At 39.1% G+C, this 65,568-nt stretch overlaps 1 protein-coding gene across 1 annotated transcript; it reads right to left on the minus strand.

The window, feature by feature from the left end:
* Window positions 1–3,239: 3,239 nt before the first annotated feature.
* On the minus strand, window positions 3,240–57,300 carry AGPAT5 (1-acylglycerol-3-phosphate O-acyltransferase 5). Its single transcript, XM_009094752.4, has 8 exons — window positions 56,858–57,300; window positions 42,268–42,337; window positions 41,935–42,050; window positions 37,080–37,169; window positions 29,743–29,833; window positions 21,051–21,212; window positions 7,438–7,561; window positions 3,240–5,771 (listed from the first exon to the last, which is right to left on the minus strand). The coding sequence occupies exons 1-8, from the start codon at window positions 57,074–57,076 to the stop codon at window positions 5,546–5,548; spliced, it is 1,098 nt and encodes a 365-aa protein (XP_009093000.1). The 5' UTR covers window positions 57,077–57,300; the 3' UTR covers window positions 3,240–5,545.
* Window positions 57,301–65,568: the final 8,268 nt, after the last annotated feature.

Raw genomic sequence — 65,568 nt, forward strand, 5'->3', positions numbered from 1 at the left:
TTGTACAGCATTTGATACTTTTTGGGATCATTACAGTGTCAACTCTCCCATCTTGGCCAACTGGAAATTAAATTCTGTTTCCCTTGTGGTCCCAACTGGATGAAATAGTTGCAGAACTGAATAAAGCCAGGGTCTGGTTATATCCAGAAATTTGAAACTGCTTTGGCAATTTCAGCCTTTGTGAGTGTCCCTGAAGGTGACAGGGAAGGAGGGTCTTGGTGTGGAGCCTGGGACACAGCAACTGTAGTGGTGGCAAGATCTGCTGCTGCCTATGATGTGTCAGACTCCTAGCAGGGAAAGGCACTTCAAAAATATGGGATTTTAGGGTGGAACCTTCCCCCTATTCCTCTCTCTGTAACCTCCCTGCAGACTGGTGTGATCTGTGGTCCATCTCTGGTTCCACCTTGCTCCTAGGGCAGTTCAGAAATGCCCTAGGACCAAAGCTGAATGCAGACATCCACGTACCCAGCCAATGCCTTTGGCATCAGGCAGTCATACTGGCCCTATAAATCTTCAATCTTTTCCAATCTAGCCAGGTGAAGAGCAACACTGGGGACTCCCCGAGGGAATGGAATGGTGGGAAAAGTAAAATATCTCTGGTCTTTCTCAGGCCCGGAGTTGTTGAGACTGTATCTCCTATTTCTCATCCCAGTGACTGGGCTTTGATGCCCTAAAGTAGGCATAACTCTGCAACTCATTGCTCATCCATGCTTCAAAGCACCAGTGAAGCCCAGTCCACCTTATGGAGAGAACACCACATCCTGGATACTTTGCCAACAAGCCAAGTGGGTTTTAGGACCTACCACCATTCTGAAACTGTTTGTATTGGCAGCCCATGGTTATGCCTCTCACAGGCTGTGATGGTGGGACTGGGATTTGAGGGGCCTGTTTTCTGCAGAGGTTTTGTGGGGAGCCCAACAGTTCTGACCAGCAGCTCTGTCACTGCACAGCCAGAAAACTGGCAGCAACTTCTGCCTCTGAACATCTGCATCCTCTCTAGGTTCTCTGGGCCTGTCAGGCAAACAGGTTGAAATGGCTCTGGTTCGAATTAGTCACATAGGGAATACAAACAAAGGCATCAAAATGTCCTTCGAAAACAGAGTTCCCACAGAAGATAAAGGCTGTGGAATAGTTTGTACAAGCCTAACTAATGGAGCTTTCACATCACAAACATGACCCGGGAACAAGTCACTGTTTTTCAGGGGATCGTCTGGCCTTTGCCTTTACTCAAAGCCATGCCAAGTGCCAGTCAGTGAAGCAGCAGGCTCTGGCCCAGGGAGGAGGGAGGGAGATTCATCTCAGATGTCCAGTATAGACTTCATAGAGTAGCTTGGTTGGAAGGAGCCCTAAAGACCATCTAGTCCCAAGTCACCTGCCACAGGCAGGGACACGTTCCACCAGCCCAAGTGTCTCAGAGCTCAACACTCCCTCTTTCAACAGCAACACCTCCTTCCAGCCCATCAACAACAGATCCCTGCCTTTCCACTGCCATCTGTCCAAATGCCAGTCCTCTAAAGGAGAACATGTTAGAAGGACGTGGGTGGCAGTGGTCAGTCAGCAGTTTATCAGGCTGAAAACAAATAGGGAAATTCTTCGGTTCCAGAAGAATGAAGGAAACCCAAGATTTGCATCAGTCTGAAAAGTGTTGAAGGACTCATGAGAAACAAGAGACCGCAGTCAGTGCAGGGTAAGGCTGCAGGTCTGGGACTGAAACTGGACAAGTGGGAGAAATATTCACCATGCTGACAGGGAAACCGGTCCTCACACAGGAAACAAATTTTCCCTAGAATCAGATGTGGTCATGCCTGACTGGAGCCGATGTTTCTAATATTTGTTTCAGATTATTGTTTTTTTTCCTTCTCTGAACATGCTGTATTTTACTTGTGTGACTTTTGCCATTATACAAACGAAAGTAACAATTTCTTTTGTCTTATGCTCAGCAAATTGGCAGCACACTTCACTTGGACCACAGGCTCCAAACTGATGAGACAGGCAAGAACATGAAAATGACAAGAGAAACCCCACTGTGTTTGCTCCAAGCCCTGCCACCAGAGACACTCTGCTAAAAAGTGACCTAGAATTGCAGGTTAGGACCAAACCCCGGTTCCCATATTTAGAATGGAAAAGCATTTGTAAAGCAGGTGCCAAGATCTTGAACCTGTTAGCTGGTTTTCTATTGCATAGTTGAAACTTCTGTCATTAAGTGTTTTATTTGGAGGTGGGTACAGGAAAAGTATATTTTTTCACTTTTAATGCTAAGCCAAAAATCCAAAACCTGCTCATGGTCCTCTTCATTATTCAAACACAAAATAGTTACCTCTCTCTGCCTTGAAGTAAGTATAAACATTCTCTGCAAGCTAAAATGCCAAAACAATTAGGGGCTAACTTTTAAGTACTAAAAGAAGTTTTACAGGTACGCTACATTTGACTAAAAGGAGAAAAAACAAGTATTACAGCAAAACGCTTCAGAGGAGTGAGCAAAGGACTGCATCTGCATGGAGCCCCTCGTGTCCTCCTCAGCCATTTCTTCACTCCAGTATCATGCAATGTTTTGTCACTTCACTTTTTGTGTTCTCCATCAAGTAAGTTAATGCTTGCTCAGCTGAATTCCTTCCCTCAAATAAACACAAGGATGTCATTGTAGAACTAGCATTTAGTGGTGTTGCAAGTTTTACACACAGCTTGGGCATATGAACAGAGCGGTACTTGTGGGAGGAAAACAGCTCTGATAAGAGGCACTGATACAGCTGACAAAGGCAGTTTTTGAACATAAAGGTCCTTCTGAGATTTACCACATCACTACAACTTTGGTGGCATTGCTACCAAGATATGCTTCAGGTATTTGCCTGCAGTACTCCCCTGCCTCTGGGTCTGTCCACACCCTGCCAGTGCTGTCAGGCCAAGGTCTGTTGCCACTGAGGCCAATTCCTGGGCAGAAGTGTGGTCCTACACACTAATAACCATCATTAATCAGCAGCCAATGGTGCAGATGCTCAAGGGCAAAAAGCTATTGCCACTCGACTAACCTGGTGGTGTGTTGCATTGGAACAAGCACAGATCAATTCCAACACATTTCTGGCTGCATGGGAAAAAAGAGTAAGTTGTTTTCTTTCAGTTGACTGCTTTTCACACAAGTCCTTCCATCGGGGACTTACAACCACACTTGTAGCCTTTGTTTAAGCAGCTCCAAATTATAAAGATGAAGGTGCAGAAAAAACTGAACAAGCAGACAGAACAGAAAAGTTGAATGAGCATTAGCTCTTCTTATTTTAATGAAGAAATATTTCAAGTTAATATCAGTGCATATTTAGAAATAGCATGTGATACTCCCAATGCCAAATACATCAGCAAATTACAGTTTCAAAACTTTATAAATTAATGGTAAGGAAAAAAATAAGATTAACATAGAGAATAAGGTTCAAAATAAACATCCTGTTTGTTTGCTGCACTGTGTCAATTATATTCCTGGTACTTAAACAGCAAGAGAGATCCAATATTTCATGTAATTAGGCTCTCCAAAATAGCAGTTATTTTCCTACAAATGAATTAAGCATTCTGCATTTATTTTTGATGTATAATTAAATGTTATTCTTAGCTGTTACAAAGAAATTAAGCCATGTCAGAATAAAATTTCATTCCATGACTGAAAAAACTCACATTAACATAGAATCGTTGCCTTCCTGTTATACCCACTGGTAACAGTCAGCTGAGAATAGGAAGAACTACATGTAAGCACATTTGGCTGTTACATAAAATGGCTTTTTTTTTTTTTTTCTTTTTTTTGTTTCACAGCCTCATAACAATACTGTTTTTCAACATTGTTCCCAGTCATTGTTTTTAAAATGGTTCATCAACATATCCTGAATCAATCACCGATATAAATAACTCCAGTGACAAAATCCATTATGGAAGGACACAGAACGGCAAACTGAAAGTTGTACTGAATGATTTTAAGGTGGAACCGTAATTCCTCTGTAACATTCTGTTGGAAAAAAAAACCCAAAACAACCCCACATGGTAAAATCTTTAATTAACTGGCAATGGTGGAATCTGAAAAACTGAGATATAATTTTAAGAGATGTTTAACTCACAATAGACTCTAAAGCAAGACAAATCATACTGAAGCTAGAAAAAGATGCACATTTAAAGCTTGCAAGTGTGATATAAAAATATTCTCTAGTTTTTTAATTTTGATACAGGGAGTCCAATTCCCTAATGGAAGAAGATAAAATACATCTTCTTTTCTACCCCGTTGCTGTACATATAGACTATTACCTAGAATCAGGAAATGGCTTTCCCCAGCAAAGATACCAGCCTTGGGAATCTCAGACTTTCATACGGTTTGTTGATTTTGCTTTTTAAAGTATATTTTCAAGCAGGTAAAATACCAATAGGATATGCATTTCATTGACTATTATCTACTGTGCAAACCACATACATCAACCCCATAATTTCAACCTAAGTGCAGTCTGCATGGCCTAGAATGACTCAGATCTAGTGGGATACTACAGCACAGAGATGACTGCCAGCCTATGGAACACCAGGCTAAATCAGGTTAGTGGGAAAGGCACAGGCTCCAGATTTACCAGGAACACCTGAAGGTTCCTCGTTACAGTGATTCCGTGCACTTCTCAAACAACAAGGTTTGCTTCCAGAAAATTGTGAGGTAACAGGAAACTTCTGCTTATGGCACATAGACGTGGAGGAGTGTGAGCTCAGCTGAACGCTCTTGGTGACAGGGGTAATGCAGACACAAGGGAGGCTACAAGGGTTCTGGCCAGAAACAAAAACTTCACATTTCCTTACACTGCACACATTCCTTTTATGCAAAAATGCGAGGTGCGCAAAATAAGCTGTTTGCTCGGTACAATTTAATGTTTTGCATATGTAAATCAATCACCTGATACTGCAATATAATCGAAAATCATGCACTAGATAAACAGAGCTTCTTCCCCATGAACAATAGTTCTCAGGAACATTTTATTCTGCTTCTGGTAACATCTCATGATTTGCCAGCTTACACAGTCCCTTTTAAAGAACACAGTATTTAGTGAAAACTGAAGAGCAAAATTAAGAAAAAGGAAAATTTTGATTTTTAGTTGTGATACAGCTGGGATAGATGCAACTGAGCTGCTGTAATGCACCAAAGAGTAACAAAAATTCAAGATGAATATCAGAAGAATAAATATATACCCTAAATTAATCTCTGTAAATACATTCACAGGTCCACATAAGACACCCTTATGCATAACTCATACTTCTTCAGATCTGCAGAGAGGGATAGATGTTAGTTCATGGGGAAAGCAATTTATCATATGACTCGGTTTATCTGTCATTATTCCAGCAAAAATCAGTAGCAAATTTGAAACTCTACATTTATTTTCCCCAGACCAACCACACAGAGGCTTAAGTCACAAAATCTATTATTTCCAATATTCAGTCAATAAGGCTTTATTTACACTTTTTTTCTATAAAGTCAGGAAAAAATTTGGTGTAATGTGCAAGAAAAGACTGCACATTTCACTGATTGGAGACTAACATCTGCTTATGGTTTAATGCTAACCCACAGGCAGCCAATTAAAGTTCCATATATCCATGTTTTTACATATAGTTTCCTTCCTGATTCTGTCAGAAGCATACTAGCAGTCAGGCCACCTAAAAACAGCAAAGATGGCAAAGTTTTCTTGAGGCTTAGTTTGGAATGAACACTTTTCCCAGGGAACTTATTTCTTCTTTTAGAATCCTTTGCATCATAAAATTCTATTAGTAACCTATAAGCAGAGAAAAAGGAGATGGTCAAAGTCAGACAGTAAGACATTTTAAGCAAACTTACTTTCATCTAGTAACTGCTTCCAACCAAACATTTTTGGTAAATGATCTCATAATATGTAGCAGCTCGTCTGTAACAAGTTCAAACCATGAGTACACCTTACAAATATGATGCACTTCAAAATACTCAACCTGAACCCTTGTAAGCATTCAGGCCATATTTTCCTTGTGGACCAACTGCAACAGTGAATATAAAAGTTGACAAGAATTGATTTCATTCAGCATTTAGCAGAAAAGCCCAGAGCACTTTACAATATTGTATGACAATAAAACAATACACTGAGCACCAAAGGAGGAGGAGGAAGAAGTATGTTCATAAAATAAATTAATAAATAACAAGGACACCCAATCCACTGAATATATTGGAAGCTAAACATGCAAGAGTAAGATGCGGCATCACTGGTGTAGTGGTTACCTTTTTCCTCCTAGTTTTAAAAAACAGTAATAAATAAGTCTGGAAATCCTGAGGTTTTGTTTTAACTATCTCTAAATTTGCCTGACAGACTATTTGGTCCCAGGAAAGATGTTCCAGTGAACAGGAACTTACAATGACATATGGATGATTCAGTTTTGTTCACTTTCAGTAGATAACTAAAGGGACAGACACTGGACAATCTTTCATTTTATGTATCAGCTCCTTATCTATTTAAATTAAATTCAGACTTTCTATTTTTCAAAAGTAGTGATCCTCAATGTCTAACACACTTTAGTAACAGTGCCATGTTTACAGATATTCATGTTAACTTCTATACAAATTCAAAGTTCTCAGGAGAAATGAATACATTTTTTACTTCCATGGAGTGTGAGACTGGCAGAACAATAATAAAGAACCAGGGAATTTTCTGTCTCACTCAAAGTATTCAAGGATTTAGAAAGTAAACATATTCAGCTCCCTTAAGCAGGACTTCATATCTGGCAAATGAAACCATCATCTCTCAAACAACACTTACATCCTACATTTAGGCAAAAAGTCCTTCTGGAGAAGAAGGTCCCCCAGGATCTGCTGCATATACTCACTAGTGACCTTATCTGGAGATGCTGGAGGAAGCCAGACACTTAACTTCTGCCACAATTCAAAAATGGACAAATGAAACTTCTACTTCACCTTGTTTCCCCAGTGAAGGTAGGAATTTTGGGGTTAACTGTGTTTTTATCCAGTCGCTGTCTGGATGAAAGATTTGTAAACAATTTTGGCAGAAGAGATTAGATCAAGACCTTCCCCTCTATCACTCCAACTTAACACTGATTACAAGGGCAGAATCACCCTGCTTTTTCTTGCCTACCACAGGCATCTTACATTCCTGCACAGGACTTAACTACGAGAAGATGAATGGAGAGTGTTCAGATGAATGAGTCTTGCCTGGAAGATGGACTCACACTTCTTCAATCTAAAGAAGGTCAAAACCTGAGGAATCCCAACCTCCTGAGCAAAAGGTTAAACCACAAGGTTATATTATATTGTACATTAACAGGAGTACCAACATCACCCCTTTTCACAGAGCTCTACAGCAGACACTACTTGTAACACAGAAATCATGGGTATATTTATTAATATAAAAACAATAAGACAGACTATTGAAACAGAAAGTTCTACATATTTCTACTCACTTATCCTTTATTTCAAAACGCTCATGGAGCCACCTCCTCATATACATCTGCTCTTCTGGAATGTCCTTCAGATCAATTCGGTCAATGAAAATATGAACTCTTGGGCATTCCTTACAAAGGAACTCTAAGAAGAGAGCAAAACAACATAACTGAGTCACAAAAACACTGAGTTATGAATACACCAAAAAAATCTGACTGTAAGTATCTTGGAAGCCTAACTTCAGTGCTCAAAAACTTCCCTCCTTGTGTTCAGATCCTGAGTACTACACTGAACTTAGAAACCATCTGGCCTACACACTTAAAATGGTGGACCACTATAATGTACAACACACAGAAGAACTGTCCAAATATGCACCTTGCTAACTGTAAAAGGCTGTGCTTGAAAATATTGCTCTCTACTTTAGCAGCAATCTACTCACTCAATAGTGTCGGATGCAGTAACTTTGATGTCATAGAGTTATCCATCCTGCAATTTTGTTTAAAGTTAGTAATTCTCCTTGCTTGTCCTTTTTAAAATCTGAGTTTTGTTTGCTGCTGGATGACAAAATTGGAATTGGAGTGATTTCCCAAAGCATCTCCAGGAGAAAGTATGCTTTGGTTTAAGAAATAACCTGTAATTAAAAAGTGTAATAGGACAGAAGACTTAGAACAAAATGCTGCTTTCCAGTTTGTAGCCCTTCTTTTTTTTTTCTGTCTCACAGAGCTTGAGACAGCCCTATTACAAACTGCCTTCCCCCTGCCCCCAAATGCCATTTCCTCAATTTATCCCTAGACAAACTTACCAAGCAAGCATTAAGGACAAACAGAACTCCATTACTCAAATGGCCTTGTGGGACTTCTTACAAATAACGAGTGGTAAAAATACTGGGCATGATTACTGTAATATACTGCATGTTGTAAATGTGAAATCCTGCACAGTGTAAATGCAAATGGTAACCATTTGCATTTATCAGTAGCAAGGGGTACGGCAATAACCACAGTATCCCTGGACACAGATTTGCGTGATGTGAGGACAGAAGTCCTCAGAAATTTGGATAGCCATCCTATTTTGAAAAGGGACCAGAAGTGCCTTCCTACAATGCATACAGGCAACAAATGTTACACAGACTGGGTGGTCCCTTTAGGTTGTTGACATTTTTCGGACAGCAGTGCAGATGCACAGAAAACTTTGACCTGTAACTGTAAGTGGTATCTGGAGGAATGAATCTGCAAATAAATTGTTACAGCATGTACATCTTTATTGTTGTCTGCCAAAGCAGATATCCCCCATTTGTTTTTCATCTTTACAGGATTATTGATTTGTAAGGACTTTGCTGTAAAAACAGTCCTTATCACATACTAGAAATTGCCTTCAGGAATTTTAAAAGCCTGTTCATGCAAATGTGTGTGTGTGTGTGTGTGTGTGTGTGTGTGTACTTGCAGAGGGGGAGGGGAGGAGAGGAGATAAAGAGATCCTTAAGGTCTTGAGGTGCTCGGATGCAGAAATCTGTAAGGTGCTGTGTGTGGTTGTGTCCACGTCATGCACAGAGCCCTTCAGCGAACCCCAGCGTAAAGGGAGCAACATGGCCCTGCACCATCAGCTGGAGAGCTGGATGAGGGCTCCATCCAGGCAGTCTATTTCTTGGCCACGGAGCAGCAAAAACAGCAGTGGCCGAGACGCTTCTGGTAGAACCTTCTCCTAGCTACAGCTGTTAGATGGCAGTTAAGTATATAAGATGGCAAGTTAAGGACTCGGAGTCTGGAATGATGGTACATGTAGACATTTCCTTCAGATTTATGTGCAATGCTTTTACTAACCATGAAGAAATCAATGTTATCTAAAAGAATTTTTTTTCCTCTTACTTTAATGTGCAGAAAGGATTTTGCAGGGCTGTTTCTCTAAGGATACTATCCAGGCCACTGCATGAACGTCAGTGACTATATGAGCACCTAAAAGCGTTCTATTAATATCTTAAAATGACAGATGTATTATCCATGTCTTAAATGCTTATAATGTTCATGATGCACAAATCCTCTTTTGTGTGGCATTACCTATTAAGTGGAACATTCTTACAATATGCAAAACTACCTAGAAAGCAAATGCCTGGAAGCCAGATGATCTGGTCTTTTCAGAAAAAGTAATAGGCTCCTATAAAAAGCATCTATGGTATGCATATTCAGTTAGAGCTCAAGACTGAGCTTTAAATGATATTTAAAACATTCTGTGCATTGTATAGTGTATGTTTCTTTTGCTTCATAGCACGTGGGCTGTTCTACATAGGAACAAATAAGTCCTTACTGATGTTACTTATAACTCTGTTATAAATTATTAAGGAAAATGATAAACCAATCAAAACTCAAGACATAAGTATTTAAAAAGAAACACCTTCCCCCACCAAAGCTAAAGTGTAGCAATTCTATAATTCTACTTAGACAAAAAAATCCTGTCCTCAAATACTTGAGTGTTGCTGCTGGCTTTCCACCTCAACCCCAAAGTTCAAATGCAAACTGATTCTTACCACTTCCCACCCTGGTCTTCTTCAACCACTCTAAATTGAATCCCCATATGTGAAGGTCCTAAACTTTGTCATTATTTTCCACCTTTCATGAATCCCACTGCTTTTTCCAACAACCTCACCCTCCCTTTCGTGTTTGACTTAGTTCAGCCTCACTCAGGGCTGTGTGATTTGCTTCTTCAGGTGCTACCCCGGGGAAAGTCATGATTCCCACACATTGATTCAAAGTCCTTTTATCCAAAGCCTGGGTATTCAGGACATCTGCAGATGACACTGTAATGCATGCAGTCAGCCAAGTCAGGTAATCTGACTAGTATTTAATTATCCAATTCATGTCAGTGTTTAATGCAACTAACCATTCTACAGTGTTACAGCAATCACATAAGAACACCATTGGATAAGGACAACATATTGGAGGTTGATTGTGAGAAGAAACAGCTGGATTTTATCACCATAACCTCCAAAAGTTTATGGTGGTCCCATGACCCTTAATTTCACATTAGCTTAACTCCCAAAAGACTTATGTAATTAAGCTAAGAAACAAAATCTTATTGAAGCAATTTATTATGCACAAATTACATCCAACTTCACAGACACTAGCCCTTAAGGCCAACATCTGACAGGCTTTTCAGATTCCTAACTTGCCAGAATTTGTTGTAATTAACAGCAGGAACAAGCAAGCCTGAACTTTCTTTCAAGAGACAAAACAGAAATGCAAATCATACATTACAAACATTACATTATGTTGGGGATAGCATTAGTCAAGAACCCTGTACAATTTGGGTTAAATGAACACTAACAACTTTTGTGTGGGAGCCAAATGGACTGACTTTTGTGTGGGAGATAATTTCCTAATAAAACTTTCTATCTGGCTAAATAACAGATACAAGCACAGAATGTTTATAATGCTTCTAGTGACCAAGCACAGCAGAAGGAAGGAATTGAACATTATAATAAAGTGGATTAAGCATTTTTTGTTATTGAGCTGTGACACTGCACTGTATCCCTCCTTTGGTGAGACCGGATTCACACTAACACAAGGCTTCAGAGGGGAGACCATTGCAGCACTGGGATTAACAAATGAGGCGCAACAGACTCCAGGAAAGGAACTGAATGCAGGGAATTTTTAATTGCAAACCAATATTTGGGGCTCCTGCAAAATTCTACCAGTTCCAACTGCTCACCTTCAAAAGCCAATTAATTCTCTTTGGAATTACCAGCAATACCACGGAAACTGAGGGAGGAGAGAAGCTCCGAAACACCAATTTATCTGTAACTGAGAAGGGACAAACAACTGGCCTCAGACTACCTTCCCCTTCTGAACCACACAAATTCATTCCACCACTCCAAATTATTTGCCTTGTCCCTTAAGAAAGCAGTGACAGCAGTGTTACACTTAAACAGATATTCCAGTTTTCAATTACTAATGAAGTCTATTTTTATATGCACTTTAAATATGACAGCAATAAAGTAGCTCAGATTTCAACCTCCTACACTGGCTCTTCCACTGCAATGTAATTGTGGCCAAAGTCCTTCAAAATTAAGAAGGGACAAACTGAGGCCTGACTTAGTTCTGTCCACTCTGAGAGCCCCCAGATCTATCCTGTTTTAATAGTTTTCAGTAATGTTTGTGATAAACTGATAGTGATATCACAGGAAAATGAAATCTGAATAATATATATTTATTCTAAATAACTAGCATTTCAAATGTGTAAAAATACATCTCTTCAGTAAGAGAACACTGTGTGTTGTGGTTTGTATAGTTTTACAGGCAAAACCAGCAGAGAAATTCCTCTGAACTGTAGAATCTTTATCCACTTCTTAAACTTGCATTAGTCTGGACTTCAGCACTCAGCTACAAAAGCAGTTTGTAAACTATGTCCTCTTCAAAGTAAGAAATCCTGTCTCTCCGCTTCCATTTACTTTGTACACCAAATTAACAATCAAACAGCAAAACAAATATAAATTCCAGTACTGCGTTGTTTCTCAGCTTCATGATTTCCATCATCCCAAGCTGAGCTGACAGGAAACTATTTCACAACTTGCTCTAACAAAATAAAACAGCAGCAGAGCAAAGCAGCACTAGACAGGAAAGCAACCATCCCAGGCCAGCAGAGCTTGGTCGCAGGAGTTGCCCTGGGCAGCAGTGGAGCAGCAGCACCTGCAAGTACCTGCGAGTACTGAGGATGTAGGAAGCATGGAGGGGATGCTGTGTAGCCCAGACTGAAGCTCACGGCCTGCACAAGCCTGCATTTGAGGAATAGAGCTGTCAGGAATGCTGCCAATACCTTGTGCAAGGACTTACATGCACACAGAGATCAGTGCTCCCCTGCATGCACAAGAGGCACAGTGTAAGCAGGATACAGCTCAGGAGATGGGGGATGTTTTGAAGTGAGAAATGGGATGCACCTGCATCATTATTAGGCCAAGGTGCTGGCCACGAAAACTGAAAAATCAGAGACCGTTTCAACTGGCAGCTGGGCGAGACTGAAAGTCAGAAAAAGCAACTTGTTCAGATGGATGAAACATGAGGTAGATGTAGCTAAATCCACTGTGGGGGCAAGATCCAGAAGTGCCTCTACCAACATGAGGAGCCTAAATATGAGGTCATTACAAAAATTACTGGCACCTAGAGATCAGTCCTTCCTGTAACACAGGCATCCTGGTGGGATTGTCGGAGTGGGCAATGTTACCAGATTACCATGAATGACAGAAGAGGATGTACAATTGAGAGTAGGGTGCTGTGCATGAAAGATTATATAAAGTATAATAGCTTTATATAATAAGGGGACAAAGGCACAATAAAGTCCTTGTGGATAGAAAATCCAGATTCTACTAGAATATATATAAGATAAATAATAAAATGACTTCCAAGTGAACTTAATAATAGTGAACAGAAACTGTGAAACCAGACTGAGACCTGCAAGTTCACATATGACATCAGAAGTCTGAGATTCCAGCTACCTTTATTGAACTGCATTGATACTTCAGCAGGATAAGCAGGGGGAAAAATCCCAAATAAACTCAAACCAAGATGACCTAACCAACTGGACAAAAACATTAGAGAAGAAAAAAAAAAAAATTCCTGGAAGAACTAGTAAGTAAAAAAACCCACAAGAAAAGATGATGTTCCTGATGTGGTCTTGCTCTGCAACCACAATGCAATTAATTTCAGTGTTGTAGAGAAAGAATCCAGCACAGAAATGCAGAATTCTTTGGGGTTGGCCTCTTCGCTCAGGCAACTAGTGACAGGGCAAGGGAAATGGCCTCAAGCCACAACACAGGAAATTCAAGCTGGATGGATATTAGGAAAACCTTCTTCCCTGAAAGAGTGGTCATGCATTGGAACAGGCTTGCCCAGGGAAGTGGTCAAGTTGTAATCCCTGGAAGTGTTCAAAAAATAAGGAGATATGGCACTTTGTGATAAGGTTTAGAGGGTGTGGGTGGTGTTTGGCTGAAGGCTAAACTTCATGATCTTAGAAGTTTTTTCCAACTTTAATGATTCTATGAATTAAAGGAAGTACACAATGGGAGGGAAGGCCAAGTGTCAAAACACCCTAAAATATACAGTCCAAAAGAGGGCAACCTAGAAGCTATTAAAAAACTCACCAAATACCAAACCCCAGAAAAACTTGTAATAGAAGCTTGCATAAATCATGTGTAACACTGCAAAAGGAAAAGTCTGTGTGGGTCTGAAAAACAGTGGTATGACTTTAATGGGAAAATTAAGGAGGCTACCATGATACTCCTACTTTCTTCTACTCTAGACGAATGGAAAGCTCATCCAAATAAGGAAAAACCACAAAACTGCTCATGCCAAATGTAAACAAACTTAAGAGGACTAAAATGAACTTGAAAAATGGAAAGGGTGGTCTATTTTAACTTTTTTCAGTATATTAAAAGCAATACATTTGAGAAGCCCCTGGTAGGACTGCTGGATGACAAAAGTGTGAAGAGCAGTGCTCATGGTTAAGTATAAGCCCATGCAAGAGAAGTTCATGTATCTGCTTGCATAATTCTTTCTTATTGAAAATATTTGATTCCTACACCCACTGCATTCTTTGTACCAGATCATTCAAAGGAACTAGATCAATAAGTAAACAGACAGAAAATATTAGACTAAATATAAATAAACAAGTCAGATGACAGGAAGTCACCAAGACCAGACAGCGTTCATCCAGAAGCTCTCAAATGTGGAATTTAAAAGCAAAGATGTGTAATCTATCATCACAAACAGCCATTGTGCCAGAAGAATGGGAAGTTTCCCTTCTACAAACAAGGACTTTAGAGGTGATGCTGGGAAATACAGAAATGCAGACCAGGGTCTTATATCACTGGGTAAGATAATAGGTCTGTAATAAAATCACTGAGCACACAGATAATCACAGTCTGTTGAAAAAGATTTGGTGTGGATTCTGTAAGGGGAAATCCTGTCCCATCAACTTGCTGGATTTCTACAACAGTGTCAAGGACCAGGTGGATAAAGGGGATTCACTGGACATGATATTTTTGAATTTCCATAAAGCCTCTGACAGGGTTCCACATTGAAGGCTATTAAAAAAAATAAGCTGCCACAGGATTAGAGGAAATGATGCTTTAAAGACCGAAAGCTGCTTAAAGGAGAGGAAGCAAATGGAAAGCCTTAGGGATGGAAAGGACTTGGCCACTGGGGTCCTCCGAGGATTAATGCCAGGACTGGTTTTACTCTGCCTCATGACTGATGAGTGGAAGAAGGGAGCAAACTGTGAATGCTCAAGTTTTTCACATCTCTTTCAGAAGACCCTGAGCTCTTTTGGGTAGTCAAATGTTGGCTGAACTTCAAAAGCCCTCAAAGCTGAACAAACAGGGTAAAAATGTGGCAGCCAAGCTTCAGTGTAAACAAACATGGGGGAAAAAAAAAACCTAAAACCCTGATTACATGATGCTTAACTTGGAATTGGTGTTTACAATCTGAGAGTTGCTGACCCTTCCCTAAAACCATCCTCTCAGCAGCAACCCCAAATCCCCCAAATAGTGGGCAGTTTGAGGAAGGACATCAAGAACAAGGCAAAGAGAGTCACTCTACAGATAAAGATTATGAATCCACATTTTAAATACTCTGTGTACTTCTGGTCTCTGCATCTGAAGGAGGATGTAGTGGACTCAGAGAAGGCCACAGAAAAGACCAATTAAAACATTTAAGGAGGAAAAGTACCTCCATTACAAAAAAGAGACATAAAAAAGGCCAAATTTTCAGTTTGGAGAAGGGAAGCAGAACTAAGGCTATGACAACTTAAAAAAAAAAATTTATATATATATATATATATATATATATATATATATATATATATATATTTTTTTTAAAAACTGTGAAGATGGCAGGTTAGAACTTTAGCTCCACAAATCCCGCAAATTCAAGGGTAAATAATCACTTGCCTGTATCTTCCTGAAGATGCTGAGATCTAAAGAATCTTAGAAACTGGTATCTATAGTTCACTATACTGATATTAGCAATGGAGAGCAGCACAGGGTCATTGTAAGTTGTCTTGCTCTTCCAAGACGGTCGCTGATGAAGACGCACAGTACTTGCACATTATAGCTCACTGAACCAATCTTTGAGTGGCTTTAATCTGTTATTCTAACAGATGCAGTCTGGCCTTTGTAGCACTCTGTAACAATATGGGAACATTGTATGTGGGCTGAGTCAGCAGGAGGTTTCCTACAAAAGCGTATCAGTTTTGATCAATAGGCTGCCAGGAGCAGAACCTGGATCAGGCTGGGTCTGTGAATTACATCTAAAGGGTATCCCACCACTGGTAACTAAAAGTGAGCAAATTCAGGAGATATCTGTGTCTTCCCTGGAACAATTTTAAAAGTTTCCAAAATGAAAAAAAAAAAAAAATTTCAAACTATGCAATTAAGAAAAAAAGGCAACAAAAATTACAAGGAGTGGACCAGTTCAAAACTATGTTCTCTATAGCAAAAAAACAGGATCTGTTAGGAACTATGCCAGTACTGCTAGCATTTATGTTTTTGCCTTTCTTTCAGTCTGTTTTGATAAACAGTGAACAGCACCACAGAGTAGAAGAAAAGGACTATGATGCATAAAAACCCCAAAAATAAACACAGACTCTCAAAGCAGCAACATATTTTTGGCCAAACCTGAGGGTGTGAAAAATTAAGGTTGTTTTTGTTATCCTTAGGGTTTAGATACACTTTTGCATAAAGATCAGGAGTTCCTCAAGCTTTTGTAAATAAATGGCTGCTTGAGGAGTGGAATACTTCCTCTCACATGTGCATGAGGTCCAGGGTGCAGGGTAATTTTATGAATCTCCAGTGTAAATACTTTCAAGAGCCTCTTGTGTAGCAGAGGTTTCCTGATGACTGTTTGTTTTCAAATCACAAATTCCTAAAGGGAAGCTACAGATGCACTACAGATGCTTACCTTCAGTAAGAGCTGCTTGGGAATAACTGAGATACACAATAATCTGGTTTGCAATCACAGAAACACATGCCTAGGGCTCAGAAGGAGTTGCAGAGGGTCGTTACCCCCAACAAGGGGGTGTGAGCACACAGACACAGCACCCACAGGTGTCTGTGCTTTGGGAAAAGTTAGACACATTTAGGTTCACCTGAATCTTGCATTCTTCCTTAGGCATCCAAGACTGGCTGATGGTGGAGACAAGAAACTGAGCTACAGGAATTCCAAACACAATTGACATCTTTGTGTCCTTGTTTTCAGATGGTGAAAGAAGCAGAAGTGCTACTCATGCCCAGATTGACCTTCATTTTCTTTGATGAACTACATCAAGGCTTTCATACATGCCCATAAACTGATGCTGCTCTCTGGTGACATGTGGTTTTTGACCAGAAGTACAATGCTTAATTCTTACAGTATGAAAGGTCTAATCTATATCCTTTCTTTGGTTACTCTAAAACAAATGATATTAACTCTTCAATATTATTTCATGCAATAGAAGATGACAGCTAGCAGAGATCTGAAGAGATAGTTAGTCAGTTAGTAACTAAAAAACTTACTTTGGACTGTTTCCTACCTCTCTTTATGTTTATCAGCTTACTAATTTAGCTTTTTAATTCTTTCACTGATGGTTACATCTGTAACCATGTGCTTGTTATCCTTCTTTGGACCTTGAGAGACAATGGATGTGAACAAATTTGGGGCCCAGTCCAGATAAAGACTGTTTGCTATTGCTCCAGTATCTTTTCTATAGTCTTGTACTTCCCTGTCTAGCTGGGTCCTAACAAAAGTGCAAGCTTTTGGAAAAGTGTACTTTCCCCGAGGGAAGTTAGACCAGTCTGACCTCCTCAAATTATACTGATCAAAGTGATGTACAGATTTTCAGAAATGCTCACATACACAGGCTTTCAAAGTGTTTGTTCTGGAACTGATATACAGCAGAGTCAATAACTCTCAAGAATTCCTCTGACTTCTTTAAGACAGAGTCTATATATACTTGCTATTTTTATTCAGTGTTTATCATTGTCACATGCTGCTATTTCACACACTCTTTCATCTACAATAGCCAGATAAATACCATCTGGTTACACTAAAGCCTTCAGGCAGAATAATAAAGATGTAGATGTGTACATAATGCTCTTTCAGGTGCAAGTATGATAACAGTTCCCACGTCCCACGAGACCTGCCTTTTAACACCAGACAAAGCTGGATGTGAACGTTTAGAACATTTATTCTGAAGGGGGGAAAACTACATTTTCATCCTTTCTTCCCAGACTTATTTCTGCTTTTCACTTGATGACAGTGTAGTAAAATGGTATCAACAAATGCAGCACAAGTTTCTCCTCCTTTTCCCTTCTAAATAGTTCTTCCAGACTTCAGTACCTGAGATGTCCTTCAGCTGTGCCAAAGTGTCCATATGATTATTAGCATCTTATTCTAATGACCACAAATAAATAGTGCCTAGCAGCCTGGTCCTCCCTAGGCAGGACCACGATGTTCAGTCATTAATGATCCAGAGAAGCCATCTTGAGAAGTAGAGAGAGGGGAGAAACCTATGGGAAATTGCTATTCTTTGGAAAGGCTGCCATGTGCCAGATAAACTTCCACTGGAAATATACTAAGATCTAAACTGGTAATAAAGGGAATGAATAATGGTAGGAAAAAAAAATCCATCCATTGATTACAACTGGATGTGAAGCAACAGCAGGAAGCAACAACCCTGTGAAAAGCTAATCTAGTCTTAGTCACTGTTGAAGAGTAATCAAATCTGACATCTTCTAAAACAAACTTGCCACTGAAGAGTGCCAAAAAATATTAACATGCATAAGCAGTGACAGAAAGCTCAACACATTTGGAAGTATACACTACAATAATTTGCCTGCTCTAAAATGGCACCATGTTATACCAGGTATGTCTGGCATTCACTGTTCTTATGGTGAAACATATACTATACTGTGTTTTAATCCTATTGAGAAGTCAACAGTATATTTAAGATTGCTGGACTTAGAAAAAAATTTCAAAAATTGAATTTTTGCTAAGAAAGACTGCTTAGACTATAAGTTGTATACTACAAAATTTAAAAAGCAATTCACCTTTTCTTCAGATTTTTTTTCCCATTCACATTTTGCTAACACAATTTCTCAGACAAAGCATGCTACTACTCCTCACAGTTACTAAAGTGTTCTTTTTAATTTGTTTTGTTTACTACTGAAGACAACAGCCAAGAGCTGATGATGTTCCAGGTAAGTATGGGTTTTTCCTGAAATGGCACAGGCCCTTCTGGGGAATTGAGATTTATAGAACTGAAACCAAAATGCATTTCAAGAAACACTGTATCTGTGTGGAATTCAGATTTCATTCACATGGGAAATGTCATAGTATGGGAAATAAAGTCCTCAAGTAAAGTTGTGTTTATCAGAAGTTTGTTTTCCATGCAATAAATTTCCATCAGTGTTGCTGGATTGAAAAAGACATGTCAACCTTATCTTTAAAAAATTACCAGGATTGCACTGCCATTTTATTCCGATGAGAATGAAAAACAAAATTCTCAACCAGCCCTGACACAAATATGAAATGTTCATATGAAATAAGATGTCCTTTTCATGTGTACATAACTCAATTTAGCACTGTGAAAGAGAAATAGTGCTAAAAAATGTCACATGCATAAATTTGCCTAATTAATTTCTTGTTATATTTCTGACAGACCAGTTGCTGGATTTCTGCATAACAAATGGTGAAATGATCTCGATCTCTTCCAACAGAAATTGTTTGTCTGTCACTTTGTGTCTGGAGAGCCTAAAAGAATGACAACTATGTTCCACACTGTAATTCATAAAGTGTTCTTAATCTACATAATTTATATTATATGGAATACATGTGACTGCCACAATAGCATGGAATGTGATGTTGATCTATCATGGATCTATCATTTATCTGCTCTGTAAGGGGTAACAGCTGGTTGGCTGCACTTCATTCTGTATTACTGCCTTATTTTTACCCCAAGGCTGAGCAACTAATTACCCCAGCCCCAGCAGTAAGCCTGGCTGACAGATATGCCTGGACTGCTGCCATGGAGGCTCCAAAAGGCTGGATGTGGAGTGGCCACCCCAAAGCATTTGATTCCTGCTTGACACCAACACCAAAAAAAAAGCCAACAGGGAAATTCAGCTTATTGGTTCCCCTTCCATAATTATATCATGCTTCATGCAAATCAGAGGTTCAATAGGTGAAGAGGTCTTGTAAGGAATTTGAACATTTGCCATCTTATCATTAGGTAATGACATTTTAATTGTTTAATTAACCATTAGGCAGTGAGAAGTTCAGCATGAGAATGGCTGAAACTGCCTGGTAATTAAGTCGTGAAACAAGATATGAGGCAGGGAAGGAGAAACAATCCTATTTGTTTTGAAGGGGGTCTTAGGGTTGGGTAATGGGACAAGAAGGAGGCTGCTCAGTCTCCAAAGGTACTATAAAAGGGTCAGAAGGCATTAAAAAAAAACCAAAATAGCTGTAAATAACAAAAAGAAATTTTGACATTAAAAATGCCTATTAGGAACAAGATGGACATAAAATAAAACTATCCTAAGACGCTACAGTACAATACAAGTGTTAATATACAGTGTTGACAGTTTTGTTTCTCACCTATCCGGAAGAATTTTAAAGAGGGTGAAAATGTAAAAATAGACAACTGCAGAACTTCTAATCAACTAGCACCTGTGAAGCAGTGCTTGTTACACAAGGAGTTACACCTGCTAATGAAGTGACATGGAAACAGCTGCACTACAAACTATTTTTAGCAGCAGAAGGAACCAGTCCCAGTGACACTGGGTGAGCTGAGGAGCAGAGAGTTAGGTAAGTTCCCTGCAGGTCCCTCAGTGTACACTGATCCCTCAGCCAAAACTCTGGAGAGCTCTGTGGAACTACTGTAGCTGGTTTTTCCTACTTGGTATCAGCAGTGCAAAAGACTCAAAAGTGCCACTTTGAGCAAACTAGCAACAGACAAGCACAGATACAGCTGAGCAACACAGCAACTACAAATGGAAAGAAAGATGATATCTGACACTCCAGTAACAGTGAAGGCAAATTATTTACTTAAGAATAAATTATCAGTCCACTACCAAGCATAATAAACAGCAAACCCTGAAGCTCTCTGTCCCTGAGTTTTCCCCAGCAGAAACTCCAGAACGTGTTCTCTGGTTAGATTACTCAAGGAATGTAAAAGCAATCTATCTGATTTTCTTAAGGTCCTGTAGGTAGTGTAAAGTACTAAAGCAAGTGAAACCCACTTGCATAAAATGCTGCTGAGTGTTTGTAAGATTACTGGCTAGCACAGCAGAAGAAGAGAGAGAATTTAAGATTATGCCAAATCCCAGTGCTAGGAGAAACCTGAAGGTGAATGGAATCTGCTGCCTATGTCTCTAAGTTTCCTTTGACTGCAAAGGGCACTTGTATTTAGAATTAGAATAGGGAAGCAGAGGGCAGGAGTGTCACAGGTAACTCCTCCAAAAGCCCAGTGACTAAAACAAATCCCTACCAGGGGGCTATAGGATGGCTAAAGTGCTGTGGAGACTATCTTCAGAGCATTTCAAAGCACCTGAAGCTGGTTCTCTATATAAACAAGCATACAACAGCTACAGCATGTCTTATAAGCCTCAACTCACCTGTCATAGATGGTGCCAGTTTTCTTTGCCCTTTGTGGTCCACAGTACCTTCATAAGCCACAGTCACATCGTACACTGCATCCAGATAGTCTTTCATTGAGTCAATGGCTACATGAGTTGCCTTCACCCGTGGAGTCAGCACATGCTTTAATATAGCAAGTCCTAGAGGGGAAAAAAGAAAAAATAACTACAGTGTTTGAAATTAAACTGGACTACATCCACAAAAGGAACGTCACACTGAGGAATGTCAGCATCTCCATTCAAAATCACAAGAGGTTTATTTTCAATCTCAATTCTCAGTTGAGAGAGTGTGCATGTGTACTCACTGCTTATGCTCTACTGAACACATGTAGAAGATGAAATAGAAATCCTAAAGGACATTAACAACAGGAAGCCTGCTCAGTAAGAGGTCCTTTTTTTACAGCTCCTCACTAGAAGTAATGATGGTTTTAATGTGGCTCATGAGTGATGACAAAGCACTTCTCTTTACTGTTTTTGTGTGTCCAACTGAGGTGAAAAAAAAGAGCTAATTATCTGAGAAATACTAAACACACATAGCACCACCTCCTGAAATTCTGTGTCAGAAACAGATTTGACAGATAATCCCAGAGAATTTTAAGCACACCTAATACTCATCCAATATTTTACTTCCCAAGGACAAAACACTTTAGCGAACATTCTGAATCCTAACTTACTCACTATCCCAGCAGACTTAGCAGCAAGGGGGCAAAATACAGCAGAGAACCAAGACCAAGGAGGAAATCTGTGCTTCCCTGCAACCAACTTGTTCCAATGGACTTGGCTACTGACAAACCCTTAGTGACAGAAATTAACTTTTAACTTTTCCAGGCCAAGCCACAGAGATTGGTATGTCAAGGATACAAGAATATCAGGTTTAACATCACACCACACATCTTAACAACAGTATTTCATCTCCCTGTTTTACTTCAGTTGACCATTTCCATTTAGAGCATACTTAAGAGCATTAAAACACATTGGACTCTAAAGTATAAACCTGGTTCTCTTTCCATAATTTTAATATACAATGACTTTCAAAATTCAAACAAGCAAGCAAATAAGCCCTAACCCAAAACCTTTTCTTGACCTGATCACAGCTCTTCCACATTTACTTGAAAGGGATTCTAGGGGGAAAAAAAAGCACGCTATGTAAAAATTTTCACTATTTTTCTATGTATCTTTTTCAAACAGAAGTATCAGAATAAAATTGTAGCTTTCCATTTCTAGCCTATTTCTCATTGGCTTACTCTTCAGTCCATTTTTAAAGAACCATCCACTGGTTAATGTACTGGTGGGTGAACAGGAAATTTTTCTAAACCAAAGTATTGTGTTATTGCTTTTGATACCTTTCTGCTTGCTAAATCAATTCAAAACATTCTATATTATGTCCTGATTTTCTACTGAACTCCCTTGCTGGGTAAAACATACTTTGATCTCACATTATGAAAATATCTAGTGAACACTGTAAGATAATGCCCATTTCTACACCACTCTAACATTCTTAAGAGTTGAAAATTTCAATATAAATCACAATCTTGATTTCTTAATACTTGCTAAGAATCTCCTTGTCTGAATGCAAAGATAAAAGGCTGTTTATCAGCACTCCTTCTGAAGCCATTGTTCCGTGCCTTACTGGCAATAGTGATAACTGTCTATGCAAAATGTTATATGGATCATGTAAATATTTTGAAGCATAACATAGTGGTAGTGTTTTCTTAGCTTGTGAACTGTTACATCAAACAGCTAATTATGTTATGTTTCAAAATGTTTACTCAGTAAATGAAGCACTGAATATTCTTGTGCTGTGTCAGCAATGATATTAGTGTGGACATGACATTCAACACAACTCTTGCTGAGACAAATTCTCAAATATATTCTAAAAACACTGTCATTCCTTTCCTGCCCAACTCATCTTCCCCTTCACCAAATTATTCCTGTTAGGAAGAAAACGGGAAAATTGTGAGAATTGAATCATCTAGACAAATTATTAAGTTAGGTATCTATGACTATTAATTGCTAGCTTTTTTTAATCCGTGGCCAGTTCTGATGATGAAGATGGTCAGTAACAATCTGTGAAGTGCAAACAAGCCACTCCTATTCCACATGCTCTCAGTGAGCTCTTGAGAGTTTAAGTACAATATGAGTATGTATCTAAATCAATAAAGTCCATGATCCATTATTCAGAAACATTACAGTGCATGATAAACATGCAGCACCACCAGTTCAGTACATCCTTTTAAAGAATCTGTTTTATAAAAACATTGCCACATATTCTTGCAATTACTTATGGTCTTCGCTAAAATCAACATAACAGAATTTAAATCCAAGTAGTTTCAGTATAGTTACCTTGGCAAGCTGCCTGCATCCAATTCACAAAACACACTGTGCTTAAACTGTTTTTAATGTTGTGCAATATAGCTAGGACCCTCTGTCAAAGTATTTAAGGTCATGAGATTTTATTTTAAATGCCAAAGAAAATGAACTAGATACTAGTAATATTGTAGTGTTCTACCTTAAAAAGCCATAGCTTTGCTCTTCTAACTTTTGAATGATAGACATTAAAAAAAAAAGAAAATCTGAAGAAATATGATAAGCAGTGATACTTCAAATATCATCCATTTACTACATTATTGCAAGATGCAGAATTACTTCAGAAAGCCTGCAAGAAAACTGAATGAAATAAAATAATTACTTTGGCAAGTACAAAGACCCAAATCATAAACATCTATGGAACTGAATTTTTCATCTAAACACAAAATAACAAAAAGACACTAAACAAAACATCATTTATCTAACTTTATCAGGGTGAAGTAACACAAAACAGCAGCTTAGTAAAATGCTGTGTAGAAGATTGCTGTCCTCTTCATCCAGGCCAGAAACTCAAAAAGCTGTTCAGTACAGGCAGGCCATCTGCATTTTCAGAGTTGGACTTTGTTATATTTCTACCCCTGATGTGTACACACAACATTAAAAAAAAAAAAAAAAAAACAGTGAAATTCTCAGCTCTAAGAATACTCTACGTGCATTACATTAGCATTACCACATGTCATCAACAAAAGTTAATTGCTCACTGAAAGTGGATGTCAAAATTAGTTTGAGGTCTCTACACCTCTCTCCCCTCCCCATGAAATCATATACTTGAAACTCAACTTTCAAGTACACAAAAACTGAAACCAGGGTGAAAACCAATGAATTGATTTCAAGACCAAATAGATCTTTCCTTTTTCATGTGAATGTGTGTGCAGTGAAGATATTAGACAGAAAGTTCTGAAGTTACGTGCAGTGTCCCAAGTACTCACCCAACTCTTGAGCTCCCACCAGCTTTCTGGAATGCCTCCAGTGAGTCAAAGCTTTACATATTGAAACCAGAGTCCATAGTTAGACTCAAAAAATAACATTTGGTGGGAGAGCTCATCCATTTGTATGCTACTATTCCATCAACTTACAGAAAGAGGACTCAGCTGACAGCACTATTAAAAAACTGCACGCACTAGTAAAATTGTTTTTGTCACCATGAACTAAATCTTCACAGGAAGAGCACAACCAGCCCACAGCAAGACATGGGAGACACCACACAATGGTACACTTTCTTCCAAGATGGGTATCTACAGAAATACAATGTAGCTTTTTGTTTTCCTAAGGATGACTTTTAATAACCCAGACCCTTAGTTCATTCTGATGATTGGTCTCAAATGATACTCAAGGTCCACAACCTACTCTTTTTTAATTTGTCCACATCTCACTGAGCCCTTTTAGACCAAGCCTGCTTTCATGAAAGTGTAAAATAAATACCACCAAAAGCTATTTTCTTTAGAGACAATTCCAAATAACTTTTAAGGATCTTGAATACTTTGAATTGCCTTAGGATACAATCGAAAACTAATGCCAAGATCTAGAAGGGAAACATTTTCAATTCTCTCCATTGAAACACCTCTTTTTTACATGACCTGTAAAACAATTTTGAGATAAGCATATCCTGCATACACAAACATCTTAGCAGAAAGCATATTTGTCAAGCTAATCTTAGCATTAAAAAATATTTACATTAGCAACTTTCCTGCATAAAACCAAAGAAGATAATAAATGCATACCTTAAATGTTTGCTTGATGAAATGACCTTTGTTAGAAATTGAACATTAATACAAAATTCCAAAAACGCCTTTCACCAGGGAAGATTGTTTTGTCTTCATTCAGCAAAAACAAGCCAAGTTAAATTTAAGAAGCTTTTTCTCATCCCTTTGGCTTTTCAAAGTTAGTAATATTAGGAGTAGGAGGACTTTGGATTATTTCTATTTATTTTCAAATTTTTAAAATGCCATACATTAACATGTATCATTAACACGGCATTTATCATTAACAATTGATAAAATTAATATTCTTCTAAACCAAAGAAATTTGTGGCGTTTGGGGTATTCTGTGCAGGGCCATGATTCAGACCCAATGATCCTGACGGTAACTTCCAACACAGCATATTCTATGATTCTGTGACTGACTACTACAAAATGATAAGAAATCCACACATAGATATTTTGGCTACATACAAATGAAATAAATTTTATACCTGAAGCTTGCACAAAAAATAACCATCATATATATCACGGGGTTTATAAACATTTTTCTCTGTAGTCCAATATTAAAAAGACCCAGACTTAAAAGATTTACAGTTTGAATTAAATAGATCCAATAAAAATTACCATTACCACTTCTATTATTATGACAAACTTAGTTAAATCCCTATGAAAATATGAGTGCCACCCATATATTAAGACTGGACCCAGCAACTCAAGCTCACTGACTAGTAGGGAAGAAGTCCTGCACTTTTAAGATGCCTAAACCCCTGGAACAGAGCCTGAAAAGTATCACCAATATGTAAGCTGAGTGACTGCATCAGACTTTGAAGACAGGAACCATGTTGGCTGCCTACTCCCACACAATGGAAAACAAAAGCAAACTTGACTACTGACTATATATTTAAATATTGGAATTCGGAATGCAAAAGCTCAGAAGACAAGGAGTAAAACCCATGCCATCCTATTCTCAGTTCTTTAAGAGAGCAGAGGAAGAAATATTTGATTATGGGAATGCTGCAAGATGTAGCATTAGAAATATGGGAATCATTAACCATAGTGAAACATGGAGGAAGTGCCCATCCTGGTAACAATTTCTGGAGTCATCTTACCCAGGCAACTACTTTGTGCCAGGAGAGGACAAGGAGGTGTATCAGGATCAAATCCAGCTACATGGCACACATGCCCCTTAGCTTGGAAGCCTCCACCAGAAATGAGAAAACCTAACACACATCTACATCTGATATTGTGACAACACATGGCTTATGTAGCTTGTTGCAGCTGTAAAATCCCAGCAAATATTATTATTTTGGGCAAAAAATATAAATACTGGATTAATTCTTTTAAATTCACAAAATCCAACTTGTTCTGTGATTAACTCGTGCATCAATACTACTACAAATAACCAAACAACTTAGTTTTAGAGACTTTTGCTTTCATTTTTAAATGTCAACAAATTTCTTTCCCAATACAATCAAACAAACATATTTTGAGTTATCAAACTCATATTTTGAGTTTACCTTCTATTCCAGGTAAGAAGCTGATCTGAGGGAATCTTCTACCACTTGTAAAAGGTGTGAGTAATCCTTCAGTTTTTGGAGGTACTAGCATTGCCCTTAGATGACAACATTCTCAGTTCATTACCACAAAATCAGTATTCCTGGAAGTAACCAACTTTCTGTTGCTAATTCTGACTGAATTCGATTCAGTGTACAGAACTTACAATGGATCCACCCTGTGTGTTTGATTTTTTTTGTTTCATAAAGAAGAAAACCATCTGTTCTTACTAGAAATTGAGATTTTGTGTAGAACTCAAGCCCTAAGGCAAAACAAACTGTAACATGAATTATTATTGGTATTTTTAAATGCTGCTTCTCTTTCAAGGGCTTAAAGTTTTAAATTTTTTGCTGCTTGCTATGCTTCTATCCTATTCACAGACGGTTAGATTTATTTAAATATTCATATCAATGAGTGAACACACAATAGTTGAAATCAGCTATGTCACAATACTTCATTGTATGTTAATATCAGCTTTTTAAAAAATAATTTTAAATTTCTTTTTGTTGAACTGGTCCTAGGACCAACTGTAAAAAGCCAGTAACTGTATGCAAAACTTAAAAAGAACTTCAACATATGAGATGCAGCTCATCAACTGGTCCCACTAAGAGCAGGTAATTAAGTCCAGCCCAAGAATTCTGCCTAAAGCAATGAATCTTCTCTAGAAGAGGATGCAGCTCGAAGAGAGTAAAAGTAAAATCCCACAAAAGCCTTTTTATATTTCCTCTCTGCAAAACAACTAAAACACATACACACACTAATGTCAAAACCAGTATTCTAGATAGCATCATAAACATTGAGTTATGCTTGTGCTCTAGGAATAGCTTTGTTATCTTGGGGGTAATAGATCTGGTTCTAACACTGATTTCTAGTTTAATTCTTCTTAATTAAACCACTTTTCCCAATATTAGACTAGCAGTATTTTGTCAACATAAAATTGAGCAAAAATGTAGGGAAAAAACAAAGCAAACAAATTCCCCTGCATGTTGGTAAGGCCCACACTGAAGCACTGTGCTCTGTAACAAATACACTAAGATGACAAGACTAAATTATTAGACTTCATTAAATCCCCACAAAGAATGAAGTGCAATTTTATTTGAACTGCAGGTTACAGTATGTCCTCCTCATTCCTATGGCTGGCAGAACTACTGTGTGTTACTACCCTTCCTGAAACTGCAGGAAGAAAGAAGTCTCCCGGATCTTTTGGACAAGCATGGCAAGGTGTGTGTGATGGAGCCCAGCAGCTGTAACAGGGCTCCCGGGGAGCGCGGCCATCACTCAGCCAGCCCCAGCCATGGCTCCCATGCTGCAGCCCCAGCACCCAGCCAGCACCACGGGGACACCGGGGTTGCTGAGGGCAAGCCACAAGTCAGGGCCAGCAGCACTGCACAGCAGCAGGGTGGAACTCTGGGGAGCTGGAATCACATCCTGTCAGCAGCCACTTGGAGCTCCCCACCCCCACAGCTCCCAGCATACTGGGATGTGCCCTGGACTGGCACATGCTCACAGCTCAGCCTTCAGAACAGCCTGGTTCTGCTTTCAGTGTCAGTTCTGCTCTCAGTGTCGGCCCCTGCTTCTCAACACACTTGCACGAGGGATGCTCCAGCTCCCATGAGCATCTGTATCTGTGTGGGCATGCAGGTGAGCAGGGCCCCAAGGGAGCACAGACTGCTTGCCATCCTCCCCACCTAAAAAGTGGGGCAGAGACCAACAACAAAATAATTTAGCAGTGGAGAGAAGGAGATCAAGAGGATTCTGCAAAAGAATTTGAGATACTTCCTGTTTAATAATTATTTGTTGTGAGAGTTTTTAAAAGAAGTAATTGTTGCAAAATAAAAACAGAGCAGTACTGGAGAGAAAAGCATTAGAAGAAACAAACAGGTGCTCTGAAAGCGCAAAAGCGGTGTTTTACTGTTTTGCAGACTGCAGAGATATAATTAAAAGGCGAAATAAAATAATAGTAAAACAATAAGAGCCTTTTCCCTGAAAAAAAAGGTGAGGAAAAAAACCCTATCAAACAGCCCCCTCCCTCTGAACTCTCAAAGAACCACCAACCTAAATGAAACATTTGACTTTCATTTCCGACAGGAAACTGAAGCGATGAACAAATCCATTATGACTTCAGCTCTCCTGCTCATACACGCAAACAAATTCCATTCTTCCCAAGGAGAAGAAAGGCATATATCCTTTCGGACAAGAGCTAACAATACTTAATAGCTTGATTATATCAACAGGCTGATTCACAGACTTGTGAATTCATTTCAGTGTGTCACAGAGATGAATTTACCAGACCTATTTGTTATTCTTTGTTTACTTTTAGAGTGAATTATTTCACTTTTGGTCAACAGGAAAAAACAAAATCAGGAAACATGTTCACTGAACCTCTGGATTTAAAGTTTATGTGCATATAATGTGAGAAAATATGAAAAATCTTGGGACTCCTGGATTTTCTGCAAGGCTTTCTGAAGATGAAGTAATTCTATCTGTGCTATAGAGACAATGCCAACAATCAAAGCAACTCCAGAATAAAGTTCAACCAAGGAACAGTGAGACTGGAAGGTGAGAGAGAAGAAAACCAAAATTCCATAGGAGTACTAACACTAATCAACAGTGAAATGATGGAAGACTCTTTCTTTTAAGGCACAACAAGCTTTATGCAAAATATTCTTTATATTGACTAACAACTGTAATTGGAGCTACAATATCAACTTAGATGGACCAGTGCCCTGATTCAGTGTAGGCAATTCCTACAACCTTAAGGAGAAAGAAAATAAGTAAATACACAGCTATAGGTAGAAACTGCAGCGATCCTTCTGGAGTACTGTTACTATTGTACACTGTAAAATGCATGAAATGTCTGTATATGAACTACTTTAATCTTACTCTGTAAGCAAAACAGCAGTTTATACTATTCTAAACCTTTAAATACCAATCATTCAGGTTTAAAAGTCCAGTTAAGGTGAGATGATCTTCATATTATATAACAATTTTGTATAATATATGTTAGGACAGTAACAAAAGAATTCTTTCAAAATTTTTTTTTTGCTTACCTTCCTTTTCAGCAAATGATTGACTATCCGCAATGACTTTTGGTATTTCTGGATTGTAACGAGTCCCTTCTGGAAAAATCACTAAATACATCTGTGGAATTAAAAATGAAACAAAACAGACAAGTTCTTATAATGAATCTAAACTGACTGCTTTTACAGAAATTATCAACACTTTATAGGTTCATATCCTATTTAGCTCACACCATTGACTATTTTAAGGATCAAAAGAAAATCAGAATGCTTGAGCTAAAATTTCTTAGCTCTAAGAAACTTACTGTTCAAGGTTCAATATAATTTCCTTTGAAAATACACCATAGAATATACTCCATGTGATTTAGGAAAGGAGACAGCTTGTGTCAACAGAAGTCAGCAAGTCAGGAGCAGCTGATATCAACAAGAACATCAGTTTTAAGAGATTTTGAAAAGACAGACAAATAAATCACAAAGTGACCAATTTTTTTTAATAGTGATCTTGCCTCTAGTCTTTCCTTATACTGAAATATACAACGATTCATTCATTATTAGAAATACTACTAATTGAAATGATAGATTTTATGTGCCTTTTATGTCTCTCACTGAAGTGGATATTAAATATATTAGGAACTCTAGCGTAATTTGAACTTTAAAGTCACATTCCTTTAAACATGCATGTCTGCAGGGTCAGATTTTCCAAGTAAATTAATTTGCTTGCCTGTTCAGCACCAAATCTATGGGTTCTCAAATGACTACACAGGTAAAGGTTGCCTAAGTATCTGCATATCTGACTGTAAAATTATGTACCCAAATAGGAGTAAAATTTGACAATTTTCTATTTTCTTTTTAAACAGAACAGAGGGATTTTGAGGTTTTTTTGTGTGTGTGTCATGCATAATCTCTGACAAACAAAGCTGATGCAAAACATCACCTAAACAGTGAAAATTCCATATTGGAGGCTCATCCGCAGAAGCAACTATGGTCACAAATGACAACTGCTATGGAGTTGAACATGACACATTCATAGTAAAATGCCTACTGTAAATACTTAATTTTTTAACTTTGCAGAAAGCAGTCTCAAAAAACATTTGAAAGAAAATAAGATAATGGATTTACAAAATAGTCCAAGGAATATTATCAGTGATTAGACAGAGACTTTGATAATTGGGAGTGCACATCACATTAAGATGCTAAGTTAAATAAAAACTCTAAAAGAGACACATAGGAATGCAACTTTGTGCTTCTGGCCCACAAAACATCAGAGTGTGCTGGTATTTGCACTTAATGATTGTGGAACAGCTACAGAAAGGGCTGAATGCCAAAAGACAGGCCACAGCAAATGACCTCTCCACAATCACCCCTCAGTGAGGAAGGTTGAAAGATGCACTAAAATGCAGAGGTGGGAAGAAATCTAGGAAATGTGCCAACCAGAGAAGCCAGCTGGAGATCAAGAAAAAGGAGAGCTGAGTACATAGCCTAGAATCTGGCAGGGGAAAAAAAGAAAATAAACATAAAAAATAGCAAAACCAGTGTCAGTAGAGTAAAGAGTTAGGAGAAAGACTGTACAGTATGTTTGGGGAAAACTGGCAGACTGCAGAGGCAGGTGAAGTCCAAGAATGTTCAAGGACCCACAGAAATCCAAGATGTGTATAGATTTGGTGGTGAGGGAACAAAAGAAAATGGGTTTAAGAGTCAAGGTGCTTACTTTTTCATATATAATCGTAGCATAAGTACAGGGACAAGTACAGGAATGCTTAGACTCAGATGTAGTCCACACTTCCCCCAGTCATCTATCCATTTCATATATAAAGTATAATGTTGAGATATTTAAATGACTAAGTAAAAAACTTTTCAGAGGTAGCTAGAAAGGACACAACATTCAAATCCAGATGCATTTTTCTTTCTTTTCATATATGTTCTTATGTGCAAAACTTGTAATTTGGACACCTAAAATGGTACTTCAAGATGAGCTGTTCCAGTTCCACCCTAATTAAAGACTGCATTGCTCAGCTTTAAAGGGTAACACAGAGACTGTGACAGGTTATGGAAATGAAGCACACAGGACAGGAATACCATTCTTGGTACATAGCTCAGCACTTACAAGCAGGCAACATTGTTACTGGTTTTCAAAGCAGATAATCACCTCCAAAAGCAGCTGGTTGCACAACAGGGAACAGTATCTACTTACTCCAGTCCTATGTGTGTAACATAAACCAGGGACTGAAATTGTATTTTACTTATTACTAAACCTCTACAACACAAGCAGCCAAACAGGTTTGTTGACCAGAATATGAATATCTCTGAGTTAAAAGCATACCAACAAGACAGAGCACTGGCCTTTGCATTAAATTCAGCATATAATAACCTACTATATAGCTCATTAGGACTGTTTTAACAGTAGAATTCATGAATGTAAATAGATGACCTACTTATACTCACATACAGTCCTGCACGAGACGAAGATATCCTGCCAGTGCCAGAACCACTTGTACAACTGGCTTTTCTCCCACCATGGGCAGCAGAAGTTAAATCCTTAAGTACTATTTCCAAACACTGTAAGAACTACAAATCTCTAAGATTTTAATAACTAAATAAGCTCCCCTGAATTTGGAATAAGAACTTGTAGAAACATTTTAATTGCCTAGAAACACTAACTGAAGTTTAGGCCATTTTTAATGCAGATTTTTCAATTAGGGCAATTAGCTACATAAAAGTTACACGCTTTATTGCTGCAAAATACAGTGCTCATGTTCAAAACAGCAGAGACAGTTTTGGATTACCACAGTTCCTGATTCATTGAGACACTAGTTTTAACCCAAGCAATAGGTCCCTATGCTCAGGTATGCATTACTTTCATTCCTTCTGTGGAACAGGTGGGTGTCAATAAACTTGGTATCTCTCATCAATTTGAAAGCTTCAAGGTTGGATCAGGATTCATTTAGTAGAACGCTACTGATTCTTGTTGGAGCCAGAAAATCAAAAAAGATGCGAGTCTTTTGCATTTTGCCAATCAGGGGCTACCTGAAGAGTCCCCAGAGCAATGTCAGTGCACTTGCCACAACCCACAAATGCAATGAATGGAAGATGGTAACTGCATTCTCCAGCACAGCAATGCTTCATTTCCCCAGCACTGTCAAGGTCTCACAGGCAAACAGAAACAGCAATGGCACTAAGGGGGTGTTGTGCTTCCAGAGAGGGGATAGGGCAGCTGAGGGAGTCCCTGAGATAGATCAGAGTTCCACAAATTGAGCTGGTGTGAGTGGAGCACAGGAAAGCAGCAAAGTGACACACAAGTCCCTGGAATACAGAACAACCAGAAACATACAGAAGAAAAGGTGGCCGAGGGCTTTAGAAAACATCCTGGAGTGAATAGATGCTACTCTGTAGAAGAACATAGGGCATAAAGAAGTGGTAACTACTGACTAAAGGTATCTTGCATTTACTGTGCTGTTCTCATGTGAAAAAGGGAAAACAAATATTATAATTTACAAAATTCAAAATTGTCTCACACAATGCACTTGTTTAATTTTAATATTATTATTACTGCAATTGTATCTTGACAGCTAGACAGATTCAGACCTGCATCCATTTAGATCACTGCCTAGAAAATACGCTTTTAGCGAACTGTGATTTATAGTCGTCAGGGATTTGCAAATTAGTTACTATATCACAAAGTTATTACATTAAGCCTCATAGCAGTTGTATTAATGTGTCTGTAACTTCTATGTTTTTATTGTTTGATTAGCATTTCTTCATATGATAATGATTTATTCCATCACTGAATGAATGACAAAACCAAAACACATAGTAATCAGCTAAATATTGGTTGTACAGAGTTAAATACCACATCTCAGAATGCAGATTTCCTACTCTGGATGTATGATAAAAAAAATAGAAGTGACATTTTCAGTCTTCAAATTGAATAGTCTGCTGTTCAGAAGAGTTAACTTTCTTTATAAATCAAGTAGATTAACCATATCAAGTAACAGCTGGATAGCCATTCATTGGGCTTACATTCATCTATGGCTTACATTAAAACAACATTAACACAAAAGTGTTCTTTAAACACTGTGACAGTCCCTGCTCTCACAACAAAACATATGATTGCAATTTGTTAGCAATCAGTCAAATTTTACGGAAATTTAAACCAAATCACATCTTGAGTGAATTTTATCAACAAAAGTCCTAATAACGCACCATTTAAGCATATAATTCAATGAGAGTTTGAAAAGCAAAGTGACTTCCAGGAACAACTAAGAAAATATATTAGTTCAAGATCCCCACTAAGAAAACACAGGTGCAACAATATTTCGGTCTACTATCAGCTTTGTGCCCGTCTGACACTGCCAGGCTGCATCTGGGAAGAGGCGTGGACCAGCTGCAGACCTGAGGGCAAGAAAAGGGGCTGTTTATAGCAAACAGATGGGTGGAAGTCACAAGACAAGGTGAGCAAGGAGAATCATGCAGTCCACTGTTGTCTACACATAAGGAGGCATATCAGAGCACCGATCAAGTTATACTGTGCATGTAAGAGGCCAAGAGGCAGCCTTACTTTGCCTGTCAGTTTTAACTCAAATTTTAAAGGCCCACAGAGAAGCAGTAAAGAGCTTGCTACGCTAAGAAGAACAGAAGACTGCTTCTGTCTTCCTACACATCTTCAATTTCTTAATGGGAAAAGGGATGGCTCCAGACAGACTGAACATTAATCATCTGGATTCTTTTGTTTGAATTGTATGTGGAGAGAAACTGTAAATAACAACGTGACCCTTAACATAGATTCCCGTCCATCTCTTCTTTATTGGTATATAAAGCTTTCCTGAGCAGCTGAAAGGCCAGCTCATCTCTAGCACTACATTAAAGAAAGAACTCCACCACATACACACAGAATGACTAAGCTACACCAACTGCCCACTAAAGTGAGGAAAGTCCACCCTGAGCTGTACCATACAGTGCATGAAAATTCCAGTCACAGATTAGTTATTTTTGCATGAAGCTGATGAGTTCAGGGCATAGTTGATCAAAATGTCTTCATTTTAAAAGCAATATGGTTGCTTGTAAATGTCATGCTAAGTTTCAGAACCGCATGAATAATGCAATAAGGACACAGGTTATCATGTTCTTCTCACAGTAGTAACTGTAGGTTAAAGGCCATTTAAGAGCATCTACATCTAAATTCTCAGATAAAGTGGGCTATAAGAAGTTTAGTCTTCCCTCAGATGACAGCTCAATGGTCTGTGTCTTCTATCCCTGCAGATGCAAACATTTGCCTCAGTAAACAGGCTTTTAACAACTTTTGTTTTGTAAATGTAAGTGTCACTCTCTAGATGTTTGACTGAGAGATTTTAAACAATTAATTTCTGCAGCACTTATTTCTCTTCTATACTGCAACACCCAATAACATGAGGCAAATGGCAACAACTGCCTGGTATCCACGTCCAGGTTCTGTGCTCATTTCCAACAGCGCCAAACTCCGAGAGAGCTAAACAGCAGCAAAAAACAAGCATACCCAAGTGGTCCCATATTTATTAGGCATTAGCTTTGATAGGTTAGGTGTAGGCTTTCAATCTACACACAACTCAGGAGGGAGAAGATGATTCTACAAACAAAGACTTCTGGATTTATTTCACTTACTAACCACATGGAAAACAGAACGCACATCAGTTCTTATCTTTAAAGAAAAGCTTTATGCTTAAAGCTCTCCTTACATTCCAGCTGTGCTAAAATGACACACTGCAGCAAGGCAGAACACCATTTACAGGTTTCCAAGGACATAATCAGAAGAGTTTCTAGGCACATCTTCCCAAGATTGTATTAAAAAAAAATACACATTTTTCTAAAGGAGATTAATTCAACACAGACTTCAAATTAAGACTCTTACCATAATGTAAACCTCATAACAACAAACTCCTGCTTTTTAGGGGGTGCAGAGGGGAGCCAGAAAGCCAGACTCAAGCAGAACCTGTCTTTTTAGCTAGCAAGAAAGCCATGGGCCTATGCAGTAAAACACCTTGCTGGCTTATTTCATCCAGACTAACTCAAATGAACTTAGCCAGAACTCTGCAGGGGGGGAAGAATTGCTTCGGGGGATGACTACAACTATGTTACATACATCCTGCAAGCAGCCTTTGCTTATTCCATTTCCACCCCAAGTTTTACAGCAAGTAGAATCTTTGCCACTGACATATGGCAAATAATGAGGCAACACAACCTCTTTACATCCCAGGACCCTCCCTGGTAATGACGGTGTAGGTTGCCACCACTGAACATGACTGTGTTTTCCACGGACATAATTGATTAGATACTGTTTAGTTGTTGTAATGTATTTCTGACTTAACTTTTATGCTAACAACTGGAACTTTCTTTTCTTTATTTTAACACAAAAAAATAATGCTAAATCTTAGCTGAAAACAAAATGAGTTTGAGCACTGTCTGAAATAGGGACACTTTACTCATTTAAGCACCTCAGGAAGCACAAGGTCATTTTACTTTTTCAACAGAGACACATGCACAAACATAAACTCACTATCCCCAAATAAGAAAAAAAAATACTACTATGAATGTCAAAACAACCCATGAACTCTTTTTACCCAAGTCTCAAACTCCCCATATTGTCAAAACTTTTATATCCTAAGTCCTAATAACACAATTTTAAATCAAATGGAAGTATAACTGTTCTATATCAAGGCTTGCTTAGTTGTTTTCTTTTAGCTTGGACAAAAAGGAAGAAAAAAATCTAATGCACAGCAAGTAATGGAAGCAAAGCACAGTGATTCTAACCACTGAGCCACAAACCATACAGGGAGTCATGAGAAAAGTCACTTGGCAGTAACAGTCATTCTTCAAATAGAAAATTATCAAAAGTTTGTTTTGGGTTTTTTTCCCTCCTCCAGGCATAGCAGACAAAGTTATTCAATTCTAAGATGTCATTGCCATTAAAAATGATTGATCATTGTGATGACTAATTAACATTTGGTAGGAAAGGTTCTTGACTTTTAGAAGTCGAGTGTATCAGTCTCTGACAAGCACACAGTAGTCAAAATGTTGTCTTTTGAAACAGAGGGTTTCTCTTTTGAAATAGAGGTTTCTCAAGGAAGGTTCTTAGCTCATGTTCTAAGTCTAGATCCCCCTTGTCCTCTACAGAGAGGACCACAAAGCTGCTGTCAATCATAAAGAACCAGTCAAACTTTCCTCAGTTTAATTAGAGGTATCACTTTAATTACAGAAAACAACTGTAAAAACACAGAAAGAAAACAAATCCATGATTACCATCTTAGTAGTTTGTGGATATCGGGCATGGCTCTTTTCTCCAACAAGCCTCTGCCATTAAAAAAGTCAAAGAAATGAGAAGGAAGGTATAAGCTTACTGGAGTCTCAGCTTTCATCTGGGCCCGCAACTTCTCTCTCATTTCTTTCTCATTGAATTTGGCACTTCTTTTTACATAGACTCCTCCATGCTATCAGAGACAAAAAAAAAGGGAAAGCATTAAATATTAAGTAGTTTAATGTAGAATAGCTGACAGAAGAACAAACAAGAGAAAACGACAAGTCACCTTTATGACTCATGCAGCAAATTGCCTACAAGACTTTTTCTCTTATTGCAAAAACATGTGAAACTAATTTTACATTTGCATATACCTTAGCTCACAAGATCTGCTTAAATAAAAATCAGATATAAACCCCCCCCAGTGCATAAGACACTTGAAGTGTCTTGTTTAAAGGTGCTAATTAATTAACTAGAAGAAGTACTAGAAGTGACCCCAGGGTATTTATTCCTGGCAACACTGACATGCAGCTTCATTTGTCATATCAAGGGAAAAATCACACAACTGAAGTTACTCACATGCAAGTACTTACAGGTCAATGCTTTCTATTCTATGTGCCCTCTCTTAAACAGTAACTAATGCAAATACTGGGAATGCAAGTATCATACTTCTACATGCAAAATTTATCAATAGCACAAAAGTAACCAGCATAGGTCTTTAAAACCTTGGTGCGCTTTTCTAGAGAACCAGACTTTTAATAAAGAAGTTAAATACTGGGATAATTGAAAAAGTAAAACAAAATCTTCACAAAGCAAAGAAACCTATAGAAGTATTTTTACTGAAAATTATTATAAAAAGTAAAACCATGTCCTGGAAGAGATTAATTTTATAACTTCTTGCACACAATTTATCACAAAACTTCAGGTAAAGTACACACAAAGAGAAATTTGCCCTATCATTTCCCTCTTCCACCACGTTGTTTTATCTACAGAGAAAGAGAATGTAAACAAACATGCACCAACTATGAACTACTGATACAATGAAGTCTGGAAAAAACATGATTAGCTTCCAAATAACAGAATTTTAGATTTAAGGTACATTGTTTTTATGGGTTTTCTGACTGACACCATAACTTGGTAATACTCTTTTCTGTTCACCATGACAATTGGTATTAGGATTTGTCAGACAACTTCTGCTCATTTATGGTTTTGCATGCTCTTAACAGAAAGGTGACAGCAAGATTAAAACTACTAAGAGCTGAGCCTCACTGAAATACCTGATCTCATGAAAAGATACAGTATGTGGTAGACAGAGGGCTGGTGGCTGTGTGCAGAACTGTGTCCCTGGCATGGACAGAAATAAAACTGGAGGGGTTAGGAGGAGGCAGGCAGAAGAGGTGGTCATGCAAAGTGCTTTCAGCATTTGCTTTTCAGCCATCTCGTGGGGAGATGGTTGCTTAGTTAGTGGTGTTTGACATGACTTTTGAGTTCTTCAAAAAGTGCAGTGAAAGGGAACAGAAAGTCAATGATGCATTAACTGCATACTAAATATTCTGTCTTAACTTTATCATCTGTGATTCCCTCCCAAGGTGAAGTAGCCAGCTCTAACACTCAGCTCTGCTGCTGTGACTAGCAGGGGACCAAAACCATGAACAGAATTCCCCAGCTCACTGAGCTCGTCTGTGGCATGGTGCTGGGACCATCCCACAAGCAGTTTAACAGTTTCAGACAGAAAGCAGCATGAACAGAAAAACGTTTCTTCAGCTGTGTAGCAAACAGAGAGCCTCATGCTATCTCCACACTCCACATATAAGACCGTTTTCAAGGTCTGACAGTATTAAAAGGAAACAGAAGTCTTAAGCAGACTTAAGTACAGCTGTATTCTGACACCCAACACAACCGCCCTCCCAGGAAGGGCAAACTCAGTTCGGTATGAGAAAATATTAATATACTATATAAGACTTCTATGTAATGGATAGGTCATCATTCTCTGTGAGCTCAGCCGGGTCAAGATTTGATAAATGAGTGAAACCTGGAATGGAGGCATTCCCTTACCATCGAATTACTAATCAGCTGCAGTAAACTGGAAAAATACTGAACCAACTTTTCCTTGTTGGATTTGTCAACTTGGACAAATGAAGCTACTATTGGACTTTTTGGTCAGGGGCACACACCATGACAAAGATAGATCCGGTGTTGCATATCAGACATTTTAATGCTCAGAAATAGATTTGCACTTCTCAAGTAAATGAGCAGAGTCATGTAACATAAGAACAGACAAACTATCACAAGATCAGTGTTCCCTGCATTCACTCCAACTCCAGCACTATGGCAGGTCCCCATGGCTCAGGGGTACAAAGCTAAAGGCAGGATTTGTGGTATAACTCAGGAACAGCCAAAAGGGTGCACAAGCTGATGCTGGATAACAGAAGAGATAAAGACATACTCTATATGTTAGAAAGTCGAGCAAACTGTGGGGTATCAAAAATACTTTTCAAAATTACATCCCAGCCTCATCAGAGGTATAAGATAAATAGGAACAATTTGGATAGTATAAGCAAATAGGAGTGACGGGATGAATTGGTAGCAAATGATAGCAAAAAAAATGTATTTCAGATCCACCCAAAAATAATAAAGACAGCTTTAGGAAAAGAAAATGGTTCTACTTAATAAATCAGGAACATAATAGGTTAATTTTAAGTGTTTCTTTTCTTTCCTTGCTATTAGGTAGCTGCCTCAAAAAAGAATGCTAGTTATGTGATTGTATATAGCTCAAATTCCCCAACTTGTATTGCATTTCCTTTTCAGTAAGAGATCAAATATATGAGCGCTCTTCAAAACAGATTTCTGGAAGTACTGTTTTTAAGGTTATAATTTTTTTCCGCTGTACTTTAAAAGACCCTCTCTCAGTCAACAATGGATTGTGTTTACAAATATACTTCCTTTGTGCCTGAATTTTGCTCTCCTGGACATCCAGACCACGTTTATTTCCAAACAGGATGTTTACCTGAGGAAGGGAATATGAATTCCGTAAGCATGGCGTAACTATGTGGCTCTGGAAACTTTTAGTGGAGTGTAAGTGACATCACTGACAGAACATCAACAGGAAGGGCAGGAAGTGTTTTATGTTTTTGCACTGTTTGGTGTGATAAAAACAATAAAAATATCTATTAGCTTGCACTGCAGGCCTTCTGCATCCCGTCTTAGTCATTTAACCATATATGCATCACCACTGCCTGTCAATTGTATCACTAATTTGAATATATATATAAAAGTATATATAATCACCCCTCACTAAATCCTGTAGAAGTTTTATTTATTGAGGAGTCCAAATCTGAATAGATTTTATTTAATATATACATATTTTGATTAAAAATATAGGCGACATTTAGATTCATTTCCACAGGAACCTGCTTTTAACAGTCAATATAGAGCTCAGGAAACTGAGCACCGGATATTCCACACAGCAAAAGTAATTTTCCAAAATCTTGAAAAAAATAATTTCCGGAAATCTAGTGATAGTGGATGGAATATATATCCTGTTTGTATTTTAATTAAAGCAGACTTAAATCACCACCACTGTAATGTCTAAAGGCAAGGACAAAGAGCAAAATATTTCTGTGCAGCAGATCAGTCACTTTGGTAGACAAAAAATGTAGAGAAGCATTAAGGGCAAGCATTAGACAACTGAGAATTCCATTTTCCCCTTATGCATACCCTTAGTGAGGTATGACAGGATCTGACAGTTTGTAGTTATTTAGGGGACAGGGACAGCAGACCTACCAATAAAGAAATTGTGAACAGTTTTCTCATTTTCTCTGCAGTGTATACTTCTCTAAACATACCAATTTTAGCAGAAACTATGGCAATCATCCATGGTCCAGCCTAGATCTATAGCCTACTCACTGAAGTGCTCATCCAAAAGACAACAAAGATTTTCAACCATCAAGCTGAAGACATTGGATGTGCTGCAAAGATGAGGGAAAGAGTAAATCCTCCTATTTGGACTACATCTGTAGTTGCCTACTCTTCATACACTCCTTTACAAATTAATATATAGCTCCATTCATACCCAGCACAATATTTTTCTCAATGTTCTCCACCTTCTTGCCCTCTTGCACAGGACTGACAGTCAATTCAATCAAACTGTCTACTTCTATTAAAAGTATTTTCCTAAAAGTGTGGGGGTTTTTTTTGGTTTTGTTTTGGTTGGGGGTTTTTGTTTGTTTGTTTGTTTGGGGGTTTTTTTGAGTTGTTTTGGTTTGGTTGGGGTTTTTTGGTTTTTTTTTCATTTTTTTGCTTGGGCAATGTGGTGAGGGACAGAAAGCAGATTAATATTCAGAGAACACATTAAGAGCAAATGGAAAAGACAAAGGAGAGAAGCCTTATTTTCATGGAGGATCTGCTATTTCAGATGCAATTTAATGGGATCTGCCTTTCCTCCACACTAAGATCCAATTTTTCTCTTTTATATTGTGCTAAAACCTGAGCAACTGAAAAACAAAGAAGTACATTAAACAGTAATGCCAAATTACTCCCAATTTGTAGCATGATACACAGCAGAAAGAGTCTGTTTACACCTTCTGCTAACCTTCTGAGAGCATGACTACAAACTGGAGCTTTATATTTAAAAAGAACAAAGTTTTAAAATATTCTGAAATATTTAGAATATTCTGAAATTATTTAGAATATATTTAGAATATTCTGAAATACTCCTAACAGACTCCACAGTTTTAATTTAAATAAGTATTCATTTAGAAAAGTAAACTGAATCTATAGTAACTGTGTCTCAACTAAGATACACATCTAACTACACCGAGTGAAGCCAGTTGCTTTCATGTTCAAATAATTGAATGCCAGCTCAGAGCTACACCTTCACAGCACGCATGGAAAGCAGGGAGAAAGTACATCTTACATGTTTGACCCACAAACAGCAAGGGAAGAGTGAAGTGGCTCACCTGTGAAAAGTACCACCCGTAGAGTGGAAGCCATTTTAAGCCATCCTTCAGGACATAGCGGACGTGCCCGAGCGCGTTCTGCCTGATCGCCAGCATGTCCGCAATAATCCAATCAACTGCAACGACAAAAGCCCAAAGCAATCAGCTACACTACCTCTAAACTGCCACTGCTGAAACAAAAAGCACATGTTGTGGGTATGAATGTCATTAAAGGTTTCTGAACTAGAAGTTCGTGCTTGTTAGGGCAAGCCTGGAAAGAGACACAGACAAGCAGTAAACAGACAAGCAGATTTTTTATATCTATAAAAGTGTTAAGCAAAAAAAAATACAAACCTGTACACTGATGATTTGATAAATATATTACATTTTCTTTATTTTTTGGCAAATCCCCGTAGATAATTACCTAAAAAAAATTAAAAAATATGCAGCATTACTTTATAGTTTATTTTCATTGCATTAGGCAGTGATGAGATCCAATGCAATAGTAGACTTTTTACTAAGAAAACTGTCAGCAAGTTAGCATTATTAGCAGACAAACACCCTGTCACTACATCAGTACCCACCACACAGACAACTGTCTTATCAACAAAGCTGTAAATATTAATTAATGAGGGCTTAAGAAACTTATTCTGTTCTTGTGCCATAGCCCCACAACTGGATCCATGGAATGTGACCTTCTGCTACAAGCTCCCTACATTAATATAACTGAAGTTAACAAAGGATCACAGACATGTACAAAATCACCATTTAATTGATACATCTAATGAATAAGACATGCTTTAGCAAGACACCTGCTATCATTCAACCTAAAATGGTACATTTTCCTGGATTACATTAAGAACAAAATCTCAACCATTTGCCATTATTTTAACCATCAAGAGTGAATGAAAAAAGCATGAGGTTAAGGGGTGCCTTTAAATTAGTCTATGGCTTCCAAATAGCAGGTTTTTTAATATGTTCTTCCTCTGTTACATTAAAAACACGCTTCAACCTTGTAGTGTCTCACACCTGAAAGGTACTAGTCTACTGGTGAAATAACCTTCTGAGAGCATGACTACAAACAAGATGCTGATGCTAGAATCTTGGTCACCCTTTTAATATGGGTTCATTCAATTCATTAATTTCTCATTTTATATTTGAAAATAATTTAAATTCTGAACTGAAGAACCAATCCAGCTATTCAATTACCTTTAATAAACATTTTCATAACTTAATGAAGCATAGTTTTTCTAACCAGTACGTTCTAGGTAGGCTTTCACCATTGTTCTGCCAATGGACATACTCCTTGTCTCTAGAAGTTGACTGTATCAGACATACACATGCTACTTCGAAATTATTCCATTTACCAAAAAAGTGAAGAGCTATATGGAAGGTTTACCCGCTTATTTTCATCATTTCCCTAGTCTGGGCAATACTGGAATTTCATCAGGAAGAACTAACATTGATAACTTAATTGGTATAATTGAGTATGCCAAGTCTCATATTGATCCTTACAGGAGGTCTCTCCCAGCATCTCTGGAAACTCTGTCCATCTCTCAGCTAACCAGTGATACTGGATGGCTAATGTCTCATATTGTTAACTCTAGGCAAAAACCCCACAAAAACACTGTATGTTTCACATTCCTGCTGTTTCTTCTTTGAAAATACAACCACACTGTTGATCAAGTTTTGTTTTGAAGGCTAAAACCAGATACTGGCAAACTGAGATACTCAGTTAATATGTGAAGAAGAGATCACTCAGCATAAAGTAAAAGAGGATATAACTTGAGTTATTTTTTTCCAAAAATGAAAAAGAAAAGGCATGCCCAGTAAATTCTAACTGAACAATATCTGTAACAAGTCAGTTGACAAGTATATTCTGAACAGTATCTGAGAAATTTGAACAAGATTCTGCTATAGGAGTAGTCTTTGAAGTACCAAAATTTATAACATTACTGCTGACACTAGGTACCACACACAGTTTAGAGCAAGGAAGCAGTCTGAGGGTTGACCTTACAGTTCAGGTGCACAAATTCCTCTGAAATAAATCTTCCTACTCTCAATTATAGAGTCAAAACTTCATTTTACAAGTGTATGCTTTCCTAGCACCGTTATGCACAGTGTCCATAAACACTGTTTTAATTTCAAGTTAAGACTCTACTATGTAGTTTCTGGCAAAGAGAATTTTAGAGTAAAAGAGAAGGCCCAATACAACAAATCATTAAACCAGAAGGTCTTGAATGTTATTTAAGCTTTTATAAAATGTAGAGAAAAAATAAGAATAAGAGGAAAACAAAACCTGCCCTTGACCCCAAGAGCTGCCCCACACAAGAAACAGGGTTTGAAATACACAATTTATAACTTCAACTTGTAAATATTTCCATTTTAACGTACCAAGTCAAAATCTCAGTGCAATCAGATCCACAATTTAAAGCACTCGCTTTGGACTATCACATGGGTAAAAACAAATATAAAGGATCATTACCATAAAAAAATATATATGCCAGTGTCTGCCAAATATAACAGTTAATCTGTGTAATTTTTTATTTCAGTAAGATTGGATCTAGTTCACTTTTTAACCCCAAAGGAACACCCACTCACTGTTCCTGTAAACAACTTCAATGCACAACATTATGGCTTACCCTAAGGGTTAGATGTGTTTACATGTAATGGACCAAAATCTTTTGCTCATGATAAAACACACAGCCAAACCATTGTACAGAGCAAAAAAAGAAAAAGACCCTCTTATTTATATTAGTTCTCATTTAACACACAAAAACTGGGTGGTTTATTTCAAAGCAAAGGTAAGAATGATAAAATCTGAAAGCTCTATTTTGTTTGCTCAGATGGCTCAGCCTAAGAGGATGCACTAGCTTTATCTGCAGCATCATCCACTTCAGCCCCGCCCATCTCACAGATCTCCAGTGAAGCCTTACACAGCTCATCAAAGGCCAGCAAACAGCTATTCACCTTAGACACTCTGTTAAAGAACTGAGCTACAAACTTACAACTGTTACTACAAGTAGCTAAGAATGGCAACTTCCAGCCTAAGTCCCAAGAGACACCTACTCTGCAGGCACCCACGCAGCTCTCCCTTTGAGACCAAAGCATATTTGCTTCATCAGGCTTCTGAAAATATTCACCATTCACAACAGAAGGGTAACAGTTAGGAGCTTTGAACCCAACAGAAATGTCCTTTTCCCTTTGAGATGGTGTCTGAGGAATTAACATGCCTGTGGATAAGCAGGAGAAGAGCCTGCTCAGAACAAGACTATAATTTCTGGCCATCTGATGTGTTTACGTAAACCAGAGCACCTAACGTATATTATAGGTGCAGAAGGAAACAATACATACTCTTCTTAATGGCCTCCAGAAAACCTCAGACTCCCTGCTGTTTTTCTTAGCTAACTTTGCAGAATTCCTTGCTGTAGAGGCTGTGCAGCCTCTAATTCTTTCTCATTTTGCTGGTACAGATGTTTGGGGGCCACAGTGAATTACAGAATCACAGGATATTCTGAGTTGGAAGGGACCCACAAGGATCCTCGAGTCCACCTCTTTAATGAATGCTCAGACGGGGATCAAACCCATACATTGGTGCCTTGAGGCAGCACTTGAGTGATTCACCTGGGACAGCAGGGCAGAAACCAGAGTCCACAGCGCTCATCTGCATTCAAGCCCCTTTGGATGTAACCTGAACACATCAGAGTGGCTTAAAGACTCCCTGCCCCCAGAGGAGCAGTGCTGCTCCCAGGATGTGCAGAACATCGGCAGGGATGGTCTTGCGCCCCGCAGCCAGTGCTGGGGGAGCAGCACAGGACATGCAGGGCATGCTTGGGAGGCAATTTGAATTTTAGTATTCTGTTTCACATATTTCATGCATGGCTCTCCAGACACTACAGTATATATATATTCTACCTATCAGCTTAATGAACTGAAAAGTGCCCTGTCAGCCACAATGAAGCAAGTGAGGAACCTGTTCATTTAAAATAGAATATGCTGTTAAAAAAAAAAAAGGCACAATGAAGTCAAGCAAAGAAAACAAGTCAATAGGAAGAGCAACAGAGCAAGCCAAAGTAAGCAGAGATTTGAGGGAAAGTGTTTAAAATGCAGATGAACAGCCTAACACTGCAAACATTACTTGTGTATACAACACTGAAATGTATGCTTTTAGCCATGTTTTGATTGCTTCACAGCCCAGTTTGCAGTAACAGGTAATATAGTTAATGTGATTGTGGGCCTTTCACATCTGTTTACACAGCAGCACTGTCAAACTCAATACAGTGAGGTCTCAAACACAGGAACCTGGATGCTATTAGATCTCTTCTGGTACCCAGGAGGGTACCAGAAGGCTGGTACCCAGCTTCCAGGAATGCCATACACCAAGCAGTTCACAGGCTCAGCAGCCACAAGACACACCTCAGGGTGTCCTGTCCAGGTGAAGCTTTGATGAATTTGCAGGAAGTTACAAGAAGTTCTGCTGGGATAATGTACTAATTCAATGATAGGCTGATCTAGGCATGCAAATGGGAGCTCCTGGGTGATCTGGTGACACCAGCTTCACCTTCCCTACCAGACTGTTTTTCCCAGTCCAACACTTAACTATGGCTGTGCTAATTGTGGTAAGTCACATAGCAATATGGAACAGTTCTGCATGGCAGCCACACCTGAATAACCCATAATATGCACACATTTTCACTGAAATAAGGTGGATACTCCTAATTTAGAGTTTAAAATTTATTTTCTTGCTTACGAAATCTTTACATACTAAAGAAAATTAAATAGATCATTTAATCACATCCTAGCAGTATCAGCTCAGTAAACACTGCCATGACAAAAATAACTGTAGGTAAAAGTAACCATACTTGCAGATCAGCCATATCCAATTACAATATTAAGGTAATCTCTTTGCTAGGACTTTGATGTGATCACCAGTTGACCAGCAAGTATATCTTCTGTTAGCGTGGCTTTTGCTTCAGCAGCATTAAGGCAATACAACCGGTTATTCCTGGTAAAAACTTAGGCCAATTCATCTGGTGTCTATCAGTCCACCAGCACACTCAGTCTTGGTTCCTTAGACTTCTTAACCCTCCTCCCTTCTGTATTCAAAGATACCAGATGTGAATTAAAGAATGATATTTCCATCCTTGCTGTTACTTCAACAAAACTTACATTCACTGGAGTACTTTGTGAAAGCAGAGCACTGTGTTCAGGAAAAACACCAGCTTCAAGCACAGGCAATAGAAACTAGGAAGAGGGATAAAAAGCAGGATAACAGGGGAAGAAAATTCCTTCCCTCTTCTGGAAAAAGAATCAAGACATCAACACTTAAAAAGGACCACACACTTCCTACTCAGCTGTGCTGTCCTCACAAAATGCACCTCTCTCCACTTCACTATTTCTTCACGATTAATAATTGGGAATGCATGCTCTTTGGGTCAAGAGCACCTCTGTTGGCTGGGCACTTCTACAACATGTCTACTAAAATAAATAGTATCCTAAAACATATTTCTCATCTGCTTGTTACAAACTCTGGATACATTTTCTGTTGAAAGGGTGGAGTGTGCATGACAAACTACCAAAACAACTGGCACGGACCCTGTGCAAGCTGACCTCGGCAGCCCTGCTGCAGGCATCAAAAACCCGCCCGATGTCTCTAGTCCTTTGTGCTCCCAGAGAAAGCACCTCAGACCATAGAATCTATTTACCCTGTTTGACTAGAAGCAGGCTCAAGACAGGATACAGATAGGGAATCTGTACTTGGGGCTGACATTTCTCAGGTTTTCAGATGCCTTACTATAAGAATTTTAAAGTTTCACTTGCCTACAGCATAAGGAATATGAATAGAACAGAAGAGAAAGGACTTTGATGTTATTAGTTGCATTTTCTCTAGGTATGAAAAAAAGAGTTTATAAATTTTATAAAAATACACAGCTTTAAGGTAACAATCCTAGTATTGCTACACGTCATAACCTCCTTAGGGACTATCTGCTCAACACAAAATTGCACAAGTCTGAAGTCAGCTTCAGACAGCTGCTCAGACAGCTCTAGCAAGCTCAGCAGCAAACCATAAAATCACAAAGCAACCCATTTTATTGAAGCAGTTCATTCAAACGTTCTGCGGCTATGTATTTCGCTGGGGTTCAGTGGAAAAAAACCTTGCTAAGAGATTAAGCTCTGGAGAATATTGAAAAGATTCCTATACGTAATGTAATTCAATTTTTTAAAAATACATTTGTGACTTGATTCAACCAGAGAGCACAGAACTTTAGAAAATACACTTACAGTCATTTAATTTCCTTTTTGTAAGAAAACTATAGTAGCAAGCTATTTAGATTAAGCAGGACTAAATCACACCATTAGATGTTAAATATGAAGCCTGCACATTCTTATTTTCATACTAGCTTTTACCCTTAGGGTCTAAATTGACAAAATTTGATGAGTGGTTGGTTATACTTCATTCCATGTACTAGATACATATCTAGTCACTTTGTTCTGATGCTGACTGTAAAGGCTTTACAGATTATGAGCTAAATTCAACATAATTTCCCTCTGTTCTCCTTAGCTCTCTGATGAATACTTAACAAAATTTTTAAAAAACATCTGTATATCTTAAATGTTCCAGTCTTGATAACAGGAAAACCACCCAAGATTTGCCATGACTTTAATTTTAAGATTCTGACATCAAAAGTCTGAAAAAATTCTATTTTCAGTGCCCAAATAATTTACAGATCTTTCTCCAAATTACTTGCTTTTGCTTACAGTGCAGGTCAATGGCATAAATCCACCATTACAATCAGTGACCACCTGGGAAAAATCAAAATTAGAGTAGCTAACTTTCATCAGAAATTGCCAGTAATGAAATTTTTAACATAATAACTGCATATACTTCAGACATATCTGAAAGGTGATTATTTATATGATGAGATTTCAACAGGAGTGTTTTTCTGAACATTTGGCATTTTGGTATTGTACAAAACCTGAACATGTCTTCTAGTATAAGAGTGGCAGTAAGTATTCCACCTGTTTCATTAAGAGAAAGTCTCTTTTATAAGCCTTTTGCATCTCTGGAGACTTCTTCATGCACATTTTAGTAATTTCCTTTAAAGAAGGCAAAAGCAACCCACATTAAATGTAGCCATTGTTTACTTTATTACCCTTCTGTAGTGGAAAATGTGTAACATCCATTTAAGCTCACTCTGGAAATACCCTTTGCCCACCACACATGAGCAGGAAACCTTGTGGCAGTTTGCAGTGTTTCCTCCAGCCAGAGCTGTTTGTAAGAGGAACTTGGCTTTGAAATGCCTTGGATTCCACGGAGGAGGTGTTTGCATCTCTATTTGTAATATTGTTACACATGTTTGTATCAAGTAGAGACTCAAAGTTGCTGGGAAGCTCTCAGTGAGCTGACTTGAATGAGGATGATTATGAAACATCTCTAGTCCCTGCTTGTGATTGTGAAATAGGATTTCTGAAAGCTTCTCCACACACCGTCAGTAGGTATTTAGAATTTAAGCACTCTGGACTTTCGCAGTAAGGCAAAGGAATGACTACACAGCATAATAACACGTTGGGAGGTATCTGCAACAATTCTGCGTCCAGAATTGAACCTAGTAAACTGATCAGCCTCAAAAATTGACACATTAAAATCACTCTCATGTGCTCACCACCACAGCATGTGAATGAGCCAGTTCACCTACAGCTTGCTCAGAACTATGCACTGTTTTCTTACTCAAAAGGAAACACGCATGCCCCCAGACTCCCACGTAGCCGTAGGAAATGGAACAAAGTAACTCTTCTAGTCAATCCATGAGTTCATCGGGTAAAAGTATTTCAACTACCACAATACAGTTCAAAGCAACCCAAAAAAATATTTTTTTAATAGCTATTCATGAACTAAAATATAAAATTTGACCAAATCAAGTGTAGTTTATTTTACTTTTTTAAAAAAAATCAAACTAGCATAAATGCTATTTCCTACTCCCACAGAGGATCTAATTGTAACAGAGAAGATGACAAGTAGTACGTGACAGAAAAGAAATGAACAAAAGAAAATAATTTCCCTGGATTTTTACACGAAATCCCTTCATAGGATAAATTCAAACTGACAGAGGAGAGATTAAAGTGTATTTTTCCCCTGAGAAGATATGCTTCCTCATAACTGTAATGTCAAAATCCCTGACATTTGAGCCTACTTTATCTAAGACAACTAAAATGGAGAAAAAAAGAATACCCCACCTGCAAGCTTAAGGCAAAAAGTTTGAAATAGGTGCACAGAAATGTTTAACTATGAACAGAGTCTTCTGTTAGCAAGAACAGTGTCTGATAGTACAGTACCAGGAGAAAAAAACATCTAAATTAACAATCATCCTTACATAAAGTATCTGGACATATTATGTAAGCAGAAGAAAAGGACATGGAAGAGCACCATGAAACTCCACAGCCCAGCATCTACCAGAACACAGTTAAACACAAAAAGAGTATAGTGTATAAAACTAATGCTGGCTAAAAAAATAGCGATAAATACAACTTTTATTTTCAATGTAACAAATTATGCTAAGTCAGAACAAATTGTAATGAAAAATCCACATACCAAAAATCTTAAGATATTAAAATAAAGTATATTTAAATAGAAAATTTTAAAACCAAATCATAAGATTGCAAAACTTAGTGGTCAAATACTTGGAATCAGAATTTGTAAGAGCATTCAAACTTGCCCTTTGACTCCTTAGCTTTTCCTACCTAACACATTACTTTCTAATATTTTCATAAGTACATGCAGCTAACTTAAAAATGTAAACACACATTTTTTAAATTGTGGACTGAGACAGATAAGGCTGATATAAAATTCAGATTCAGTTGTGACTTGCCATTTATGAAACATATGCTAGGCAAATCTCCACACAAAGCTACTAGTTTATGAACCCAGCAGTTTTGGTTCAGGTAGCTAATGCTTGATTTCTAAAATTCTAACTAGACTTCAGTTTTTATTTATTTTATTTTTCATATATCAGGCAGTAAGCAGAGGATGATCAGGACCAGCACTGAATGCAGAACCTCTCCATACTAAATTCTTTCCAGACTGCCCCAAAGCCAGATCTGCAATAGACTGGAACTCTAGATGGTATATTGTTGAACAAGAGTCCTGAAGGACATCATTTTCACCTTCACATCTACAGTCAAAGGCACAGAATAAAAATGAAGATGTATGCAAATATTTGGTTTGCAATATCTAAAACAGAAAGAGCACAAAGTTAAGACATCTAATCTATTTTTGCTACCTCATACCACAGTTGAACGTAAAAGTCTAAAATTAGGCATGCATCTCAATTTGAAAGCTGCATCCCTCAGGCTTAGCAGGTATCAGTTAATTTCTGTTCTAATAACACAGAGAACTTAGCTGTGTACTACAAAAGACATATATGCCTGGAGACAGCTGTACACTGAAATCTCTAATGAAATGAAGCAGGGTAAACCCTCTCAATGGAGCCAGAAAAATTTCATCACAGCAGAAAAATTTCACTGGGCTTCTTTCAAAAGTTTATCATACAAACGTGATACACTTCCCTACCTTCTCCTGGTTTCTTTTCAGTCTTTGCATTGCACCAGTCCCCACATTTCTGTCACTTCCCCAAGACCTTTACTTCATTATTTCTACCATTGCAATTAAGTTACAAGTATGTCTCAACACACCTCACAAGAGCTAGCACTGTTTCACAAAGCAGCAAAGTAAGCAGGTACTAACTGGGATTACTGCCACAAGCTACATGAATGAGGAAAGCTCAAACCCTCAGAGGCTGCTCAGCTCCAACCTGAGCTTAGAGGTTTGCCTCGAAGGCAGCTCTGCACATTCTCACTCAGCTCCCACACCATTCCAGAATCCTCCAACTCCTGAGCTGCCACACAGGGAGGAGAGCTCAGGAAACTCAAGAGCAGGTTCATATACCCAGGCTCATGCCAAAATGCAACTGCCAGCACTTTTCTTCCAAACACTACTGAAGAAGGGTGGAAAGTTCTGTTTCTTTTGGACTTTCTGGTTATGTCATTTGCCTGGGAAGTGGGTCCTCATCTAAAGAGAAGCCAAACCCTGTCACTCACATCTACCGACAGGAAGCAGTCAGAAACCAAACCTTCACCCTGCCATGACGAAGCCTGGTTATGATGCCTCTCCCAGTGCAGAAAGGGAAGAACCAGGTTCCTAAGAGATAACAAACCACCCCACCAACAGCAACTAAAGCACCTCCTTGCATGCTGCAACTTGGCTGTCAAACTTGCACTGCCTCTTGCCTTCCCACTTCCACCTTGGGCCCTCAAGAATTACCTGTTGGACAGCTGAACAGCTTCAAAAGGAAAAGCAAGAAGTAAAGATTATCTTGTCTGGGAAGGTTGCTGTCCTGGGAACAGAGATGGGCACTGACACTCCCTTGCACTGCAAATTGGTCAACAGCTCCCAGACTAAGCATTCATCCCAATCTCAGCTCTCCTCACACATTTCCTAGGAAGCCAAGGTATGAAAAAAAGCCCAGGCTCTATTCCACTGGAAAGTATTGTCAAGAGTTCTGCAGCACATTTGCTCCACAAAGTTTTAATTTGCTCTGAAGCTAAGTAGTTTTCAATCCTACTGAGACACAGCAAGTCCAAGCTTCAATATCAATCCAGGAAGCACACCACACTGTTAAACAAGCATCTCTTGTATTTTATAAAATAATTGTTTAGCTCTACCAAACAACACTGAGGTATTATCTGATTCTTACAGCCTTTTCAGAGTCCTGTAAAGACAACGAAAACCAGAATTTCATAATATCTTTAATAAAAACACAGCTTCTAAAAATTCTATTCATCATGAAGTGGGGGGAGGGAACACAGCTGAAACAAGTACTGAACAAAATCCTTGAGCATTAATTCAGTTATGGATTTCATTCAATTGTCAAAACCTTTCAGATGAAAAGGATCCTTTAGCAGTCTGAGTGATGATTTCTTTATTATTTCTTCACCAGCATTCAGTACAAAATATCAAACACAATTACAACAAAAAAAGTTGAAGAACATTTAGTCCTCATCTGATCTGAAACATGTGCACAAACACAATAGGCATTAATTTCATCACCCTGACAGCAACTGGGATAAGACGCTCAGGGTCAGAGAGAGATGAGAGCATTCATCATATTGAATTACCACCTTTCAGCCCTTTAACTGTTCTAATCACACCCATATTTGCAGCCATCCTGGTTTTCACATTCTATGGCAAGATTCAACTGTTTTATGGCCTGTTTGAAATGGAAGAGACCAGACTTCCCTGACACAGTAAAGAGAAAAGTAGTAACACAACCACAGTTAATCAGCTACTTGATGATTCAGAAACCAGGGGCCAAACCAACTATTAGCATCCGCAGATGGAAGTCCTTTGAAGTGCATGAATTGCACCAATATTCCTCCTAGAAAACAGTACTGTAGGGCACCTGCATCTTACAGCAGGATAGGTGAGAAGCAACACGGGGCCAAAGCAGGGACGTTCTCTCTGTGCCACTTTCCAATACCACTTCTACACATTTCATTACTCTGAATATGTAATCCTAGAGATTATTGAGGAGCACTGTCACAATGCCACAGATTAATTAATTTCATATATTTATAGCTGCTTAATAGAATTCATGGATGCCTACTAAACTGTAATTGCACTGACAAATTTACACAACATTACAGGATTTCACTTTATAGTCCTACTGGCTTTGTCAAGTTTACCTCACAGCACTGGGATGTTGTTGTTGCTTTCTGTACTCTCAGTACTGGTTCTTCAGTCTTCTGCTGCCAACTCTTGCATGACAGTCAGCAAAAGGGACTATTTTTGGCAATTCGTTAATGAATTCTAATATTATTGGAAAACCTAGACTCATGCCAAATAAGCTTGAGTTCTCTTAGGCTTTGTAAAACAAAATTGTTTCAGTGGAAGAAAGAGACTGACCAAAATTTAAAAAGAGAAAGTATTTACAACTAAATACTTTTTTACTTACCAAGTAAAAAATTTTTACTGTTACTTCATGAGCCACTCTCTAGGACCTAAAATATCTAGACCTCACAGAAATTATAGCTCTGGAATTATTTTATATCTCAAGCCAAATACTTAAGAGAAAGGGAAAGACTAGTATTTCAAGATTTTTTATCATGCAGATCAGGCTATCACCTTAGTTACATTTCAAAACAGAGGAGTTTGCTATAAAGATAAAAAGCCTTCCTAGCATGCACTACAGTTTTTGTTTTTAAAGAACTGGCTAAGAACTTCCAAGTCAAGAACAAAGAAAAGAAGAAAAATACACTTGTGCATGCAGCTGTGAGGGGAGACAGATGTAGAAACTTAATGGATTAACAGCAAATGATAGAGAGAAACATCACCCCTTGACAGATAAATAAATAGGAAAAAAATACCACAGTAGACTAGTATTTGAATCAAAATATAGTCATCCATGTTTAAGATTGTAACCAACTCTACCCTATTAATACCCACTCACATTACTGGGAATTTTGGAAAATTATTTTAAGATCAGACACTTCAGATAACCACAATTGGTTCAGCATGTTCTTGTATTGAAAAAACACAAATACCTTAAGTGTAAAACCAAAGAATGCTAAACAGTACGTAACATTAAAGACATTTTAAATACAGTAAGACAGCAACAGTGTTAACAAAAATTCACTTAAGCATCTGTAGAATCCTAACCACTTGAGTGAGACTACAACAAGTTCCAGTACTCTGATGGATAAGGCTGTCTCCTATTTATTCAGTTACAAAAATAAACATCCCAACACATTTCAATCGATTGAATAAATTAATAGACTTGAAAGAGATGCAGAATTCCTCCCTCCCATGGCTCTTATGGTGCCTTAATGCTGGTAGAGCCCTACAGCTGCCTTTACAAAGCTACTATTTTTGCTGGTTTATTGGAATTAAGTTTAATGATGCTACATTTCTGCATCTAATTGCATGCCTTAAGACAGCCCATCCACAGCAGGTCTCAGGTTACCATCCCAATCTCACACACTCAGGCACATGGTTAACTTTCCACTGTGAGTTTCAAGTTAAAACACGTGCAGCATTCACTAGAGTAGGTCTAAAAGGACACCCTGTTTCTCTCCCTTAAAAAAGTGGGGACTACCTTCCAGTTAAATGACACATGGATTTTAAAGGTTATAGCTCTTACCTCTCCACACATGTATTGTATTTTCCAAGCTTTTATTTACCTTCCAGTCATGGTTACTATTTTATTTATCCTATGACATATGCCTCCTCTTCCTCCACAACTTCTTATAATTATTTGTTGCTTACTGTGATCAAGCATCTCTGTTTCAATATTATCCTAATTGATCTCCTGTTAGTGGCCTATAATTGATCATCACAGTTTTTCTGTTTGTATGAAGTTTATCAATGCAATGAAACAGAGGTCAACAGATGATGGCTACCTTGCTGTTTCTTTTTGTTAGCATTTTCCTTTCTTTAATGTCAGGCATTTTTTGGAGAAAAGTTCTTTTTAAAAATTCTAAGTGTTTGCTACTGTCTGCACACCAGTTGTAGGCAGCTTGAGTAGTTTTTCCATTACAATTTATACACTGATTTTTGGCTCTCATTCTTAGAATAGGTCAAGTTAAACTTCTATACCACTACTTTCAGCACTTAATGACCAAAGAGTGTTACTACACATGAAGGTATCTGTACTAGAGACACTACATAAAACAGAAGGCAGCTAAAACTCAAAGTACCTGTGAACTACTGCTCCTACTTCCTTTTTTTTTAATATATCAAGCACAACACAAGTTAGCTTATTTGGACAAGAGGTAAGGCGAAGCCACATAAATTACAAGCTGAATCAAAAACTACCGCTAAAAGAAGATCTTACTTAGTTTTGTATCTGTTCTATTTACTTTGATGTCAAACTGTGCAACTCTTGTATCTTTAGCTGGCTTAGTGGTTTCCCAAGAGTCAGTAGGAAAGCAAGGCCTACGACTACACTCAGGAGTGGAAACTAGGGGAGATCCAGCTTGATTCTGAAATAAATACTTCATTGCAGAGTGGAAAAAGGCCTTAGCCATGAATATGAGAAGACCTTATTTGTATGAGCTCTGTCATCTGTCAACATGTATTGCTATTCTTTGCTCTCAAGCACCTGAAGCTGACACTATCCTCAAACAGCCTTCTGTATATTAAAAAATTTTTGAAGGTCATCTTTAGACACAAAAAGCACCTGTCATTTATTATTTTTTACGTGCACAATTAAAAGTCTCCTTGCCTACTTTCCAAATTACAGACGAATACATAACCTCTCAAACACTGAGCACTTTGTGAGGTATTATCACCTGAATGCAAATACCTCTCTGATCACACAAGAGAGCCCTCCAATTTCAACTTATTAACCTGAAACCGAGATCCTGAATAATCACAATCCATGACTGATCCAAAATTTAAGGGCCAAAGACTGTCATGAGGCAGACTGCATGAAAACTAAAAATCTGTAATAACGGATAGATAAAAGTAATCTATTTATTAAAAACCTGTACGTGTATTATGTACAATTACAGCTGATGACAGCTTTCTCATCTGCTGCCAATTTAATGCTACAGATGTGCAGCACAGGCCACAGAGGTTCAAAGTGTGCAAAGGCGGCTGCCATTCAAGTGCTGATAGAGCACGACCGGTGTCGCATCTCTTCCGTTTCCCCGACCTGCAAAACGAACACAACACCAACACTCTGTGAAAAGCATCACCAGAGGAGCAGCGGCGGCTGCGGAACGAGGCGGATCCTCTGCGGTCCCGGGCACAGGCCACGGCCGCACCTGCCCGCGGACCCCACGGCGGGCGGCCCGAGGGCGCCGGGGGACGAGCCCAGAGCCGGCACCACCGCCGGCCGCCCCCCGGACCGCCGGAGCCCCCCTGCCCTGCCCGGCCCAGCCGGCTCACCTGCACGCCCGTGTAGTTCTCGAAGAAGAAGAGAACCATGCTCTGGTAGATGGTGTACAGCCGGTCATCCACCTCGCGGTAGAAGCGGGCGGGTAGCACGGCGGAGAGCAGGCGCCAGGCGCCCCAGGCCAGTATGTAGGTGGGCGCCGTGCCCATCATGACGGCCGCGGGCAGCACGTAGCGCATGGAGTAGGTGTGCAGCACCAGCGACAGCAGCATCTTCCCGCTGCCCCCGGCCTCACCGGGACACCCACATGGGCGGCGCGCTCACACACAGCCCCGCAGTCCCGCCGCCCGCATCGCCCGCCGCGCCGGGCACACCTGCCAGGCGGCCTCGAAGCAGCAGCGGCGGCGGCCGGGAGGGAGGGGGAGAGAGCGCGGCGTGAGAGGGCACCGGCTCACGGCTTCCTCAGCGATGCCGCCACCATCTTGCCCGGCGGAGGCGGAGCCGCGCCGCAGGAAGGCGGCCCCGGCCCCCGGCGCTTCCGGGCGGGCGGGAGGGGCCGCGCTGGCGCCGGGCCGGGCCCGGGCCGGCCCCCCGAGCAGCCCGGCCGGTGGCACCGGCTCTGTCCTCGTCCCCCGCCCCGTCCCGGCCGCTTCCCCATCACTCCCCAGCCAAAAGCGGCAGCAGTGGGGGCGGGCAGCTCGGCTCCCTGCAAAACGAGTTACACGCGTTTATAACTGATGAGCTTAGTTTATATTCATTATATCTTAGCAAAGGTTAGAAGAAAATTTAGTCATTTTTCCTGGCCGTGGCCCCCCCCCCCTCCCCACCCCCGCACTTTCGGCCTATGAGTCTAAAGTGGAGCACTAAAATGCAGCTCTCCCTTTGCCAGCTCCAGCACAGCGATGCCCAGGGTTTAGGAGGCGTTTCACGTGCCCCTCTTGGACGCGTTCTCGCACTAGCAGGCAGCTGCCTGCCTGGCCTCTCTTCGCTCACCCTCGGTCCCTGCCCCCCAATACCCTGTTGGCAGCAGAAGCCAGAGGGACCACCTGCTTTTGAAGAAAATGCAAGAGGTCTTTTAGAAAACAGTCTAATAACCTTTCCAGAAGAAATTGCTTATTGAGCTCTAGGCTGTAGTGAGGTGTTTATTCCTTGGTGTCTATCCTGAAACTTGTGGAGATCTCACTGTTTTGAAAGAAGTGGGTGTGCAATACGTTCTGCTAAGATCTGTTTGCTTTGCCAGGTTTTAACTGGGACAAGCTTTGTCCTTTGCTGTTGTTGACCTCCTGCTAGCTGGTTTCTGGTGTGTGTTGGAAATGGCATCCTTCAGTTCATTAGTCTTAGGTATAAAAAGACATGTCTTTACCAGTTTTAAAATGTTTCATTTTTATTCCTTTGTATGTTTTCCCCCATATTACAAGGACTGCCTGTATTTTCCTTGCTGTATTTTACATTACAAGTTTTCCTTTTTTGTTACTGTTTGAATTTTATTTTTTCTTTCCAGTTTATGCTTTTCGGCATTCTTAGTCTTTTACCATCCCATACCACACACACATGCCCATGTTCACACACTTTTTTTCTGCTTTTCTTAACTAGATATTTTCTACCGGTTCTTTTAATGTATTTTCTCTCTTTGTGAAGTATATGTTATCTGACATATAGATACCATTTTAGTGACATAAAAGGTACAGAGTCCATGCACTTGGGTTTAGGACTTGACTTACTAGTGTAATTACATCAGTATGATGTCATAATATGGGGTTGTAATGTCTGCAACTGAATGAAACTTAAACTTTTCCATTCAAAAAACAAATATACCACAGTGATGAGATCTGGGACGCTGCCACCAAGTCCTTGCTTTTCTTGATTCATAGCTGCTTTTTATTGTAGATCCCTCTGAATTGTGCCACAGGAATTTCAATACTGGTCTTTCACATTATTGACATCAGAGGCAAAATAAGAAGAATGTTCTGATATTTGCTGCAATTTGTCATTTCTAGTCTCATGAAAGCATAGGCCCCAATTACACCTCCTTTAACCAAATTGTTCTCTGGGCATTTTACTTTCAGGTGGAAGAAGAAAAATCACCCAATTTAGGGCAATTAGTACTCCAGTTCAGATATTAAGACTTCAAACCCATTTTTATTTTTTTCTGTATAACAACCTTGACATCTAAAAGAATAAACAATGTTTTCCCCCTGAAATTTTGGGAGAAAAGCATTGGTGAGCCATCTCTAAGGTGCTCAGTCTGTTTTGTGTGAACATAATTATTTGGTATGAACCTGATTATTCTAGTGTTAGGATTTTTCTGCTGGTGGTTGCCACACCTAAAGTAGCCAAGCTCACCAAGCTCTGGGAAAAAAAATCAGATGTTAATCTGATAGTGAAAAATACCTGTAACTGCCTCTAGAAGGAACCACAAACTGTGTCACTAAGTGCCAGCTCTGAGCATTAAGGGAGTTTCCCATTTTACTGCTCACAAAACCATGTTTCACAATTCCATCACCTACTCACTGCAATTGTTAACAGACTAAACAAAGCCAGATAACATCAGATACAAATCAGTCTCCCTTGAGCTTTAACATTTAAGCCTTTACAGATGATCTTATCTTCAACAATATCCTGGAAGATGATGTATTGCTATCAGTTCTATTGTTAAATGTTGAGAAAAGGGACACAGATATTAAGGCCAAAGATCTAGATCCAAATAATTCCTGAATTCCTAGAGTCAAGGACTTTGGGAGCTTGGGCTTACTATGAAGTGCATGTCATGGGGGGATCTAAGCAGTACTTAATAGGATCCATGGGCATCATCAGTCTGTGCAGAAAGCTGATTGCAGTTAGCAGACTTAATGTGTATTTGTGTAGGATCAGGTAAACCAAAACACTGAGGACGGTGGACTAAGTATGGTCTTACAAGTTCTCATTCTGTATTTCAGAAGCACATGTGTCTGCTTGAGACCCACAATGTGTTACAAAGTTTGGTAACACACTTTTTAAAATGTGGCTAGAGAAGATACTAACAGACTTCAAGGGACTGGATTAGGCACGGATTCAGTTTGTTGAGGGTGTCAAATTCATACCTCCCATCACTGAGGTAGGTGACCTGCAGGGCAAGAGTAATGAACGTCCCTCATGTTGAATTTTTGTAGTAATTGTTTAATGTAACATAAAAAAAAATGATTAGCCTAGATTACAAGTAGACTAGTTTAGACAAGTAGACTTGTTTTGATTACAGGTCCTCTAGATACATGCCTTTTTCTAACAATGGCCATGACCTTCTGCATCTGTCTGCATTTGCTCATGGAAATGAAGGCTTCCTTGAATCTTGCAATCTTCTCCAGCCTCAGGTGAGAAATGTAGTAGTTCCTCTCCATCCTTGATTCTGTCCTTGCAGGACTTCTGGTTCCTCTGCCCCACTGGCCACCCTGGCTTCCCTCACACAGAACATAAGGCTGCACAACCTCTGACTGGTCCACCTGTACAACATGTCTACATGTCTGTGCTCCACTCATTCCATTCCTTACCTTCAGGTCCTGCCCGGAAAGGATGTCTCTTACCACCAGAAAAGGAGGAATCACATTGGGCCAGCTTGTATTCTGAGGTAGTTCTTGAGGATGTTTTCTGTGTGGCACTGGGCATGGTTGTGTTTATGGTGGGATTTGCACAGTCTTCTGCATCATGCCCTTGCAGTGATAGGGAAACAAGTTCAGCTGTGCACTAATTGAGGCAAGTTTCAGCTCTTCTCTGTCTCCCAGGAGATTCCTTCTTATGGATTTAGTTATTTTTTACCTCTACAAATCAGTAAGAATGGCAGGTACAGATGAAATAAGGATGTGGCAAACTTCTTCCAAGCTCTCCCAGCCTTCTCCAAATCCCCTTTTGTGGTTCAGGGTCTGGAGGCAGGTCTACTTCACCAACAGATTTATTCTACATATGTCTGCCCATTTTCCCCTTTACCTGTATTAGCTTTTAGCCACACTGCAGTCTGTGTGACAAGCAGTAGAATATCCTTTTGTTTTGGACCTGCCTCATTGTAATTTCATTTTATGTACCTTAGAGCTTGTATTGAGAGACACAGGAATCCCCTTTCCACTCTCTTTTTAAAGAGACAATTCCACTCATGATTTTGAAAGATCTCCATAACATCCCCTTTAGGCAATCTGTTTTCTTAATGAGAGATTATATGTTCACTCATAAGATTTATCCATAAAAATACCTTGCAGAATCTCTGATACATGTCTAGTATAATATGTCATCATTTAATAAACCAAACTAGTAAATGAGGAGAAGCACATTTTTTCCAATGGTTCTAGAACACATCTGCTGACATCAGAGATATGGTGATTTTAAAGACTCTGCAGATTGTGGAGAAAACAGAGTTTTAAGGAGCACACACTCTTCTGCATCAAGCTGCATCACTATCATCTTTCATCTGCCTCCAAGTTTTCTCTTTCCTGTGTTTCCAGTCTTGACCCATCAAACTCTCAGTCTCCCTTCCAAAATACATCCTTTGGTTCTCAGCTCTGTCTCCACATATTTTTTTCCAATCTCCTTCCCAGGCAAGCCTAACTAATTCTACTCCCATGACTCTGTGCATCCCATTCACATTTCTCACACAATGTCCATCTCTTTTTTTTCCTAGTGAATCCTGGTTTGCTCCTAATTTCCCCTGAGAGCTCCTAATCCTGTTATCCACTCTTCTTTATGTCAAATTCTCTTTGTCAGAGCAATCATCATTTTTACTTCCTGCCTACTTGGTCACAGTCCAGTGACCTCAACAATTCTCAGCCACAGCTTCACCCTAGAACAGCAGTTCTGGCTTGGCCTTTCCCCCCCTCATTTGGTCAAGCTCTCAGTCCCCTTGTGTGTAACTTGGGTGGCCTCTGCCTCTTTGGCACTTGGGTGCAGGCAGGGACAGCACTGAGAGGATGGCAAAATAAGGTACTGTGGCCCCCCATCTGGTCCTTGGATGGCCTGAAGGAGCCAAAGCATGCTGTCTCTCAGGAAGAAAAGGATCCATACAGTCTGTTCAGTGAGCCAGGATTTGTGCATTTCAGCTGGTAAACTTGGGTTCTGAATTAAGCAGTTACAAACAGATTTATCAGAGGTTTGTGGCTTTGCCAAATTTGAGCCAATTTTCACAGTAGGAGGAGAAGTTGTGTCCATAGCTCAAATGCTACTCATGACCTTATCAAACAAATCTCCTCTCTAAGGCCAAAAGTAGTAAAAATTAAAAGGATTACGAACGGCGTACCAGAATAGCAGATTTTCTATAGCTATAGTCCCTAAAATAATGCAGTTTAGGAAATTTCAACCCTCAATTTTAAAATAAGCAGGGACAAGACAACAAAGACAAGCTCTTTGAAATTTGAAATGAAAATCTATTAATAAAAACAGACCTTGATACCAGGTAATGCTACAGTTCTTCCCTGCAATTAGGGCTGTGTTCACAGTGTAAACCTAGCTGAAGGATGAGTTAATATTTATATAGAGAAGCCTGAGAAACCTGGGATCATGAAAGACCTGGGAAGAGAATTATTGTGGTGTGCCTAGACACAGATATAGCTGTTTGTGTTTAGCAGAACTAGGAATACCAGTTGAACTGTATTTATGAGTGTTTAGGGAAGAATTAGTTACCTCCTTCTATCTAAAGTTTTAGTTCCATACTACCCACAACCACCCACAAGGGTTTTAGTCATAGTAAACCAACATTTTTACATTAGCACTATGGCTTCAGTATAAGAAGACTGTGGCATGGGAGTATTTTGCTGTAGGAATTTGCTGCAAGGTTGTCTGTGTCTGACTGTGTCTTCTCTGTGTACCTTGTCCACAAAAGAAACAGGCAGGCTTGCTACTGAAGTTCTGCAGCTTTAGGAACATTGGGTTCAAGACATAGGCTGTTGTACAAGTTATTTTGGTTTCCCATTTATATAATTAAAGTAATACTTATCTCACAAGGTCATTTTAATGGCAAATTAAGTTTAGAGTAAAAAGACTCTTGTGATCAAGGGATGACATGAAATCTAAGTTTGCCTCTGGACTGCAGACCTGACATTATAGTTCTGTGCCTCAGTCCCCTTGGTGTAAAATAAGGATAATATTTCCTCCCCCCACCCTTTATTTGTTTAGATTGTCAGTAGAGCTGGTTGGAAAAATTCTGACATGTTTTTAATTGAGCATTTGCTGACTCATCAAAATCTAGTGTTTCAATGAGAACTCTTCTCAGCTTCCTGACAGCTTGCTGACCTGGATCCTTGGCAAAGATCTGGGAAGTGCTGGGAGTTGTGGCTCTCAGGGCTTCCAGTCTCATTCTTCCTTGATAGCTGGAGCTCTCAGTGTCTACAGCTGTGGGACAGCCTGCTGTGCAGGGACTCCCATTGCTCACGGCTCTGGGGCAGACCACCTCCAATTCCCTGGAGCTGCACTTTCACACCTTTTTTTTAAATAGCATATTGTTCCCAACAGAAGGACATTATATTATGAAGCAACAGAAATTTTTTTGCAAAACAAAGTTATCCTTCTCTATTGAACTTTTTGGAGCAGGACCGTTTTGCTTTAATGCTGGTGCATTGCACAAGACAAAGAAAAGTACAGCCCTCTACTCAAAAAAGCAATAAACTATGTAGAAAGAGAGAACTGTGAAGAGAGACACAGCAGTTGGTTAGTCCTTTTGCTTCCTCCCACAATAATTTTGTCATAGTTTCCAGTCTCAGAACACTGGAGACAGTGCTCAAGCCGTTTGCCTACAGATGAGACATCCGTGTAAGATCCCAGGTAGAAGTAGTTGGCTGATCTTCACTCTACCAACTCCTTTCTCCTGTAAGGAGTAGTTGATACCCTTACCCTGTATCATAGAAGATACACACATGCAAAGTCACAGTTCTATGTTATGTTCACCTTTAATTTGTGGATGAGTGGATGTAACAGGATAGAGGGTTTCCCACTCCTCGGCTATAGGCCGATTTTATCCCTGTATCCTGCAAAGAACTACTAGGGGAAATAAAAATAAAATATGGAGATATATTCATGAAACTACCATCTCAATGCTCAAAGTCACTGATGGTGAAATTGCCAGGCTGAAAATGCCTGTTGGTGACTTTGGCAATAACTTTCTGTCTTGAGAAAAAAGCGTAGAAATGCAAAATGACGCATTTCAGAAGATTATCATCTTCAAGTCCCTTGCATTTAGAAAAGCTCAAATATCTGGTGTGCATCATGAATCAGGTTGAGGGAGGTGATTGTCCCACTCTGCACTGGTGTGGCCTCGCCTCTGAGTCCTGTGTGCACTTTTGGGGATCACAATATGAGAAGAGTTTTAAGCCATTTGAGAACATCCAAAGGAGGGCAACAAAGATGGTGAAGGGCCTTGAGGGGAAGCTGTATGAGGAGCAGCTGAGGTCACTTGGTCTGTTCAGCCTGGAGGAGACTGAACGGAGACCTCACTGCAGTTACAGCTCCTTGTGAGGGGAAGAGGAGAGGCACACACTGATTTGTTGTCTGTGGTGATCAGTGACAGGACCCAAGGGAATGGCCTGAAGTTGTTGAAAGTTGAAATCTCCAGGGGAGATTTCGGCTGGATATCAGAAAAAGATTTTTCACCCAGAGGCTGCTTGGGCACTGGAACAGGACAGTGGCCACAGCACAGCCTGACAGAGTTCAAAAAGTGTTTGAACAGTGTCCTCAGGCACATGGTGTGACTCTTGGGGATGGTGCTGTGCAGGGCCCGGAGTTGGACATGATGAGCCTTTAGAACTCTAAATATTCTATGACTCACACTTAGCTAGTCTTTTACATCCTACATGGAGTTTATTATGAGACTCCTACCCTGAAGTCTCTCCAGTCTTCTTTATCCAGGAGCAAGTAAATATAAAATTTCATAAATCTCTTATTTCTATGCCACAATTTCTAAATCTCTTCTCATATTACTTTTTTCTTGACTCTCCCTGTTCTGTAAGCTTCATGTTAAAGCTCAAGTTTGAAAACCTTCCCTAAGCAGAGCAGAACAGAATAGTTATTTAATGTTTTACAAATGTTTTTTGCTTAGAGGGATAAGAACCAAGTAGCCATAAAGGGAGAGTGAAAATTATAAACCAGGTGTGATCACCCAAGAACCACTGGATCAAAGCAATAAACACAGCACCGCTAGTATTTTACCTGAGTAGACTTTTCAAAAGGAATAGTATATAAAAATAAAAATAAAAGAAAGAGCAATATTGTTTCAAAGGTGGCTGCACTATCCTAAGGAAGGACAACCTCCCATATACCCTGTGGACTGTGAAAGTGAGGACATAATATGTGGTAGATCTACTCTTTGTGACATACATCTAGCTCCTCCCCTCAGATGTAATCATTCTGTTCAGTGTTCTGGAGAGGAGAAGTTAGAAACAGCTGGGAATCGACATCACAAGCTGCAGAAATTATGTTCTTATTCAAAAGGGGCCTGCAGGGAGATGTCACACTGGTACAAGAGGGATTGCCAATATAATCCAGAGTAAATGCAAGTTATCCAGTTCTACCTTGGGCAATATAAATTGCATTCATTTCACATTAACCTACTTGAAATGCCTGAATGGAGGAATTTATTGACTTTTTAAATTACTGCTCATCTACCAGGAGTGCTTTCATGGTCTACTGAGAATAGGCAAAATGTGCTGTGTTCATGAAGAAAACAGATTACATTGATTCTGCAGCTTGCAAGGTTTCAATTATATCAAAACATGCTATATTTAGGAGGAGTATTCTAGATAGTCTTTTGGTCTGACTT

Source organism: Serinus canaria, chromosome 3, assembly GCF_022539315.1.
Source record: "Serinus canaria isolate serCan28SL12 chromosome 3, serCan2020, whole genome shotgun sequence".
Lineage (NCBI taxonomy): Eukaryota > Metazoa > Chordata > Aves > Passeriformes > Fringillidae > Serinus > Serinus canaria.

Bases quoted from the DNA above. Each gene is read 5' to 3' on its own strand.
- AGPAT5 (XM_009094752.4), bottom strand. From the start codon at position 57,076: ATGCTGCTGTCGCTGGTGCTGCACACCTACTCCATGCGCTACGTGCTG. The intron at 21,213-29,742 runs GTAAGCAAAAAA...TTTCCCCTCTAG, and splicing joins ATCATTTGCTGAAAAGGAAG to GACTTGCTATATTAAAGCAT. The intron at 7,562-21,050 runs GTGAGTTGAGGC...CTCTCTTCTTAG, and splicing joins ACTGGCACCATCTATGACAG to AGTTCCTTTGTAAGGAATGC.